The sequence below is a fragment of the Quercus robur genome, chromosome 3 (genome assembly GCF_932294415.1).
Source record: "Quercus robur chromosome 3, dhQueRobu3.1, whole genome shotgun sequence".
Lineage (NCBI taxonomy): Eukaryota > Viridiplantae > Streptophyta > Magnoliopsida > Fagales > Fagaceae > Quercus > Quercus robur.
The window spans coordinates 23,034,207-23,095,154 of record NC_065536.1 but is presented as its reverse complement, the minus strand read 5'-3'; the positions used below and the strand labels follow the sequence as shown (position 1 = coordinate 23,095,154).

At 34.9% G+C, this 60,948-nt stretch overlaps 2 protein-coding genes and 1 pseudogene across 2 annotated transcripts; 1 reads left to right on the top strand and 2 right to left on the bottom strand.

Moving 5' to 3' along the window:
- Window positions 1-634: 634 nt before the first annotated feature.
- Window positions 635-4,164, top strand: LOC126717518 (F-box protein At5g03970). The gene is made up of 2 exons (XM_050419281.1): window positions 635-851; window positions 2,808-4,164. Exon 2 carries the CDS (start codon window positions 2,825-2,827, stop codon window positions 4,040-4,042), a length of 1,218 nt encoding a protein of 405 aa, XP_050275238.1. The 5' UTR covers window positions 635-851; window positions 2,808-2,824; the 3' UTR covers window positions 4,043-4,164.
- Window positions 4,165-11,804: 7,640 nt separating this feature from the next.
- LOC126717517 (myosin-9) lies at window positions 11,805-28,868 on the bottom strand. The gene is made up of 38 exons (XM_050419280.1): window positions 28,209-28,868; window positions 26,669-26,797; window positions 25,059-25,202; window positions 24,796-24,941; window positions 24,544-24,700; window positions 24,372-24,430; window positions 23,886-24,045; window positions 23,629-23,778; window positions 23,370-23,506; window positions 23,130-23,276; window positions 22,889-22,990; window positions 22,599-22,656; window positions 22,415-22,516; window positions 21,723-21,760; window positions 21,367-21,493; window positions 21,113-21,283; window positions 20,807-20,938; window positions 20,532-20,641; window positions 20,337-20,397; window positions 19,793-19,970; window positions 19,381-19,586; window positions 19,169-19,288; window positions 17,921-18,019; window positions 17,423-17,644; window positions 16,118-16,257; window positions 15,530-15,641; window positions 15,392-15,439; window positions 15,002-15,256; window positions 14,744-14,899; window positions 14,430-14,633; window positions 14,133-14,276; window positions 13,773-13,843; window positions 13,573-13,672; window positions 13,442-13,498; window positions 13,277-13,333; window positions 13,064-13,144; window positions 12,833-12,915; window positions 11,805-12,354 (listed from the first exon to the last, which is right to left on the bottom strand). Exons 1-38 carry the CDS (start codon window positions 28,209-28,211, stop codon window positions 12,231-12,233), a joined length of 4,590 nt encoding a protein of 1,529 aa, XP_050275237.1. The 5' UTR covers window positions 28,212-28,868; the 3' UTR covers window positions 11,805-12,230.
- A 5,170-nt stretch (window positions 28,869-34,038) lies between these two features.
- Window positions 34,039-35,123, bottom strand: LOC126719415 (probable polyamine transporter At3g13620; annotated as a pseudogene).
- Window positions 35,124-60,948: the final 25,825 nt, after the last annotated feature.

Below are 60,948 nucleotides of genomic sequence, written 5' to 3'. Positions count from 1 at the left end.
GGTGGTCAGCCATGGAGTACGGTGTGACGTGGGTTGAGGCAGAGAGAGGATGAGAGGGAAACAGGGACGGCTTTAGACATTTTGTGGCCTAAAGCGAGAACTGAAAATGGGGCATTTTTTATACTTATATATTAAATTAAATTAATGTTTATTTAATATTTTTATATTATATTTTTCATCATTATTTTCATTTTCTTCTAAATTATTTTGAAGTTCATTATCAAGATTTGTTGTATTGCAAAATTGAACATCATTTTCTTCTAAATTATTTTGGTGAATTTCTTACTCATTTATGATATTTTCATCTAAATTTTGTGTTATATTTTGTTTATTACTAATAATCAATTTATCCATTGATCATTTTTGAGACTCAATTAAATTTTCTTCTTTTTTTTTCTTTTTTTAAGTTTTTTTATATCTAGATGCATATTTTTTAGTAGACATTTCTAATAAAACAATATATTTATAAAGACTAAAGTAAAAAATAACTTTCAAGTGTAGAGCAAATGAGACATAACAAAAATTTAAGCACAGCCATAACACTGACACAACTTATTAATAAGACCCACCCACCCAAAAAAAAAAAAAAAAAAAAAAAAAACCTTGAAGGCCCAAACTTAAATAAAATGGAGTGCCCTGTGCCCAAATATTTTATAATTTTATACCTGATTCCTGAACCTCAGAACCTGATACGGTGAGGTGAGCAGTTGAGACTTGAGAGAGGCGGAGAGCAGAGAATCAGAGAGAGGCTGAGGAGGCGGAGGAGCTTCAAGCTTGCTGTCTTGCTTGAGCCTTGAGCTGTTGTCTGTTGAGCAGATGAGAACAGTGGAGACTGGAGACTAGAGAGAAAGGTAAAATTTTATTTATTTATTTTAATGTAATTCTTTATCTGTGTTTTGGCTTTATTGATTCATTTGTTTGCTAAGAAAGTAGAATCCTAGAAATTGGTTGTTTTGGGTTTTATGTTTTTTAGCTGGTTTGGTATCAAAAGAAATCAGCTTGAAAGATTCAACTGTACTTGGTAAAGTGATTTTATTAGGCTCAGTTTTAGTTTTAATGGGTCTCAAATAATATGAAAAAACAAAAGTTTCAAACTTAAAATTAAAATTATAAAAAAAAAAAAAAGTTTCCTTCAGTTTCTGGGGAACCAAACAACACTCGTTAGTGCCCTTTGTGATTGTAAAGTTTGGTGGTTGTCTAGTTCTTTTGGTTTTCATTTGTTTTTCTGCAATTTAGTAATGATTGGGTTGTCTATGTTTTTTACATTTATGTCAACTCTTGCGGTGACTAATGTTTATGAACCCCGTATTTCACAAATTGAGAAAAATTACTTTGTATTGCCTTCTGTAAAATTGGAACCTACTTTCTTAGAAAGCTAATCCTGATTGCAAATACAATTATATGAAGAGAGAGGGAATAATGATAATTGCTGGTTCTTCCCACAATTGGAACAGATATTCTGGAATTATGTAGCATTTTACTCGTTTTTGACCTCTTATCATCACATTTAATTTTCCTTCTTTAATGATGTCTAAGAGAAAATCTAAAAGGAGACCTTATGTCTCTAAAATTAAGAGAAACATCCAGTGTTTTTAAAACCGCGCTTAAAGCTTAAAGCTCAAAGCCCCAAGGTCTAAGTGCTTTGCTTGTCTAAAAAAAAGCTCATTTAATGAAGCGCGCTTTAGGCACGCTTTATTGGCGCTTCTTGAAGATGCACAAAGCACACCTAAGCACGCTTTTTTATTTTATTGCTAAAAACAATATGAATCATCAAAATTAATTGCTTGATCTTGAAAGAAATGACATGGACCAATGATTTACCATACAAACACTATTTTTAAGGTGTTGTATTACACAAAATCTTTTATTTTATTTATATGTTAAAAGATATGAACAAGATTAATTTACTATTCTTGTGCCTTTTGGTCTTTGATTTTTAGATGTATGTTGATTGAACTATATACATCATTTCATCATAACTATTATGGTTGTATTTTTATAAAGTACAAGAGAACTATATATCTTCCCAAAAAAAAAAAAAAAAAAGAGAACTATATAAAATGTTATGTTTAAACTTTCTACAACTTGATTATTATGATATTGTCCCTTGATAATTGTTTTCAGTTAACTAAATAAAATATTAAGAATTGAAATATCTTAATTAAAATTTGACCTTTCAAACATTCTACAATTGCACTTACCTAATATGTAAAATATATGAATTTTGAGTTATTATGTTATATATTTATTTATTATATTGCAAATATTTCTATTAAGGGTTATTATATATTATATTTGAAAAATGTGTGTTTTACTTCAATTAGGCGCGCATTTGCGCTTTGTACCTAGGCTCCAAGAGGCCTATTTGCTTAAGTGCGCTTGACGCTTTTACAAACATTGGGAACATCATTAATTGTCTCTCCATTTTTGGGATCCTTCCTTTTTTTTTTGATAAGTAATTTTCAGGATCCTTCCTATCCAACTATCATTTTCTGTAGTGCAAATTGACTCCATGGCAATCATGTGGCAAGATTACTATGAAACAGGCGTTAATCAATTTGTCCCAATCCTAGCATTACCAAATTTTTGTGATAAATAACATTTTTTTTTTCAAATTCATTAATGTTAATTCAACATGAAGTTTCCTTTATGCTCTCTATTTCTCTGTTTTAAATATTTTCTGAGTGGTGTCCCATCTGTCTCTCTTCATGTCAATTGAGCTGTGTAAAAAAAATATTATTATATTCTAGGCATTTTCAAACCTTGTTTAGTTGTTGCAATGATGTAGTGGGAATGTTCTTTAACAGGATATAATCTTGTTGAAATGAAGTATGAGAGAAAGGCCCACGATAGTGTTCATGCTGCATTAGCCTCTGATGATATTTTATGTGAAATTCTCCTTCGACTGCCAGAAAAATCCGTTTTTAAACTCATTCTTGTATCGAAGAAGTGGCTTCATTTGATATGTAGCAATTCTTTTCGTTCTAGTTACCACTCTCATTGGCGGGAAAATGTTCATCTTTTGGGCTTCTTTGTATGCAATTTTCTATACCTTGGAAGACCTCGAGATGGCTTCCGTCGTCCCCCATGGGAGCCTGCACTTCCATTATTGTCCACTTGTAAAGAAGGTGATGATTTAAAGTTTTCTGGGATCCTCAAACAGCTTGGTTATTTCATTGACTCTTCCAATGGCCTTCTTCTTTGTGGTCGCCACCCAATGACCTATCATGTATGGAATCCCATCACAAAGCAACCATACCAACTTCCTCAACCACAGCAGTTCTATCGAAGCTTGTGCATGGCATTCGTTATTGAGGATTCTCGTGATGATGCCATCTGCTATAAGGTCATTCGTGCAAAATGTGTATGCAAACCTGTTGATGTCAACACTGTCTCCATTGAGACTTTCTCTTCAAAGACCAGCACATGGAAACAATCTACTCTCACTTGCTCTTCAAGTTTTGCATTGTGTCCTCGAACTGTGGCTACTGTGATCAAAGGTGTTGTTCACTGGTTTGCAGTACAAAGAAATCTTGCTATTTATGATCCATATCTTGGACTGAGGCGTATATCCTTGATTAAACTACCAGCTGGTGAGTTGTCGTATGATTATGAAGAGTCTGTTCTTGGGGAGTCCTCTGATGGACTTTTGCAGTATGGTCAAAGCAGTACATTGGGCATTGAGATATGGGTTCTTGAGAAAGAACAAAGTAGTAACTCATCCATATACAAGAGTACTCATTCAGGGGAAAGGTGGATTTTAAGACACAAACTGAATTTCAGAGCAATGTGGAAGCAGAATCCAACTTTCACTGAGCATTCTAAAGAATCCCAAATATTGTCATTCCTTCCTCGGAATTCTGAATCTGTCTTCATTAGATCAGGATCAAATATATTTCTCTATGACTTTGAGAGCAAAAGGCTGGAAGTGGTTCATTATCAAGGCCGTGGCTCTTCAATTTCGTGGGAATCCAGTAAAATAGTACCGTACTTCAGGCCAACTTGGCCTTGTTCTCCTTATGTCAATGATTTAACAGTATGACATGATTACCTACTATTTTCATGGAGAAGTTTCTTATTGTGGCTCAAGAAATCCTTACCAGTGACCTTTGTTTGGTTTAGTTGATTTCATTTAAGAGTTCAGAGCTTTCCCCTTTGCTGCTATATGTTGGTCAATGCTTTAGCTGTTCATACATCTTGGTAACCGTTTCTTAAAAAACTCTAATACTACTTTTCCCTGTTTCTCCTTCTTTCAGTGCAACTGCCAAAAAAAAAAAAAGGTGTGTTTAATGATTTGCTTTTCTTAGTCCATATCCTTGCAGGTACATAAGGAAAATAAATGAATAACAGAAGACATTTTAGAAATGAATAGTTACAACTTATAAGTGCTGCTTGAGCACCCCCCCCTCCTCCCAAAAAAAAAGTGTAGATAAATCTGTAGGTAGAAGGCTTTGTAGACTGAGTTTTGGTCTTCACTGAATAGCATAGTTTGGCTTCTCGAAGTGAGATGATGAACTAGGGTTCAGCTCAGTTCACATGGTTGATATAGAAGTCTCTCATAAATCATAATGGTATGCCAAATAATTCATGAAAGCTCAGTTTGTGTAGTAGCACTTAGTATCCTTTCTTTTGAGCTAACAATAGTAGCACTTAGTCTTGGTTGCACATTCCCTATACCTTTGTGGTGGTAGAGTTAGTGGTGTAACTGGCATCAATGGGCCAAATATGTAATACCTGCATTACCTGACCATAATTACCATAATTTTAATAGTTTCTAGAGTTGAATTGATGAATTAGTTAATTTGTCTTGAAGGTTACATTATTTTATCCTATGATCACTACAAAATAAAATAAAGGCAAAAACCACAATTTTGTCTCTACATTTTTACGTGATTCTCACTTTGGTCCCTATCTTTTATTTTCACCACTTTTACTCCCTATTTTGAAAAACGCCATCCATTTTAGTTCTTTTCGTCAATGTCCTAACGACAAAGTCCTACGTGGCATACGGAACTATTAAAATAATAATAAAAAATTTTATTTTGGCATTACAAAATGCCACATTAGCATCTAAATTAAAAAAAATTAATTTATTAATTTCAATTAAAAAAAATTAAAAACCAAAAATCACATGAATTAAGATTTAAGTGTGTCTTGAACAAGAACACAAACCCAGAAATTAAAATCCAAAAATTAAAAATCTCAAAATCACCATTTTCTCAAACCTAGCAAAATCATCAAATCCTAAAGCCTCAAAGTACCAAATCAATCCAAAAATACAACACAACTAATCCAAACAAAAAATTCTCTAACTCAGAAAAACTCATCTCAAGCAAGTTGAACTTAACAAATCCACCTCAAGCAAGTCCGAAACCCACAACAACAATGAATCCAATCAACCAACCAACCCTGCAATTTGAAACCCACATGAACAAATCAGACCACCAATCACCACCCCTGCCACTGATTAGTCACCAAACCAACGATCCACCCCACTAATTAGTCACCAAACCCATCAAAGCAGTCACCAAACCCACTGATTAGTCAACAAATCCACGCCAATCAAGTATTTGAAAATTTGGGGTTTGAATATCAGAGAAGCTAAGCAAGTAGCTAAAAATTTCATGTAGATTATTGGCTGTGGCCAAGAATAGGCCAGCCTCCCCTACATTGTTTTGCAAAGCCATTAGATCGGAGATGGTGGAAGCATCTGATGGGTCATCTCCAGACAGCTTATCCAAGAGCTACTTGAGGGAGTCAAGGTCGCTTGATCTGACGGTAGAGAAGAAGGACTAGTGGGTGATGAATCGTAGAGCCTTTGATGAGAGAGAGAGAGAGAGAGAGAGAGAGAGAGAGAGTTGTGTTGGTTTTATTTTGGTTTTTGGGTTTGTGTTTTCTGTTTGCTTTCTAAGAAAAAGAAAAAGAGAAAAATGTCAAATAAAGGAAAATGTTATTCTTGTTCTTAGATCTAGGTTTGTATTCTTGCTGTTCTTATTCAAGATACACTTAGATCTTAATTCATGTGATTTTTTGTGTTTAATTTTTTTTATTTAGTTAAAATTAATAATTTTTTTTTAATTTAGATGCTGATGTGGCATTTTTTAATGCCAAAATAAAATTTATTATTATTATTTTAATAGTTCTGTTTGCTACGTAGGATTTTGCTGTTAAGGCATTGACGGAAAGGATTAAAATGGATGATGTTTTTCTAAATAGGGGTAAAAGCGGTGAAAATAAAAGATAGAGATTAAAGTGGGAATCACGTGAAAATGTATAACAAAAATGTGGTTTTCGCCTAAAATAAATAAAAGAAATATATTAATACACAAATAATTAATTAGAAGTTAAGGTCCAATTAAGAAACTTAAATGATTAAGGAGATGTCATTTATATTTTTAGTTAAATCAAAGACTTAATGTCTAAAAGTCTTGTAACTCAATTGGTTGATAGTTTATGATATCTTTAATGAAGACATCTAGGATTCTTTGAGGTTTGACAAATTATCCAAAAAAAAGTTTTTTTTTTGAAAGAGAAAAAAGCTTTAAAGCTAAGAGTAGAGAATCAGGTTTCAAGGAGGTTTTAGAGGCAGCCAATGATTGGAAATATCTCTGGTCTAGTGGAATGTCCAAGTGAATCTATTCATGCATTAGTTTTCGAAGCTTTGGTCTGATAATTTCCCATGAATTCTTAGTTTTTTTTTTTTTTTTTTTTTTTTAGTTACATTTTATTGGAAACTCAAGGGTGTGCCAATTAATTTTATGCTAAAATACATGTTATATCCTTTAAGTTTGACTAAAATTCAATGCAGTCTTCTAATTTTATTTTTGTTCAATTAAGCCATCTAAGTTTTATATTTTTTCAATTCATGCATTTTCGTTCAATGTCATTAAAAAAATTAATGTTAAATATGCAATTAACTAATGAAAAAAAAATTTGAAAAAAAATTCTCACATAAAAAATCTATAAAATATTTTTATTAATTTTATAGATTTTTTTCATGTGAGAAATATATTTTTTTAATGGAAATTTTTTAACGAAATTGGACGGAATGATTGAATTGAATAAATTTGAAATTTAGATAATTCAATTATATGAAAGTAAAGTTAGAAAACTAAAATAAATTTCAGTTAAACTTAGAGAGTGGAATTTGCATTTTAACCTTAATTTTAAGTACCTTTTTTTTTTTTCCTTTTTTTGAGAGAGTAGCGTTTGCTTTTAATGATAGTTCTTCATTGTCAGAATAAGACACCAATCAATTTTTGGTTAATTTTAAGTACTTAGTTCCAAGTACATTCACATCAACTAAAGCATTCAAATTCAGGGCGCTCAACTCCCAAAATGTTATTTTAGCACCCCAAAACACCAAAAACCACCCTTCATTAGTGCATTCACATTTAGAGTGCAGGGTCTCTTATTATTTCATTCAACCCATTAAAAAAAAATATAAATATCCCAATAAAATAATAAGAGCCTCATCACAGACGCTATTTGTGTGCTTAGAGGCTTTTGTTTTTTAGGTTTAATGTCAAAACATTACATTCATCCCAATTCAATGTTATTCAATTGTCCAACAATAATTATGGATTTCCCAATCACTAATTTAGTTAGGAGTGTGATGATACATTGCACCACACATCCACACAAACTAATGACTTCAATGCTATTTCAATTATATATTTTTGCTCAATTTAAAGAAATATATAAAATGACATCGTAAGGACAAATTTGATAATTTATTATTATTAACATCAGTAGAAACCCTCTCCTCTCCTTTGGCCCCTGTAAATTCTCTAAAAAAATCAAAATGGACTAAATTGGACTGAATGAACAGAAATTGTTAGAATGGACCGAAACATGATTTTGCATTATTTTAGTTGATATTTTACATTATCGTTTTAGTATCATAGTTTATAATAAATGATAGAGGATTGAGAAAGTTATTGTAAATAATCATTCCAATATTATATTAATTTTTTATTTGGTTTAATGTCAAATTTCTCTTTCATTCCAATTCCAGATTTATGCATTTGTCCAACGATAATTATGCATTTGCCAATCACCCACATAGCTAGGGGTGTGATGAGACCTAACACCAAAAAATGAAAATTGAAATAGCAAGTCATTAGTTTGTGTGGATGTCTCTGATTGGAAAACGCATCGACCTTAAAATAGGATGAATGGAAAACATTGTCATTTAAAGAAAAAAAAAAAAAATAGAAGAGTCTTTGAGCTCACGGGTAGTGCGTGTGAAGGGACTATTGCACTAAGATTATCATCATCTTTAAAAAAAAAAAAAAAAAAAAATTGAATGTGTCAATTGTTTAATTTTTTGAAAAATCATTATAATTTCAAGGCTAATTATATCGTGAATTTTAACTTGTGTAAAAAGCCACTTAGGTAATTAGAAATGGTAAAATTGAATTCATGTATAATTTCGTATAAAATGTCTAAAATTTAACCTTAAACACATATAAAAAGCTTGAACAAAGAAAATGACAATTGATCCTACAAATGGTTAAGTTGTTACTCTTAGAGGATTTTGAAACACTTCATGTTCTAATCACAATGCATAATTGCGTATTATCCAAAAACTATACTTGCGTATTACAGCTCTTCAAAGCCAATTGGCACCCCAAACCAAAAACTTCAAGATACCAATCGATTTTTGGTAGAGGCAGAACTCAAAATTAGATCTTTTATTCAACAACAATTGACTTTATCAGGTGAGTTAACCGGAACTCACTTATCTAAAATATTATTTAACTTAAGCATGATCTGCAAAAGATTGGATGCAATGTATTTTCAATATTGAGGTAACACTCCCACATGCAAATGTTACTAGTAAGATATAGTAAGAAATATGTGTTCTAATAATTATGAATTTAAAAGTCTTTTTTTTAGTCCATAATGTTTTATTTAAAAATTTTCCACATTTTCACGTACAGGGGGAAAAAAAAAATCATAAATCATAAATCATAATTATCTTGTAAAATTTATTTATTTAAGAACCAATCAAAATTAGTTATTTAGAATCACATGATATGTAAAAATGCTTATTAATGTCAAACCATGATCTTTTGACTGGATGATCCAATCATCACATTTAGAATGCTACATTTTCCATATTTGCTCCTGAAGTGATTTGAAATTATGATTTTGCTTTTGAGTGTTTGGTTGCAAAATGAGATATCTATATATATCTATATATATTACATGTCGTGTTTTGATATCAGATCAATACTTATTGAACATATTTTTATTGACACAAAAAGGTCTAGAAACGTCTAACATGAATAAATTGCATGGTACCCTCCATCGTCTGACGATAGTGAATCAACAGAGTAATCCAAATGACAAACTAGCTAAGTAACCCATTTAGTGCCAGTTGTTTAGCACCTGTGGAATGTGGATACGGACGACCCATGACACTTAGAAACTTAGTCTTTGTGTGTCCTCCACTTCATCATCTCCACATAGTGAAGTTTGCACACCACGTCTAAAAATCCTCCTCCTAATTCCTATCCACCTCATATGGGAAGCCAAGCCCAAAAATCTTGGTGTCATTACCCACTCCCTCCATTACACTCCCTACAAGGGAAATGATTAAATTCCTAGGAACATGGTCAGCCCTAGAACACTATATAAGCACCAAGCCTCCTTTATTCCAAGATATGAGTAAAATTTCCTAATTTTCTTACTTTAACTTAGTCATTGGAGAGTATTTGGCCGATACCACACTGGTGCATTTCGTAAATGTTTCATCTATGAGTTTGGACTAAGTGTTTTATTCTCCATCTCTTCTGACACTACGAGTTTGAACGATTAACTTACTGATGATTTTGTATTCATCAAGTATGTTGCATGAGTTCTAGTATTATCAGACACAATCACACAAAGCTATTGTATCAATCATGAACATTATCACCCCAAGAAAAATAAACACTAAACTAATTGGTTTTCTACCACATCTCAAAAAAAAAAAAAAAAAAAAAAAATTCCAATTAAATTTATAATATGATAGTATCGGATGTTTAAAGTACGGTATTAAATTGAAGATAAAAGCAAGAATCATGTGATTGTGATTATATAAAATTGTTGTGTTTTTTTTTTTTTTTTTTTGATAAGAAAATTGTTGTGTTAATTAGTCCTCGATGTTCTTGTCAATGTTTCAATGTTACCCTTACTCTTTCTTGCTGCCATTATACAAATGATGTCAGATCACAATTTTCACAAAATTAAGCATGGCATTACGTAACAGATGTGACTCGTGAAGCCATGCCGCCCTAAGTGATTCAAGTGCCTGTAAGGGTGTAACATGGCACTATCTTCTCTAATTTTCTGAGATCCACAAGTGCCAAATTAACCATGCAAGGGTTGTGCCAAATACTAGAAAATATTTTACACAGCATTTTCATGTACACTGCTAAACACTGTAAAATGAAAATATTTTTTTGCAAATATTTTACATGTAAAATATTTTACATTTGTAAATATTTTACATTGAAACAAATGGAGCGTTAGTATCGGAAAGATAGAGCAAAGGTAAAATTAAAACATTTTTAAAATTTAAAGACTAAATTGACAGAATTAATAATGAAGGATGAAATTGAAATATGACCCAAAATTTAAGGACCAAATTAATTTTAACCTAAAAACAATGCAAAGGTCATGACTTTCCTATTCACTAGACTCATGCAAATGTTAACCTTCGAGTAGTTGAGTTGCGTAGCATGCCTAATTTGTGTTAGCGGGAATAATCTTGAATAAGGATATAACTAAAAATAAATAAAATAGAAAGAGAATGAAAATGAGAAAAAGAGAAAGGGAGGCAAATAGCAACGATTAAAATTTTCATTTACCATTTGTTTATATATTTGCCTTCTCAATGATGTTTACAGAGTTTATTGTTTAAGAAATTTCTGTAGAGGTAATTATAGGTTTACATTGTATTAGTAAAGTAAATCTCACATTGTAGACTTTTTGCATATGTGTACAACAATGTACACGTATATATATTTTTTTGATGAATGAAAAATGGGTAGAGGGGGGGGACCTGAGTTGACATCTTCTACTTGGGCGTGATCATAGCAACACTTTCCCACTGGGCTTGGGCTTGCGGGAGTAGGGGATCTAGGTGATCTATAGTTGTACACCCAGCCCCATCGAACATTGTACATATTTGTTTAGTCTATAATGTAAATCTTACATTGCTAGTACAATATAAACTAAGAACTTTCCTAATTTGGGGTCCCTTTTCTGAAAACTCATTTCTACGGCATTACCCTCATCTATTGCTTGTAACTAACATTTTTAGAAACTTCAGTATTAGCCATTACAGCCAGTGATCTATTGGTCTAGTGGCATTTCCTCCCGTCCTTCAATGGAGGGGCTTAAGATTCAAATCTTAGTAGGAACATTGTTGTAATGGGAAGAGGGAATTTAGGGATTCTAACTTATAGGTTAAGGTGAGGACAATGTTTGTTTAGCCCAAAAGAAACTGCCAAATTTGTTGCATCCTCAGGGATTAGTGGCTACTAGTGGCCATTTGTAAGTGTGTGTTTGGATTAGCTTTTTGCTGAAAAAGAGTACAAGTAATATTGTACCGAAATTATATAAGGCTCTAAAAAAATATAAGTAAGCAACTAAGCTAATAATCTAATGGAAAAATGCTAATCCAAGCTCGCTTAAAGTCAAATTCTTACTGTATACATCCTCAAAAAAATTCTTACTGTATATCTAGTAATTAACAACCAAGTATGCAAGAAGAAAAACACTCCAAAGAAAAAAAAAAGAAAAAAGCACAGTAAAACTAACCAATAAGCAATATATAAAAATGAACTCTTACAATTATCAATATAGCACAAAACTTGTAAATACAAATACAAGCAAGAAGCCTCATTAAAGGGTAGATAGTGACAGCTTTTGTAAAATGCTATATGCTTTTGATTTCTTCTCCTTCATTGAAAACTAGTTGTACATTACACTGGATGGGGAGCAAAGGCATACTGCTTCCAATAATGAACTACCGGGGGGGAGCAAAGGCATCCCTACTTGGAACAATGAACTATATATGGGAAGATAATTTCAAAAAATGTTTCTAATGTAAAAAATAATTAACAATGTACAACCCTCTGATGACATCCACAATTAAAGGGGTTGCAATGTGAACCTATATCTTGACCGTGGAGATAGATGGAGAGGAATCCCATCCACTCATGCAGTGAAAGTGATTACTCTGAACGAGGAAACATGAAAGTAAAGCCTGAGTTTTCACGAATAAGTGGTGGTGGTTCAATATCGGCGATGTCTATTTTCTCCATGGACTTTGATAAGTCATCAACTGAAAATGGAATGCTGCACACAGGTGATTCTAAAGGTCAGTGACAGCCACAAACTAATGTTCTGAAAGCATGTCTAACAACTATGCAAGTTCTGTTAAACAAAATGGTACAATTCCTGCATATGAATTCAATGGAGTATTTTTTTAAGCATTAATTAAAATCCAATTGACTCTTCATCATTAAATAGACTGAAAGTTGCACCTAAGCAATGTCTCAGGCTTAGAGTTTTAGCGGTCATTGATAATTATGCATCATGTATTCCAACTATATAAAATAATTGGCACCCAGTTTTTGAATCCAAAAGGGAGAACCAAATGGGTGGAGGTTAGCCAGTTTGTGTATAACAAATTGGCAAGCATCGGTTTGCTACCAAAAGGTTAGTAGCTTAGTGAAATGCAACTCAAATTGAAGTTATATAAAGAATAGCAACTGAAGCAAAACAAAAAAGAAAGGCTGAAGGCCTCATCACATAGTTGAACGCCATTACTGACCTTGAATCATCATCCAACAAGAATGAATTACTAACTGCATTGTTAGAATCTTCTGTCATCAGCACCCTCATATTGGAAATAACCTACACAAAAACAGTAAGATGGAAAAACTAAATATCATCTGTTTTCGATTAATGTTTGTAATCTTATGGAAAATGAAAACCTATCACTCTGCTTGGTAACAAAGATGACTCGGACCTAGTTTGAGTAATGGCATCCATAAAAACTTACATCCGAGGACACACTATGCGTGCCATACTTGTCATCCCAGTACATTGTACTGATCCGATAGAGCTGCTGTATACTAAGGACCTGTAAATGGAAAAATCAAGTTCATTGAGATCCTGGGAAGAGGTGAATGTTGAATTTTTATTTTTTATTTTTTGCTAGGCAGGTCAAAGTATAAATTATATTTATTTTTAAAATTGGATATATATTACATACTGGGCAAAGATCGTGGCTTATTTCATCCAGTGTTTTCTTTGGTTTTTGATGTATAACCTGAATCAGAAAAGAGAATATTTCAGGACAACACTTTTTGTTGCTTCTCCACCATTGTATCAAGGTAATGGTGTAAGAAAAATAATTTAACAAAGACTAGAGGGATACCAGAAATCCGATTGCCTGTCTAATATGCTTGAGCTCATCCCAAGACGAACCTGCATACTGCATTTTTTTTTGGGTTATTTAATATTTATATATCACAAGATCTGAGTATCATGGCAGTGAATTCAAGGTACCTCATCTGTTGCCTTATAACACCAATGTTCCAATTCAGCCAATCCAGCCTTCACATATTCACCATTGCTAAAAGAACAGCACTCTCGCCTTAACAGAAGACTGCAACAAAAAACAGTGTATGTAGGATGATAAGGGAAAATGTACTTGCATAAGACTTGCAACCAAAAAGCAACCAGATATTGTAGCATGGATTTTATACCTGTTAAATAGTTGAACATTGATGAAAGAAAATATTTGTGTGAACACCTTACGAACTAAAAATGGGGGTACCTAGAAAATGGAAGAGCGAAAGAGCAAGAGTTTAGCAAAAAATATTTCACCAAGAACACACTCAAAATGAAAAATCTATTGGATGACATCCATGATCCATGGAAAAAGATCCAATCACGGTTTAGTTAATCCATTAATCGTGGTCATGAAAGCCAAAGCTGGCTTGGAACATAATGGTCACAAGCAATGTCAATGTGCACCACTTCTGAATGTTAGTTTCTATTATATGAGTACAAAGGAGAAAAAAGATGATATAGAAAGGAGCAGAGCCAAGATAAATTCTACTAACATGATTTTCTTTCAAAGTGTTTAGGAAGTTTCCAAGGCTTTTTACAATCCCTTGCCAGTGAGCAATCAATGCTCGCTGGGCCTCTGTGTTTGCAACTGAACGCGATGATCCCTTAACCAAGCTTGCTCTGGATATTCTTGGTGCCTGTTTCATCATATCCAAACAATAAAGTTCAGTTTAAGTAGTTTAGAAAGGGGAAAAATAATTAGAATGACTAAACAATGATCATAGTGAAACATGAATTTGGCTCTATAAAAATAAAGTTTAGTAAGTCTGCAAAAACCAAAATTTATAAACCTGGATGCACAATCCAAGCAATGGAGAAATTTCTTTCTTCAGATTATCTCGAATCATTCCATAAATCTTTTCTACATATGCTGTAAGCTGCTGTTTAAAAAGCAAAGCTGGGTACTTGGCTTCAACTTGCCGCAATGTATCCACTCCATTAATGCTACCATTGATCAAGGAAATATTCACTCCTTGTGGAGCACCACGGAAACTCTAAATAAAAATAATAGAAAAAACATGAATTAACAGAAGAATTGAAAATTTTGAACATTTTAACAAGCAACTTATATTTTTTTGAGAAAAAAAAAAAAAACTATATTTACTTGTGTCATCCTCCCAAATAGAGTTGCTGATGATGAACGACGGCGTTGTGGGGCCATACCAGCAGCACCACTTGCTTTCAAAGTGCGCTGGAGTAGTAAGAGAAGTGTTGAGGCATTGGATAACCAATAGGCCAAGATATCATTGTTATCCTGGGTCTGAAATCCAAATGCAAATATTAAAGTTAAAAAAGAGGCTTCTGATTTTTATAAGAGAAAACAAAACACGGTACCCAGCATATAAATCTGGGAATTTCAAACCTCGATAGCATTGCCAATGGTCTGAATGATCCGATCAAAAACACTAGTCCGCTCAACTTCAAATGATCTCCACTGCAAAAGGCATTTATATATGATGCAGGCAGCAATAGGCCTATTCCCTGCAAAGCCTAGGTGTTCGGAAATACATCTTATGAGCAACTCTTGGTTCTCCTGCTGCTTCTCATTTAGGGATTTTTGGGGTTTCTCCTCTACTTCAGAAGGATCCCTATGATTTATTGGAGGAATATGCAGATCCTGATTCATATACCAGGTGATCAACAAATGAGAAAAATCAAGAAGATATATTCAAGTAGTTCATACTGTAAGTTTCTTTTCATCTTTTTCCTTTTCCTTGAGATAATACTATCAGTTTAGAAGAGCTTTACTTACCAAACCTATCTTTGTATCCGTTCCAATATGACCACCTTCAGCAGCTCTCTGTCATTAATCAGAGAACAGGAAAATCTCTAAACTATTTGGGATATCAAATATTAACCAACCTTCAATATTAATGATTTCTGAATTTACCTGAATAGTTGATCTGGAGCGTCCTGAAAGGAACTTATTAGGTGCCATGGATACAGCTTGTTGACGCAGGACTTGATTCTCAGATTCTAAATTGGAAAGTTTTTCCTCTAGCCTAATCAAAGAAATCTAAATGCTTAGTTATCCAGGTATGGAAAGTCAAAAACTACTGATGACTTTCTTTAAATAAATTGTGATTTGAACTCAAATTATATGCAGGCCATGAATAAATTTGAAACCATAACGATGTTAATTGGTGCTAGAAATTGATATAGGAAGTTTAATGCGCTGTATATATAACGCATAAGAATAAAATAAAAAGAGAGGTCCAAACACCTTTTTCAATCTTAATATATAATTTTCCATGTCTGATGTATTTCTAAAATCTGCCACAGTCAAATACTACACATGAACATGTAAAATTGCTAAATTCTAATTACATACAGGATCATGCAAAACCCCATCTGACAAATTTGAGAGTCAAACTAATTATGCAAAAACCTTACGTAAAACATTCAGAGGTGAAACTTACTTAACATGTAAATGTAACTATAGGAGGATCAGGATGTCATTCTTGAAGGATCATATTACCTGGTTAAAGATTCCTGGAGCTGATGAACTTTCTTCTCTGTTTCTTCTAATTTTTTCTGTCGTTCTTCACTAGATTGTTGGGCTTCATTGTATTTTCTTTTTGAGATATCAGCACTTTGTCTTTCTGATTCCAATGATGTCTGTGGTGGTTATGTAAATAAATGAACTGACCATGCTTTACTGTTACCAATATGAAAATATTGCTGCACACTCATACAAGAAGCTGAAAAACATGTTGAACCTTTGAAAAAAAAAAGTATCCAGTCCTAGATGGTACACAAATCTGACATGATGATGTGAAATAATGATTTCAAGAAATGAAATTGCACATAGTGACCTTATCATGTCTTGTTACTTAAGTCAGTTTAGCTATTTCATTGACAAAAGGAGCATAAGCTGCAGAACATGTTGAACCTTTGCAAACTCAGATGATTCCTATGGTACATGGATTACAAATCAGACAAGATGCTGCCACAAATTGAATGCAATGACTTCATTCTAACCAAGCGACCTTTGTACCACATCTTGTTACTTAGGTTGCTTTATCTATTTCAATGAAATGGTGTAAAGTGTTATTGAAACCTTTAACCTATATTAAGGTAAAATGATTTAAAGCTATCCTAACTGCAAGAGTTTGTAAAGTTAAGACTACTCTTCATCAAAGTTATTATTGTTGAGTCACCTCTGATATTTGGATTCCCATAAATACCTACTCTTGTAAATGAGCAGTCTCATTTTATTTGGCTAATAAAAGTTTAAACGGTGATATGGAAGTATTGATCTTAATAAGAGTTTAAGTTTTACAGTTTGTGCCATTGAATTTCCATATGCTGCCTCTACACCTATCAAGAATCTATGTCAAATTCCAATTTTTTGATACTCCTATGGAGATATGCATGGTCATCATGCAGATGAGATGTTTGATCCATGTCTGTTTTCCATCAGCAGCAATTGAATTTGTCATAAGTCAGCAAATGGCTTTATGTCCAATGCAAAAGGCATTGTCAAATAAGCACTTTGAAAATTGCTTCCTCACCCTCACACCGATATGCCAAATTGAAACTTAAAACTCCTTTAACACACAGGGTATATGGTGTTAAATTGATAAGTAAAAGAAGAAGTACTGCTTTGCAAGATGCTGTTTTTGAAAAATGCACTAAAAATGAAAGAAGATTTGATTGTCTATTCCGTGCATCATTTAAGAAAATAATTCTAGTTTTTTTCGGTGTGAAAATGAATACTATATATCGCACATTTGATTCAACAGAAGACATTAAGTAAAGTTTATTGGTTGAACTTTCTAACCCTTAGGTTCTCCACTTCTGCTGTTAGAGAATCAATTTTCTGGGTATCTTGAACAAGAACTTGAGTTTCTTTAATAACAGGAGGTGCTTCGTCAATAGCCTTCTTTGCAGCCTCTCGTTCCTTGACAATTAATGCATTTGCTTCTTTAACTTTGTACTGCAGTTCTTGCAACAAATTCTGCAATTTTGCCACCTCCTGTGCTTTTGCTTCCTCAAGGTCAGCCTGCATACATTACTCTAAGGTATGAGAAACATTCACATGAATAGAAAGCAATGGGAATCTCTTAGTTCTGAAAATGAAGAAAGATCAAACAAATGTTACTGACCAATTTTGAAGTCACATAGTATCTTTTAAAATATGGTAAAGCAAATTTTGCAGTAAGATAGTGCTACTATGCAAGGTTTCATGGTGTAAACTTTTCATAGAAGAAGCATACAATGGATATTAGCAATATTCTTGTATACCTAAAACTACCTATTTTCAGAGCATCAGTATTACCCTTAAACGTTTTTCCAATTGTAAACGCCAAGTGAGCTCCTCTACATGTTTTTCAAGCTTATCCTTTGCTTCTTTAAGTGCACCTGTTTCCCTCGCAGCCTGCAAAAGATTGTACGTGGATCTCATATTCAAAATCCAATATAAGACATAATGGACTCAATATTCTTTTATATTGATTACTGAATTAATCAAAATAGAATAAAATAAAAAGAAAGAGCATGCAACTCTCCACTCCATCACACATTTTGAGTAGTTTGACTATGCCCTTTAAAGAGCTTATATTACAATTCAACTTTGTTTCAATGACTATTAAAATAGAAACATTATCTTTCCTAAATTCTATTTTCTTACAGTTGTGAATCAAATACTAAGGAGTAGAAATTAAAATGATCATGACTAGGTTGGTTACACTATTGAGGCACACAATTAAACTTTTTTAGATGCATGAACCATAGTTCCCAACTACTGTCATGAATTATTGTCTTTGCATATGATATAGCTCCATGTGTACATATCAAGGATGCTATAAAAGGCCACTATATTTTTATATTTCTGTAGCATTTTTTTTTATCCTTCTATGCATTTTTTGAACCTTGTTGTTTATATTAAAAGTGGAATGTGGATGTATGGGCATCTGATATGCTCAACTTGTCCATTGCTAGGCTTATCATTTACCACGCGAATCTTGTGCACTCAAATGTAATAGAATACAGATTACTTTTCAATGTCTCCAATTTTGACTGTAAACTGCTCATTGCTGTCTCTTGTGGCATTTCCCGGAGATATAATGCAAAATTTTCTCATCTAAACTCTTTAGTTCCAAAAGCCCATATATATTTTTATTTTATTTTATGTATATTGACCATGTTAAAAATTCTCCATTGATATTCCCAAATTTTTTAAAGCATAACATGACAATTATTACAAACATATTCTTATTTGGACCAATGTTAATTACCATCAGAAAATGGTGTGCATTAAATCCCATTATCAAAATGGTGCTCATCCCCTTAATGATTCACAAACTATTTCCTTTAATAATTGAGATGCAGTGCCATGTATGCAATTTTTTTTTCATGGATAGTACCATGCATACACTTTGCATGCTGTTATGGTTAAATGATTAAATAATTTAAATTCATCATTCCTAACAACTTAAACTTTTGGGAGAATTGGTAATTTAACACATGCCATGTTGCAAATGCACATTATTTAAGATGGTTAAGGGAATAATTGCTTAATACTAACCATTTTGAGCTTTCTTAGTTCTCTCTTTGCAATTCTTCCCCTCCATATGCATTGTGTGACTATTGTACCCCTCTTAAGCTTCTTGTAGTGTGAGGCAGCTTTATAACAACGCCATCTTGCCTGCATTTTTCTACCAGTGAGTATGCATTTTTGACAACTGACAAACGTAGAAAAGTAGATTTCCAAGTGATACAAGTCTTAAAGTGTATGACCTGAACCAAAATTGCCGCTTTTGTTATCTTCTTAAATCTGAATTCATTACGAGCAGCCATTGCCCTTAAGCCTGTTTGCAAGACAAGAACAGAGAAATGGAGTTTGCGATATCTTTTCCAGGCTTGGTATCTGCGTGTATTCTTCTGAATTTTCTTAGCAGCTGCCTCCCTTCTCATTTGTTCAAAAATTTTGCAAGCCAGTCTTCCTGCAATTTATACCAAAACACATAAGAATATAAATTCAAAACAGAAATTGACCAAGCAATCAACTCATGCCCTAAAGACCTGTGCCAGGCAAAGAAGGGAAAACATAACTAAATCATTCTGTTCAGGGGACTAAGTGATCTTCAGGAACAGAACAGCATACAGGTGTAGAACTTATACGTGCTATCACAATTTTCAGATGGCTCACCTCTACATAGAGATTGTACAACTATGGTAGCCTTCCGCAGTGCAATAAACTGTTTACGAGCAATATGGGTTCGTATGCGCCGCTGAATAGTTTTTGCCGCATTACTCAGTACTTCAGCTCTCCGTGCATCTAATTCAGCCATCTGACCAGCTCTTAGGAACATTTTTGTTTTACCTATCTGAAAAACCATTTTGCAACACATTCAAATAAATTCTTTTCTAGCCACAGTATGGATTGGATGAATGGGAATTCATTATACTTAAAGAAATAACATCCACACATGCATAGCTTACTCCATATCTACTGATAGTAACTCCATCATTGCAGCAGTTCAAAGATAACACAAAAACACATGAATGCACACATGCGCACACACACACACACACACATAACTCCATGCTGCAACATTCATGGGTCTATGTAACATCTGGTTAAAATTTAAGCAACTCTAGGAGCTTATAGGAGATGGATGAAACAGGATCAGTAATAATTTTTAAGGATTATCAGTTATTTCTAAAAGCAGCAAAGGAACTCCTCAAGTTACCTGATATCCTTTAAGCCCCATCTTTTCCAGAATCTTTTTGCAGGCAACCTTTTCATCAACACTGCTCATAATAAAATAAATTCAGAAAGTAGAACACCCTCATGTATTTAAGCATACATGGTAAATTTCAACGATTTCCAGTCAGGGATTCTATTACTACATTAACAGAAATATATGCTAAAAGAGCCTACTTACTTTCCTTCCACGACCTCTGTGGCAAGAAGACCAAATCTATTTATGAATTCAAAGAAAGGACGCCGAGTTGGGTATCCAGCACAACTGATTCTGATTGCCTCCAAAACACCCTACAAGGACAAATATCAGTCATAGCAGAATACAGAAAAGAAAAGGAACAAAGATGAAAGATTATAAAAATAAATGAGACAAATACATTTTCAAAAAAACTAGACTGAGAGAGAGAGAGAGAGAGAGAGAGAGAGAGAGAGAGAGAGAGATCATATTTTACTCACACCACAACGCAGTTGCTGCATGATGTTGACATTTTCAAATATGGCAGGTTTTAGAAGGTTGTTTGGCTTCACACATCTTATGTAGTGAGGTTCTGTAGAATTTAGTGTTTCCATCAACTGCTGTAGTTGTAGCTGCAACAATTAGATCAAAAAAACTTAGCTTTCAAGTTCTAGCAGCTTAAAAAGATTTTGAAGTGTTCAAGGGAAGTCAGGCAAGCTGGTGCTTGTAGATGAAATACATTGACTAAAATCTATCTTCAGGTGAAATCAACTCCAATAGCCATTAATATCACAGAAGAAAAGTACCTTAAAACGAGAACCAATTGAAGAAAACTTAGAAGATTTAGATGTCTCTTCTGGAAGTGGAGGGAAAAGCCCTGCCACAAAAGGACATTTGGAATCATCCAACAAGTCTTGATGTTCAGGAACCGCATAGTCCTTGTTTTTGTCCAAAAATTGGTCAGATTGATATAGGACCTGAAAAGAATTGTTATGGGGTAAAAATCAAATTGTAGAAGCAGCCCTCCCTTGCAGCAATAAGCTTGGGTAATCAACTATACCTCTCCAGCATAATGAGAAATGGTGAAATCTGTGCGGGATAGCTTTGGTTTTATAAAGCGCTTGTGATTTTTAAATGTCTGATACAGCTTGTTTGCAAATGTTTCATGTGTTGACTTTGGAAACATGCTGAAAAACAAAAGGGACTGGTTATCAAGAATGAAAAGAAAGATCTATGTGAAGTTCAACTAGGAGTTTAATCTTGAAGTTTAACATAATCCTACAAAACTTAAGCAATGCAATTTTCAGATTTCTTCTACCAAAACAAGGGAAATAAATGCTTGAAGTAAACTACGCCCAACTTCCTTTGAAATGAAAACCAAAACTTCATCGCAGAAGTGAGATAATTTTTTTTTACCAAGCTTCATCAAGGAGAGCAACGATTCCACCAGGTTTCTGAAAAAAGAAATATCATAAGTAAAAGACATGATTGAAATACTCGCCTGAGACAAATGTTCATTCAAATACAAAAACATATAATTGAGCTAACAAGCTACTCAAAACTAGTGGAAGAGCACTGCTAGTTGAAATGTTAAATATATGTCTGTTTAATAAGTCGGTACAAATGGGAAAAAGAAAATGATTTCTATAATGAATTAAATGATACAAGTTAGAAGGCACTGCTACAATGGATCCACAGCCATGAGCTTCAACAGTCACACATCTCTATCATGATTTAGTTTAAACACAGGATAGGTAAATTCTCAACCTACAAATAGTTGCTTGACCTGCCTATTTTTATTTTTACTTTTCATGGGGCAGGGAACCTGATAAGTGCTCACCATTGAAATCACGGGACACACAATACTGTTCTACAATCAAATCCTTGTTGACTGGTAAAAGTTCTGTCATATGTAAGCTTTTTGGTCCTCAAGAAATGAGGAAAAGAAGTGAGAGTTGAATCAACTATGTATGGATATGCTTAAAAATATGTTCTTACTAGACAAATGAAGGGGGGCCTACGTTCCTGGAATTATATTTTGTCCAGTTTGGATCTAATAACAAAAAAAAAAAAAAAAATGGTGATTTGAATGAAGAAAAAGGAATAACCTTTTCAATAAGATCTAAGACATCTTGGTTATCAACAAATTCAATGTAGCTCCAATCAATCTCCTCTTTTGTGTATTCTTCTTGTTCCATCTTGAATACATGCTGAAAGTCACCACCAGACAATCTAAAGTTAAAAGAGTGACTAGACTACAGCTGAAGTGGTCAATATGATCTGAAACATTACCTGGTTGAAATGTTGCTGCAACTTCTCATTTGTGAAATTAATGCAGAATTGCTCAAAACTGCACATCAGAGTAAGCTGAAATTAACTCATGAAGAAGTTCCTAACCCATTAAATGTGATTTCTTGAACATATTAAATTATTTATTTTAATATATGTTTGTGTGTGTTTGTATGTGTATATGGTATCTATGTGTGTCTATCTCTATATATATAAATTGTGCATGCGTTTATGTATATAATATGTATTTATATATATATTTCTATGTAAGTATTGTGTTTATTAGTTGTTACCTGTTAGTCTTAAAGCTTTCAAAACCATAGATGTCAAGAACCCCAATCAAAGATTTTGAATTAGGATCTTGTCCAATTGAGCTATTAATTTTATCCACCAACCTGTACATAATCAGATGCACTTCGTTAGCATCAAATGAACATCTAAATTCACATTATCTTTATGTTTCAAGTAGTAAGTAGGAAAATTTTGATCAATCGGGTGATAAATGTCATCATATTACTGCAATATATATCTTACCAGTCAAAAAGTCGAGAGTATATTGTCTTTGCTAAACCATCCCGGCTAACTGCTGCACTTTGAGGATCAAGGCTCCGTTTTATCACTTCTTCTGGAGTGATCATGACACGCTTACATAATGCATCTTCCAAGGCCTCAGCATTACACCTGAAATAGATCAAAATTCAATTGTTTCAAGTTCCAACCAAATGAATGGGAACATATCAGAATATTTAGGAACTATTGCAACAGAACTCATACATGAGAAGGTCAGCAGTCATTTTAAGATGGAATTTGGCTTTGTCATCTTTTGGAACCGATGAATCAATTTCCTTTCCTTTAGCAAATTCAATATTGCCAAGATGAAGTATTGCGGCAACAACTCTGAAAATTGCTTCCTGAGAGAGAGAGAGAGAGAGAGAGAGAGAGAGAGAGAGAGAGAGAGAGAGAGAGCTCAGAAGGTGGTCCTTCTTATCTATATGTAATAAATCAGTTAAAAATTTCTTTGAAAAGGATGAACCTGTTCTTTGTCACTTATCCCAACAATTTCCATTGCTCTCCTTGTGGCAAGATAATCATGCGCATCACTTACACCAACCAGGTCATAGCAATTTGACTGGTTAAGATAGTGAAATGATTTAGGGTTTCCCAACTTGTACTTCTCAATTTCCTGTTGACATTAACAACTTTAGATGAATTTTCTAATGAAGTAAGGTAAATGAAACATGCAATAAATAGTTAGGAAATCACAGAGTTGTCATTCCAACTGGAAGATACCTCCTGTGGTGCAGCACAAAGAAGGTAGAAGCAGTGATAGTTGCGTTCAGGATCAGAAATTTGGCAAACACGAGACCTCTCTAGAAGGTAAGTTCTTATGGCTGCTCCTGAGATTCTTCCTTGCTTATCAAACTGAATCTCCACAAATTTACCAAAACGGCTGCAACAGTATTTATTTAAAAAGATCAGTGTCAACCACAATAAAGTCCAAGCATTCAACAACTTTTGATTCATTATATGTGAACTAAAAGGAGGTAGCTCCTGTCAGACTAATAATTGCTTAATCATTGAGAAATCTAGTTGCAAGTATGCAGCTATTTAGCAAAAGATTATCTTTCAATTAAATCAGCTCAGTGTTGTATTCTAATCAGTGTAAGAAGAATGTCTGGGTTATAGCTTTTGAACTTAGAGTAAATTTATAAATTGGATGTGAAGAGACATAAAGTCAACATTCTACTATATTGCCTGAGTGGAAGAGTGGCTCACCTGGAATTGTTGTTCCTTACAGTTTTGGCATTGCCAAATGCTTCAAGGACTGGATTTGACTGCAGTCAGATCAATTAGAACGAAACAAGAGGAATGTAAAAAAATATAAGATAAAATGGAGCAATGGAGATTTCATTTAATTGAAAAATGATATCTAGGTTATTGAACATACTTCAAGAACTTGTTGCTCAACTGTCCGTCCTTCAGTAGCAACCCGGCCTCCTAAAAAGGCAAGGTATTGCATAAGCATTTTCGTGGTCTCAGTTTTACCTGCTCCACTTTCACCACTGACCAGGATTGAATTGCTTTTCCCCTCATTTATCATTGCTCTGATTTTAGTATAAGCATTAGTGTTGCATTAGTGTTGAAATTTGGTTCATTGATAAAGAACTTTATAGAAAGAACAGTGGAGAATAGGGATAACCTGTATGCAACATCGGCAACTGCAAAAACATGTGGGCTTAGTTCTCCAAATGGTGCTCCCTTGTATTGTTGCATCATATGAGCATCATAAAGATGAGGCAATCTTTGAAATGGATTTATGGCAATTAGAATATTTCCGGTATAAGTCTGCCATGATATAGGTGAGGTACAAATTATTAGTCCAAGGTTGCAGAAGCAAGAGTAATCACTTAAAATGGTTATTTTCATTAGATTTTATTAAATATAAAGGAGAGGAGATCTTACATAGATTTCATTCAGTTCATATCTAATTTTTAGGTTTTGCAGAACTCCAGGCTCATGCAAATAAGATAACTTTGTCATGTCATCAACTCCACCAGCAGGAGCTTCCACATCTTTTGGATAGATTTTTGATAGGTTTGCCACAACCTTAGAAGTACCAAAGTTGAAACACAAATTTTTAGTATGTAAAAACAATATAATAGGTCGGTTTGAATTGAGCTTATTTTTGCTGAAACTGAAAATTGAAATTGAAAACACTGTAGTAAAATAATTTTTAAATGTGTGAATAGTGCCGTGAGACCCATTTTTAATGAAAAAGTTATTGAAAAGTGGAATTTGTGGGCCCGTGAACAGTGCACGGGATCCACAGGACTGATAAAGTGACAAAAAATAGGAAAAGTGCGGCTACTGTTCATGAACAGTAGCCGCTGTCCCCTGCTGCAGCTGACCAAAAAAGAAAAAAAAGAAGAGAAAATGTAATAGTGAAACGTAGACGTGAGATTCTGCCCAATCCAAACGGCATCAATATAATGACCTAATACAATTTTGTTTAAATGCTTCACTGTGAAGTTGCACTCATATTTCTAGTTACTATTATAACCAATATCTATAAATATGACTAGGCAATAATTCTGCCTTGCAAGGTTTTTGCTAATTTAATTTAGAAAAAGAGAAACATGTGCTACCATTACAACCAATTGTACTTTCAGCAGTACACAATTTATTTATTTGTCATAAGAAAACTGATGCTTGTAATTTACTTAAAGCAGCAGGAGCTGCTTATGAGACATGAATTTAGAAGCACAACAAACCAAAATTATATGCACAAGACAGATAGAGTAGTTTAAAAATTATCATTCTGAAAATGTATTTAGGAAAAGTTTATGGATGTGACTTAAAATTGCCCTTTGTAATATGAGTCTCACTTTGGATCACAGAAGAACAAGTAAAAGAAAAAGAAATTTTGAAAGTGATAATGTATTAGCTCCATTTTTGAGCATCTTTAACTATTCTAGTCTCATTCTTTCTGACATCTAAATGGAGGCTAAAGAAAATCTGGAAGGTAAAATGAGTCAAATGATACATAAAGAGAAAATAAACCTTCATAATCCAACCAAAATCATTGATGGGAACAACAAACACAATTAACAAAGAATGTCTACAAAATGGTAACCAGAAAAGACCGCTTGTTCCCCATAGAATGCAATGTGATTTGTCAACAAAGGGGACAAAACATCAAGGATGTAAGTACAGAATTTGAGTGAAAAACCGATAAAAATTTATCTCAATTGAAAGTTTTAAGAATAATAAGGGTAAATTGCAAATTGCACCCCTAAAGTTTGAGGGTATTTGGATTTTATATCCTAAAGTTTCAAAATTTGGATTTTATCCCCTGAAGTTTAGGGTGTTAGGATTTTACACCCTAACGTTTCAAAATTTGGATTTTACCCTTTAAAGTTTAGGGGGTAGAATCTAAATTCTGAAACTTTAGAGTGTAAAATCCAATCACTCCCAAACTTTAAGGGTGTAATTTGCAATTTACCCGAATAATGAAAATAAAGTGAGGATCCAAAAAGTTAAGCAATTTATTTAAATTATAGGAAGGTAAATACCTTCCTCCCATCAGTAGTCTGGATCTCAGCTTCCTGTCCATTAATCTTTGACACCTGTCCATCAATCCAAGCTATTCCTGGGTCTTCAATCCAGACATGAGAACCTACAATGATATTCACTGGAGTTGCCTACAGATGCAGATACCCAAGCATTAAATAATAGCATAGAAAATTTTATTTTAAATTTAATTATAGATACAACAAAGATAATACTGGTTTCAGTCATAATCAATCAGCACAACTCTGAACATAATTGTGAGCATTTGATGCTGAGTCAATCGAAAAGTTTACATTTAAGTTCTACCATACGGTCTTGTATGTACTAATTTAAATAAACTAGAAATCTGTTCTAACACAGAATTGTCTTGAAAACCTATCACGTGACTCAGCTGTACACCTCGTATTGCTGAAATTTCATCTGTGTAATTTGTAAAACAAATACCACCTTCACCTCAAGAGTTTTTCATTTTCATCTACATCATAATGTTTCATGAAATTTCTACTTGAATTTTTCCGGCTTGCCTATTTGGAGGGATAGCTTAAACAGTAGTATACTTGAGTGCAAAATGGTAAGAGAGTAGCAAACTCATTAAAAAGCCAAATAAATCTTTCATTACAATCTCATTGCTTCAATGCAACAGCATCCCAATTTTCCATCAGTCTGATTCCAGTATAAGTATGCACTGGGTAATAATGCATTTTAACCTTGGGCCATGTGATAAGTAGATTGACTAGAGTTCATTCCCAGTGAAGATGTTGTATATAATTTATGAACGGTTAAACAGGTTTTCATTCCAAAGCCAATCTTTCCAAAAGCCATATGTTATTAGTCTAATGTGCGTTTGGCAACTGATTATAAGTTAGTTTTTTTGCTTAAATTATTAACTGTTTGTGAGTCCCACACTACTTTTTGTTTTTGCTTTATTTCAAATAATATAAGTTTCAGTTTTCTAAAAATAAGCTAGCTTTTAGATTTTTGTCTTACATTATGTAAATAAGCTACCGAAAATAAGCTTTTTAAAAGCTAATTAGTGTTTCCTAGCAAAGCACAATAGCATTTTCATTAGCATAAATTTTCACAAACATTTTACTATCTGGTATATTCCTTTAAATCTGACCCCTCCTCTCAATTTTGTGACCACCATTAAGCAAATATTCATATTTATTTCTTCACCCCACATGCTAGGATTTTGTAAAGAATCACCAGACTAAGCAATTGCTTTATTTGATCCAGATAATCAACATCGGAGTTATTATCTATTCTCACTATATTCAATTATCAACATTTTTATAGAAAAGTCTAAAATGAAAAATGCTCCCATAAACTTTACAAAAAAACAACTTGAGGAAAGATTGAGCCTGATCAGATATGACATTGCAAATACACTTACTAGATATAAACAAATAGTCATATTAAAAAACCTAGGAAGAACTACCATATATGTTTATAACTTACAAAGTCTTAAAAAAAGAGTCCAACACTATAAACCATAGCAAATTAACTCTAAAAAAACCAAGCAAATAATCAAAGCACGCATACCATTTTTTTAAGATTTCGATCAAAGCTCAGCTACGTACAAAACTCTTGCTTCATAAAATCATCAGATGATGGATTCAAAGATCTAATACCCTTCAACTCTCCAGCTCAAAATCGCACTTTCTTGACCACAAATACCATAAAATAAAACGACCCTTTTGCCAGAAAAAACCAAATTGGAGTCAAGTAGAATCAAAGAAAACTCAAGGAAACGCCAATTTTTCTAGGAAAAATTTTCTGGTGAGGGAGTGACTCTCTTTATCTCCAGCCCAAAATTGCACCTTCTTCGTCACAAACACCACAAAAGACAACGACCCTTTTGCCAAAAACCAAAATGGAGTCAAGTACGGTCGAAAATAATGCCGGAAAATGCCATTTTTTTTTTCTGGGAAAAATTTAGCTAGAAAATGATGGAAAGAGAGAGAGAGAGAGAGAGAGAGAGAGAGAAAAAGAAAAAGAAAAAAGAAAAATAAAAAAACTTGACAGTGGTGTATGTTTGTGTGTGTGTGTGTGTGGAAAGGAAGTGAATGTTGGGATCCGAAATGGTTTCTGGGAAGTGACATTCTTCAAGAGGTCCTGTTAGTTCGGTTAGCTTTCCTTTTGTTTCGCGCCAATTCGTGGCTGCTAACAAAGTCATCCCTGTCTCTGTTTGTGTTTGTGTGTGTTTCTTAACGGAATGTACTGTGTGTCTGTTGGATTTCTCAACGGAGTGAAATCGGTTCTACTTTAGGCTTTTACAACTCCTCAAATTGGACGTGGGATTTGAATCATGGTATAGGATCTGACGGATATGAACATATTGGCCCTTTTTGTTGTGTTTGATTGGTACCCTTTGGGATGAGAAGGGACTAGCTAGAGTCTGTATGGTGAAGTTAAATTAAATAATAATAATAATTGATTGATTGATTGAAAGGTGTATCTCGTAATTGTCCCATTTTATGACTCATGTAGAGAGGATTAATTATTGTTGCACACAACTTGCTATACATAGCTGTTCATTCTGTTTTGTGAAATTATGTTTTTAAAAAAAAGATTTTAGTTATTATTGTGAAAATGGGTTAAATCATATAATTTTAACTGAAATCTTGTTTATAAAATATGATTTAAGCTTATGCGTACATACATAGCCTTTTTTTTCCAAATAGCATAATTTAAGGAAAAATTTTAGGAGAAACACATCCAACTAAACTTATCTAGTTATGTAGCGTTTTTTATAATTTAAGTATTATGTTTGATTAGATTGCCATAATTAATCGTTGGAACTTGAGTTTGGCAAACTAGAGTTTCACTATCAAACTCAAGCTCAAAAAAAGTGATACATAACAAAATAAATTTGGTCGAATGCGTTTGTCATAATTTTTTTTTCTTAAATTATGCTATTTGGCAAAATTAGTTGTACCTCATAGATACATATTGCGTGATAATCACTACTCTTTAAAAAGACCTAAAAATGGAGCAAAAATTTACTTCTATAGTTCTTGGAGTTGTATAAAAGACACGAGATCAATTTGGGCATATGATGGATTAACAGTAATTGAAAGCTTATGTTCCATTATGAAGTTCATAAATTGGAGAGGGTGGATTGTTTCTAAGGAGGAAATCACTGTAATAGGACGGGATGACAAACCTTTGGGATCGCTCGATTCATCCTTTCTTGCAAAATGAAACAAACCCACTTCATGAGTTAGGCTTGCTCGGGTTGGGTTGGCCTAAACCACTCCAATGCATGGTTAAGTAAGTGGGTTTGGTTCCCCCACTTTTGTAACTTGTTAACCTTATTCTGTTCTTATTGCATCATTCATTAGCAAAAATAAGTAGCCTAATGAATCCTACGGGATTGACATAGTAATTCCCAAGATCTCATAAGATTCATGATGTTTTAGGTTCAAAACTTCTAGCCACCCAAAATATTTTTCCTTGAAATAATCTATTGTGTGTGGGATTGGCTAAAAAAAAAAAAAACTTTAAACACCCTCATTTATTAAAAAAAAAAAGAAAAAAAAAAAGGCCTAATGCATAGGATCAGAAGTAGGTGCAACTCATGAGCCATGACCCAATTGATTTATGCTCTAGTGAATTTCCTACGTATAAGTAGGGGTGTGCATGGGTTGGATTGGGTCGGATTGAGGGGATTTTTTGACCCAACCCACCATGGTGGGTCAAAAAAAATTCAACCCAACCCAACCTATTACATAAGTCCAACGCAACCCAACCCAACTCATGTGGGTTGGGTTGGGTAGGGTTGAACCCATGGGTTGGACAATTTTTTTATTACTATTATTATTAAATTGAGCAAAAAAAAAAAAAAAAAAAATCACACTTGCCACCTGAGTTGATAAACAAAATATACATTAATATATAAACTAATATTCGAACTTAGTTGTAAACAAAATATGTTGAAGTATCCAACTGAGTTGATAAACAAAATATAAATGAACTAGTATCGTAATTCACTTATAAACAAAATATACATGAGTTTCTAACTTAGTTATAAACAAAGTATATCTAAAATTTTTAAATTTTTTTTATTAATTATATAATATATTTAAATATATATTAAAAGAACTAATAGGATTTTATATTATATATGATAGTAGGAACCAAAGAAGTGTTCTACAACTGTTTTTTTTTTTTTTTTTTTTTTTAATTTTTTTAAATTTATTAAATATATAATATATTTTAAACATATATTAAAATATGGGTGGGTTGGGTCGGGTTTGACGGGTTTGTAATTTTATGACCCAAACCCAATCCGACCCGCTATAAAAAAAAATTTTGTAACCCAACTCAATCCACCAAGCCCTAAAAATCGACCTAACTCAGCGGGTTAGGCTGGATCGAGTCGGATTTGGCGGGTTTTTTACACACCCCTACGTACAAGTCTCCTCCAGTAAGGGATGTCCATGGAATGGGTGGTATCAACCAACCCACCAAAGGCTAAAAAGAAGTAGGTTGTGCACAATTTCCTAGGCCTGATCTAAATTGTTGCCGGGCTTGGGATGAAATGGGAAATTAGCCATAATTTCCCAACTATCTAGTTAGTAGTTCAGGTTTACAAACTATATTATTTATTAGCATCTCGAGTCTAAAAGACTCGATTTTGGCCTATAAATCGAGCATCAAAGACTCGATTTCTATGCTCTAATTACATCCGATGTGGCATATTTTTCCACGTGGCGATTACATGAAAATCGAGTCTCTAAGACTCGATTTATAACCCTTATAAATAAGAACAAATTAGACCAGAACATCAGAGGACAACTAGAGAAAAAAAAAACCCAGAAACAGAAAAGAGAGAGAATATCGAGATCGGAGAAAAAAAACCACCAGAACATCGGAGAAGATGGAGATCGGAGAAAAAAAATCACGAGAACCCAGGCCGCGCGAGCCTAGGCCGTGCGCGACCTAGGCTGGCGCGAGCCCAGGCCAGCGCACGAGCCCAGGCCGCGTGCAACCTAGGCTGGCACGCGAGCCTAGGCCGCGCACGACCCAGGTCGGCGCGCTAGCCCAAGCCTCGCGCGACCCAGGCCGTTGTGCGAGCCAAGGCCGATGCGCGAGCCTAGGCCACGTGCGACCCAGGCCTTCGCGCGAGCCCAAGCCGCGCGCTAGTGAGGTGAGAGCTCTCTCTCCCTCTGATCTGAGTCTCTAAGTTTGGGATTGTTGTGTTCTGGGATTTCTGAAATTTGTTTTTGGGTATTTTGGCTAGTACATGATACTTCAAATTTTTTTTAAATTTTTTTGGTTTATAAATTGAGCCTTAGAGGCTTGATTTCCAGGTGGTTACCACGTGGCAAAAAAATGCCACATTAGATATGATTAGACCATGAAAATCGAGTCTTTGAGACTCGATTTATAAGCCAAAATCTAGTCTCAAAGACTCGAGATGCTAGTAAAAAATATAGTTTTGAAACCTTAACTACTAACTAGATAGTTGGAAAAATTAAATTAGTTACCTAGATTCCCCTCGGGCTTGGCTTAATCAACTTTGGCCCACTAGCCTGGAACCTTGTTTTAGTTATTAATTTTCACTTTTTCCTGTAAAAATTCTACAATAAAGGGTTTTTTTTTTTTATTTTTTTTAAGAATTATAACCTATTAATCATTAGAGACTTTATTAGTTAAGCTAATTAAAACCTACTACAATAAATGTTGTGATTGCGGTATTTAAGCTCGAGTTTTTTTTTTTTTTTTTTTTTTTTGAGAATGAAGCTCGAGTTGTTTAGTTGTACAAATAAAACCCCCCTACAGTTTCGAAGAATCATTTTGAGTTATAAGCAGGCATTTTGTTAATATAATTTGTAAATGAAAAAAAAAAAAAAGCTCCCCTACAGTTTCAAAGAACCTGTAGGGCTGGGCTAATTGAGGCTCAAAGAACCAAGCCTGAGATTAAAGACAATAAAATGCTTGAGGATATAGCGGCTAACCATCAAACTTTGTTAATTAAGATTTTATAAAAGGAGTAGATTTAGATGCTAACATGCATACCCTATCTTGAAAAGTCTCTTATATATGTATATATTTCCTTTGAAGGAAAAGAATGCCATGAAATTGACTATTTATTGACAATTAAATGCCGCGGATTAATTAATGTTATACCTTGTTGAAATAAAAGAATGAACAAAGAAAGAAAAATAGAACAATAGAAGGTTCTGAAAAATTACTGTTTTTTCCATAAAAAAGAAAAAAAAGTCTTTTGATTATGTTAATTCAACTAATTGTACAATGTCGAATTGGATATAGATAAGCCTAAAGTTGACCTATAGATACTATTAATTAATTATACTTGAATTAAGGACAATTAATATGCCTTAGATTCAATGTAAAATGTGTGGAATAAGGGCATATATACTACTAGACCTAATTTATGATGTTTACTTTTTATTATCAGTCTATTATATCGTACTGATTTTTGGTATAAGTGAGGTTTGAACCCCAAATCTTTTATTTGATGACAAGAGAATTTACCAATTAATTAGATTCCACAATTGGCCTCATAATATTGTGCCATATAAGCTTTTGAGGTCTTACAATTTTACACATAATTATTTTAAGGGGAAATTACACTTTATCTACATGTGATTTGCCAAAAAAACACTTTGCCTATCTGTGATTTAAAAATTGGCATTTTACCTACCTGATGTAAGCTCCGTTTGTCTCCTATTACCTACCTCTGTTAAAAACAAGGGTAAATTTGTATTTTTACTACACTTTTATATCTCTTATCTCAAAACATAAAAATCTAAAAAAATCAAGAGAAAAGAAGATCTAAAAAGCTAGGTTTTGTAAAAATCTAAATTTTGAAATTTGCCCCAAAAAGAAAGCACAAATTTTTATAAAAGAGAACAAAAAAATTACAACTATGAGTCAATTTACCTCAACCTTTTTTCTTTTTCATACTTTACAAACTCACAAAAGTTATAAATCCAGATTTCCTTATAATTGCTGCTACCAATTACATAAGAACTGAAGGACTCAATACCTGCTAAGATAGCAAGAGACTACTAATACTTGAGATGACACTAAAATGTTTTTACATATAACCTGCAAGTAGAATCATTCAATTGTGGATCACAAATTTGCAGACTCAAATACAAGTGTCCCCCACAATTTTGTTGAATGTTGCATTCAAAAAAGCTTCAATCCCAGACTTCAAGCTTTCAGTTCTTTCTACTGGAATGCACGCCATAAGTGTCAAGTTTGTCATAACACGACCACCATCCGCGGCCTATTTTCGTTCTCTTCCCTGCCCGGGAAGGTGGATCAAAGAAAGGTAGCTTGCTTCTCTCCTGGACTGATGGCGGCTTATGTAGTGGTCGGCCTTCCTACCAGAATGCCTCCTTGGAAAAAGAACCCCTTTACTAGTAAGGGCACAGGAAGCAAAAAAACTTGCGCGAAGGATGTTTTCTTCTCTGCCTTCTCCTCAAAAAGGGCCAAGGGGGAGGCTGCATCCCTTTCTTTCGGTAGCTCTTTTGCTTTCCCCTTGGTCGTTTGCTTCTACACTAATTTCACCATCAATGTTGAATTTTAGCCACTTCTTTGATTTGCAAAGTTTCATCAAGAAGTACCATCCAATCCCAGCAACAGTCAATATATCACTCATCAAATAAACTTTTTTTTTGTAGCAAAAAAGCCATTATCACTGGTGTTTATGTGCTTGGTATCATGTGCTTTTTTGTAGCAAAAGCCATTATCACTACCAAAAAAGCACACGGTACCAAGCACATAAACACCAGCATTGGCAGCCTCAATGGGACCCGGTAAGGCCTCTTCAACATTGGGAACTACCTTCTCAACCATACAAATGAAGAAAACTCTCATAATATGCTCAAAATGTACAAGAAATTGGCTGAGGATATAATGTCTTTGAACTTCATGTATGAAACCCCTAGTGAAATTGAAGTTGATAACAAAATTCCAACCCAAGGGGTGTTGAACCATTTAGACCTTAGACCAAAACACTTAGGCAAAGATCCAATATCAGCCATACCCAAAAGTTGGAAAGCACTACTGCTAAACTGGGCTTCAAAAAGCCAAATTAATTGTTGATAACACAGCACCAACTTCAAGAAAGATTTTCAACCATTTCCCAGCAATCAATTCTGCAGCCTGAGCCATAAACCCCGCTTCCCATTCAGTTTGATCCATAGAAAGAGCCCCAGTGACAGCCAAGAGTGAAAACAAGTAAGCCAAGCAAGTGAAAATCACAGAAATAAAAAGAGTTTTCTAGGGGTAATCAACTTCTCCAGCCATAGTACTAACATTGTCCCAGAAGTTCAAGTTCCAAAAAAGGGTGTTGAAGAACAAGTTCCAACCTTTCTTAACACCCTTCTGTCCCAAACTGAGCCACCTATGAGGCCTAATATTTGGGAGTGCAATCAAGGGCAAAAAATCATATAGATAACAAATGTATATATACATTTGCTGAATCTAGAAGCAAAGTTTTTTTTAAAAGCTAGGTTTTAATTTTTGAAAACCTAGCTTTTAGATCTACTTTTCCCTTGATTTTTTAGTTTTTTTTAGAGGAAATAGACAAAATGGTAGCAAAAATACAAATTTACCTTTATTTTTAACTGAAATGGGTCACGCGACACAAATGGAGCTTACCTCAGATGGATAAAGTGTCAATTTTTAAACCATAGGTAGTTAAAGTGTTTTCCTGAGAAATCATAGGTGGATAAAGTATAATTTTCCCTTATTTTAATATATATATATATTAATCAAGTTTAAATTTTATTTTATATATAAACCCTCCTCCTCCTTCCCATGATGTTTTTATTTTTGTTTTTCTAAACGTGACTTTGTACTGTTACTTATATGCATGATCATAATAGAGTCAACCTCATCGTATTTTTAATTTTATTTCATTATTTCATGATCACCTGCACAAATTTCCAATGGACAATTTGAGGCTCAACCTTCTCCTTCTCACTTGGACTGTGTGTGAAGCTCATTGGATTATCAATCTTCCTCAAAGACTTCAATTTCAATTCATAACTCGTCAGATTCAAACACGCATAAAAAAATGATGACATTTTTATGGAACATTAGACCAACAATTTCATCTCTCTCTAGAAGCTTTTGGGTTTCCATATAATTCACTGAACATCACACCAACATCATCAACCCTTTCTAGATGCCTTTTAGCGAGCTGCCTCTAGTTCATTGTAGAAAATTATTAAAGCTTGTAATAAAAATATATCCCAGCGCCCAAGAAACAATCCAAAGCATATCTTTATGTTCTTTAATTTATTGGGTCAATGATCAATATTGAATTTTCATATCTTTCCATATCTTGCTTACGTTCCAACAATCCAAAAGGCACACTAGCTCCTTAAAAATTCACATAAGTTGAGATTACTTTATGACTAAACTATTTGAGAGGACACATAATATGCAACTACCACTGGCACTTCTTATACATGTAGGTCCTTCAGACGTTGATTTTCACAATGAATATAAACTTAGTATGAAATTCAATCCACAGCCTATTCCGCCCTTTACACCTTCTTTTCAGAGAAAAAATAGTACAACTTGACAACATTATATGTACATCACAATAATAAGTTGCCGGTCAACTTTCTTTGTTATTCAATTCTCATGTTGTTGACCAAATATAGCACATCCTTCCATTTTGAAAATCAGTGTTTGAATATGAGATGGGCAATTTGTACTTTTATAGTTTTATCCACAATTACCAACTGCTTTTTGAACGACAAAGTTGGCTTTAAGACTTATGCTATATTCTCCGTGGAACTTTGTTATTTCATATTTGTGGTAGAAGTTTTTGAACACGTGCTCAAGTACACGAAAAATAATAATTTATAAAAATTTAGAAACTTCCACATTCTAGTGTGGAATTTCTAAATCTTAGTTTCAAGATCGCACTATTCCACGCCAAATTGTCTGATAAGACAACATAAGTTGAGAATTACAATAACTTCGACTTTTTACATAGGGTCCGTGCTTTAATCATTCATTTTAAAAAAAATTAAAAAAAAAAGAAAAAATTATCAAAAAAAGTAGTTTTTTTTTTATCGTCTTATAAAAAGTTTTTAAAAATGTACTAATGTATATTATAAGGGCATATATTAATAAAACCTATATTATATAGCCCCCAATGGATTGACTTTTTTTTTTTTTTTTTGTTTTTCTTCTAGCTTTAAATCCTTGGCTTGAGTTGTGTTAATCACAACATGGATATGTGGTGTGTTCTAGAAATGTTCTATATTTCAACATCTTAATGTTTTTAACTTCTAATATAATAATGGAAATAATAACGGTGTTCGATATCTGTTCTAGAAAGTATTGCCTGGTTTAGTTACTGCGTAACTTGGACTTGACTAATTAAGGTGGCATGTGAAGTTGAGTATGGAAAAAAAACATTGACTAAGTAATATCATCTACCCTTAATGTTTCTGTATAGGATTAATAAACTTGAAAATACATAACCACTCCAACAGAGACTGACAGTGACAAAGGAAATGAATGATGGCTTTGAGTTTTGTTGGGTAGTTCTAACTTCTAGGTGCCCGACATGCTTACAACTTTTCTATTTTTCGTATAATATAATTTGGGTTTTGGTCTTAGACATGTATTAGTTGTTAGGTTGAATAATTGTTTAGGTAATTATTTTATGTATGTAGGCAAACCAAGTACTAAAAATATGTTTAGTTTAAGATTTTTAAATCCAAAAACAGTATTAGATATTATTCAAGATGGTTTAAGTCAAGATTCAAGAACAATTAAGTTGTAAAAAGAAGAATTTAGAAATTGCAAGGCTCGACCGATTGAGAGATAGGCTCGACCAATCGAACATCAATTTTTGCATAATTGAAATTAGGCACAAAAGTGCGCAAAACGTTTAGGGTTTGTATCTAACATTACTAGGTATAAAAGGAAAACACTAAATTACGTTTTAGAACTTCTAAAGAGTCTTGTGAGTTACTCATGTGAGATTTGAGAGGTTTTGTAACCTTCTAACTCAACAAACATTTTATTAGAAAGAAGATCCATATACAAGAACTGGTGGAGATAAGTTGCTATATACAAAATCAACAACTATTGACGATTTTAAGCATTGAGTGGGATCTCAAAGTCACAAATGTGGGTGTTTGTGTTCAACAAATTCAGACAGAAGAGTCTGTGGATTCGAAGTTGCGTGTGGTCCCGTGAATAAGTACTACGAGAGGTAGCTTTAGATTTAGGGAAAAGTTTATTGTAAAACTTCCATTCTATATAGTGAATTTGTTATCTTGAGGATAGTTTAGGTTAAAACATCCCCAGGTTTTTTATCTTGAAACTGGACGGTTTCATTGGTTTTTCTAGGTTATCATATCGCTTTTCTTCTTTACTTTTCTTCTTTACTTTTCCGCATTAAGTGATATCATTATTTGTGTTTAACCTAGATTTGTTTAAATGAACTAAGTAATAAACTGGTATTTAATTAGGTTAAACAATCTAAGTGTACAGGGGTCTAAATAATCCAATAAGTGGTATTAGAGCGAAGAAGTTTGGGGGTGTTTGGATTTTACTCTCTAAAGTCTAGGGGTGTTTGGATTTTACACCCTAAAGTTTCTGAATTTGGGGATGTAAAATCCAAACACTGTCAAAATTTAAGGGGTAAAATCTAAATTTTGAAACAGCAGAGTGTAAAATCCAAAAACTCCAAACTTTAGAGGGTATAATCCAAATTCTGAAACTTCAAGGGTGTAAAATCTAAAACCCCCTAAACTTTTGAGGTGCAATTTGCAATTTAACCTAAATTAAATAACTAAACAATTAAAGAACCACTTATTATAAGAAATAGAGGAAGAAGAAGCCACTTATCATCTAAAATTGAAAATGCACTAACTACAAGAAACACTGTCTGGGTGGGATTGAAATTTGATGCCGGAGATAATTATGAATTTGACCCCAAATTTCAACTCATCTTATCTCTCTTAGACTTATTACCAAGAATGACTTCTCTTGTTAGATATTCTTTACACACACAAGATTATTTAATTATTTATTTTTGGTACATTAATAGTTGGGTAAAGGGATTTGAGCTTTTGATGGTTTTGTTGAAAACATCAAGATATGCCAATTGAGTTATAAGATTCTTGGTTAAACATTGAGAAAGTTGTAAAATTGAAAGAGAGATAGGGGAAAAAAATGTAGAAGCAAAACAGGATTTAATGTGGCATGACCTTAGAATTTTTTTTAAAAATTGTTATAATGAACTTAATGTTGGATTTATATTCTAAGAGTATCTCCAGCAGATTTTTTAAATTTCTGTACTGTTTGGAGAATGAACAGTGACTTTTACCTTTTAATTATCCATTTTTTTCAAATATACTTTCTGTAAGGTTGAATTTTATTAACCATCTTGTTGGCTTTATTCCGTACCAAATTTGCTTGTATTTTAGCAATTAGTAACCCTGTATTTAGGTGAGAATCATGTAAGGGTAGTGTGTGAGAGAGTGTGAAGAAATATTCAAGATTGTGCAAAGAAGCAGGGACTCACGACTGGATCTCGCGGGTGGCTCGCGGCTTGCAAGCCGCTAGAAAGTTGCATACGTGCCAAGCATGCCAGAAGCTGAAGAGTTGCGCCAGCTGTTGCACTACAGGACAAAATTCCTAGGCTGGCCAGGCCGTTAGCTCGCGGCTTGAACTCGCAACTCAATCCAGTCGTGAGGTCAAGTCGCCAGAACACCCTGTTTGGGAAAAATTAACTTTTCACATTCCTTCTCACCCTACTATATATATACCCTTATACCCACGATATTGAGAGAGTTTCCGAAGAGAATTTTGAGAGAGAAACCCTAGAGAAAAACAAGATTGATTCATCCACAATCTTTACATAGAGACTCTTCAATTTCCTCTACTCTCTTCCTCTCCATTGTCAAATCCTTGAGAGGTACATTACCAAAACATTTTCTCACCATACACATATCTGTGAGGAGGCCATTTGGTGTTTGGGAAGCAATTAAGAAGGGACCAATTTCATATTGGTAGATGCTATGGTCAAGTAGCGGAATCCGACAAGTTAAAGAAGAAATAGGTTCGGCGTGACCTTGTTGGAGTAGGAGCTTGGAGAGCTTAGGTACATTGAGTAGATTAGGTTTAGAAGGTCTTCTGCTGTTCATGTATCTCAACTACATTCTTTAGTGGATTGTTTACTACTTGGAGGGTGGCGGAGAGGTTTTACGCTGAGGGCTTCGGTTTCCTCTTTGATAACACATCGAGTGTTGTCCTTGTATTTGCATCTCTCTTCCCTTAATCTTTTCCATTTAATTTATGCTGTAGATGTGATTTTATTTGGTTTAGATTGTTTATCAATTCTGTATTAAGCTTATATTCATTTTCCGCACATTTATTGTTTGATATTAAGCTTGAATTGGTAATTTGTAAATTGGGGGTCTAAATGTTCAAAGTGTTTTATACACTTACTGAACTTTCACTTTCTAACAAATTCTCTATCTTATTTAAATATTATTTTTTCATTCATTCTTTATTCTTTTTTATCATCATTTATTCTTCCCATATTCATTCCCAACAATTATACTTTTCAATGAAAAGTGTTATATTCACAACATTTTTCACAATACTTTCACAAGAATCACATCAAAATCTTATGTGGAAAGTTGTTACTAGTTCTAATTTGAACTTACCGTTGAAATTATTTTTTTACTCACCAATATTAATTAATAACAATCTATTACTTAAAATTTATTGTGAAAATATTGTGGTAGCATTTTTCAATTAAGATTTTTTTTTATTTTTTATATTATTTTTCCTTTCATTCAATTCATTCTCATCCATACGTTTTCATTTCTTTTTTTCTTTTTCTTTTTTCTTGTTTTTCTTCTCCACACACGTGTCTAGCCTATCTCTACTCACCCCACCCCTTCTTTTATTTTCCTTTTCTCCCTCACATTCATAAACATTCCAGTAGCTCTCATTCTCTCATTTTTTTTCTCTAGCTCTCTCTCTTATTATTTTTTTTTTTTTTTTTTTTTTTTTTTGATTTTGAGAAGCAACGGAGAGAATGAGGGAAAAAAAAGAGGCAACGGAGATGAGAGAAAAAAAGAAGAGAAGCAACAAAGATGAGAGAAAAAAAGAAGCAATGGAGAGAATGAGAGAAAAAAAGAAATCCGGAGGAGAGAGAAAGAATTGATATCATAGTAGTTGGTATAATTTTTTAATAAAAAAAATTCAATTGCTAATGTACAGTAGCCCATTAGATTTGATGTAATCTAATGGGCTACTATTCATCAGCCAAAAAAAATTTAGGGTTTAAAGAATCTATTGGAGACTATTTTTTTGGTCTCATTCTCTATTATAGAGATTATTTTACTTTTAGCTACACCATTGGAGATGCTCTAAGAAACCTTAGAGTTTAACCCTATAATTAGTATGCCTGGGTTATAAGGTAAAATGTATGTACAGTGTCTTAGATATAATATATTAGGTTTTCCAATTAAAATCAACACATATTTACATATTAATTATCAAATAATAACAGTGTATTTGCTTTATTAGTCAGTGTAACTTGGTGTTCCAATTTAATTGAAAAAAATCTAATGTATTATCCCGTAAGAAACTGTAACTAAGTTTTATAAGTATCTCTAATAGTTTACGTAGTTATGCAGTTGATTATCGAAAAAATAATAGTTTATGTAACTGCTGCTTCTAGGCGGTTAATATTGTTATTTATTAGCAGACTTCATAGACCATTCTCTTATTTTAAACTACGTATAGCTAGCGTAAGAGTTAAATTTCAGACCTGGACTTAGTTTGTCTAGGCACAGACTTTAGTGCCACCAAAAATTAATCTCAGCTCATACATGGTCTTTTGACCTGTATATCTTTCTAAAGTTATCTTCCAATTTGTCTCTTCCTCAGCCATTCTTTCTTGAAAGTCCCCCATTGACTACAATGGCCTGACAACAAAGCCTATAAAAGGAAAGAAAATATGCACAAGGAAACCTATCTCTCCCACCCAATCCCTTCACAGATCAATGGAAATGAGCAAGTTCGCAAATAACCATGGTCTTCATGAGCAGCCTAAAAGACAAAATCCCAGTCCCACCACCAAAGTAAAGAGGGAACCTATGAAGATCAAGTATATCTCAAGCCCAATGTTGGTCAAAGCTAGAAATGCTTCAGAATTTCGAGCAATCGTTCAAGAACTCACAGGCCAACACTCCGAGGATAGAAGTGATCCCCATCAGTCCTACACAATGATCACCAATCATGCAGAACCACAGATTAAGATGGTCAAGGAAAACGTGGATTGTGGAGTTCCGAGGACCATGCCTTTGCTTGAGTTACATGAAGACTATCATTGGGAGAACTTTTCAGACAGCTTCTATGGATTGTAATTCATCTAGTTTCTCATCATGTCATTGTAAAACTAGAGAGATGCTTTATTGTAGTGTTTTTAGCATTAAGGGTTTGCTTATTTTGTTGTTATGGATAATGAAACCTTCTTCAGGCTAAGCCCTTTTGAACTTTCAATTTCTCCTAAAAAAATGTCGCAGTATACAGCAAAATCTAGCCTAATGCACCATTATGGCAATATTAAGAAAATTAACCCGAAAATTAAAAGAAAAAATGGGAAAGTAATGTAGAAAGAAATATGTTACATGTAGTTCAACAATAAGATTTAAGTCTACACACGAGATGAATGCATCTTTGACTAATTTGGAGAATTTATGAGCAAAGTATTATTGGCATGTTGAGAATACAACAGGAGTGGGCCTTGGAGTACTTGATCATTGTACTAATGAAGAAAGAATTTTGAGAACAATTCCGTATTAAAAATAATTGAAAGATTTTTTTTTTTATTATTTAAAAAAAAATATATTTTGGTATCACTTCGTGATGTGGCTATATACAATACAGAGAATATGTGATGGTGGATTGACTGTTGGCTATAATTAGAGGCGAAACCTTTACTTTATATATGCACTCCAAAATTTCTAGGAATCAAAGATGGATTTTTTCTCATTAGAAAAAGAAGAAGATGGATTTGTATGATCCTTATAGCATATCCTAAAGGCGGCTTTTGCATCTTCTATTATGATTCATTGTATGGATGTTAGGACTAATGGCTTCCCTGTGGTTCTTCCTAGTCATCCTTGATCAAGTCCTTCCAACACGTTAAATTCTACATTTGATTGTGTTAAATTATTGATTTTTAAAAAAAATTTAAGCCATTAAAAAATGATAAATTTAATTATTTACCCGTAACTCTAACATTTTAAATGAGATGTAGAATGAAATTAGGAATTGAACTTATGAGGATCTCCTATTTTGATATCATATTAAATTACAAATTGTCTTAAAAGTTTAATATGTTAGTAAATAATGAATTTAATCATTTAACCATAATTCTAACACGTTGCTACATAAGGTATTAGTGCATTCACACCTTCAAGAATTGGCATCAAGTCGAGTGAGGAACTGAGGGTTGTAAAACAAGAACTTGTTGGTACAACTAGAGACTTGTTGATCTTGAATTTACTGTTTTTGTCAGGATTTTTATATCTATATACAACTTAATTACGTACAATTATGATACACATTCCAGAAAGAAAGAACCATCATCTCTCTCTAACTAATTACTTCCAAATCTTTTGTCTCACTTTTCTTGTTCCACTCTATACTCCACCAATAAAAACTTGCCACATGTTCACCTAATTAATTAATAATGGTAGTATTAAATCCCAGTTAAGCCTAGTTAAGTATTATTAATTGGAAAAACTTAATGGATACGTTAAGAGCATTAATTTGGGAAATATTTTAGAAATTTTTTATGTGAAAAGAAAAAACATCTAATTTTTTTCACATTTTTTTTAATATTTTCCATAAAAAGTAGTATTAGAAATTTTATAAAATAGTTTATTAACAAATGTCCTACCTGTTCCATATTAATTAAGCATGGTCTAATTGTTTCTTTTATTTGGTAAGTGGCCAGTTGTTTAACAATCAAAGAATTATATCCACTTTAATCTTAAAAAAAAGAGAGTTAAATATGAAAATTGTGGATATATCCACAATTTTCATATTTTTTCAAATTTCTCACATAGTATTTTTAGAAGAATAAATTGACATTGATTTGCATATTGAAAATGTACTTAATAGAACATTTTATTAAAGAGGATATAATAACCCGCCATTCTTATAAAAAGAGTATCCATCAATACAATTCGTAGCTTGTGAAAATGTCTCACAAACCGCAGAAATCAAAAGTAAAATGTCATGATCAAGAAAAGACAATGATTAATCACTTGTGTTAGCTAATTTTGTACATACAAATTTAAAAATAAAAATAAAAATTTGAAAGGACATCAGTAAATGATAATAAATATTTTTGTTTTGACCAAAAATAACATGGATAACAAGATATTTTCCATTCAAAAATCAAGATGGAGCAAAAGTTGTAATAGTATATAATTTGTTTTATCTTTTCAGTTTCAATTGTGGTTACAATTTTCCTAACACCGTTTCTACCAGGGCATTGAAATATGACAATTGACTTGACTCATAAAGAAACACGTTGCCATCGAAGATTCGAAATAGGGGTCATGTCATGTGTCCCACAATTAGCAGGTGAGTGACACATTGTAGACCATATGGAGGGCAAGGGAGAGAGTATTGGAGCCAAAAGATACTGAGTCTGTGATAAAATCAAGTTTTTGTTTTTCATTTTATATATTTAGAAAAACTTAGTTATATTAATTTTTTTTTAAGTTCTGATAATAGCTTTTTATTATCAGACCAAAAAATCAATCAGTTTTTGGTGTAGGTAGAGATTGAACCCTAGATCTCTTATTCAACCATAAAAAATTTTACCAATTGAAATAACTGGAACCCACTTAGTTACATTAATTTAAGTTCAATATATTAGAATCTTCAATAAAAAAAAGAATTTGACCAACAGGTACTTTTAGGATATTCATTAATGGACCATTTAAAAAAAAGTCTGATGCCATTTTTATAGAAATATAAAATACTGCCAAAAAATCAAAATTTTTTCTTATATATAAATATATTTTTAAAATATTTCATAAACTAATATTCTTAAGACATTCGTTAATGTTTTTCATAAAAAGTAACATTTGTTGATTTTTTTATTGGTTAATACAATTATGTGTTTAAAATTAATAGAAAAGTTTAATGTATTGCACTTAAATTGCTGTACCTATTTACACAAAGTTTTATTCCTTTCTCTTTTTTTGAAATCTAATTAAAAACCTCTAGCACGCTTGTCAACTACATGTGTGTAATATATTTCTGTTGGAAGAACATAGAGAATAAAAAGCTTGGAGAAGCCTCCGTCTTTGACTAATTCTTCAGATTATTTCAAGAAGTTGTGACCCACAAATTACTTGTTTCTCAAGGAAGCCAACAACTCAGTTTTTGTATCTTTCACCGATTTTTGGAGAAAAAGTACGTACGATGTTTGATTCCTTTTCTAGAAGGGATTAATTGTGCTTTATTGGTACCTCTGATGTTTGATCTTTCGAACTAATAATATAGCGGTTGTGTGGAGCGACGGGATGCCTTCGAAGACCAGATTTTTAAGGTAGTGAAAAATGAAAATCATGCATAACCATTCAAATAGTGACACGTGGAAACGTTATCATTGATTGATGTCAACGAGGTCAGTTCTACTTTATTGGGCAATTTTATGCAGAAAGCAATTAATTTTTTGTTGAGAATGCAGAAAGCAATTAATTGATTAGCATGTTCTTACACTGCTTTAATTAACTATAAAAAGTTCCTAATTAATTATAGTAATTTAGTAAGTGTCATGAGTATTACAGGTTTTTTTTTTTTTTTTTTTTTTTTTTTTTTTTTTTTTTTTTAAATAGTTTAGCAGCATCTTTCTCAAAAAAAAAAAAAAAAAGTAGCATTGAGTGTTATTTTTTATGAGGAGAATCATGGTTTAAATTAATTTCTCCTTCCCTAATATTATAATTATCTTTTAAAAAAATAAAAATAGAAGATAATAATCTATAAGTATACACAACATTCAGGGAAACAAATGTATGCATACGATTTGATTCTTGATATGTTTAAATTTCTAGTGCAATTTATGACAGAAGCATGTCATTTTTAAAAAAAATTTTCTTATGCATGCTTATATTTATCTTTTTTGGCTTACAACATATATATGGGAGAATTAATGGATTTGAATGCACACTCATTTATTTATTATATATATATATATAGATTCAGTTCAAGTTATGAAAACGATAAAAATTAAGGTTGACGGATCCGTTAAAATGAACTGACGGTACTAAATTAATGGGTTGTCAAAAATAAGACAATGAATTGAGGTGATGGATGGAGAGATCACATGACAGATGGACCCCTAAAGTAGACGAATGGTCCCCTCTCTATGGATGGATTCTAGGTACATGGGCTCGAGGGCGACAGATACCGAGGCCACGTGGCACCCACGTGGCTTAAGTAAACCTCAAGGAATCCTAAATAGAAATATCTTGCGCCCTACGATAGCCCCTGGTCAATGGAGTCCCTATATGGGAAAAATCCTTCAAAATATGTGCATTTATTAGGATCTTTCTTATAAGGAAAGATCTTTTTGTCCAAGAAATAGGAGTCAGTTTTGCTCTACTATAAAAAATACCAAGCCCTCAAAAACAAGGTACGCACAATTTACCCCAACTCTGACACTCTAGAGTTGTGAAAAGTTCTCTAACTTAATTTTCAGAGGGTATTTGGCCGATACCACACTAGTACTCTCTGTAAGGTCTTTTTATTTTTATTTTTATTTTATTTTTTATTTTATTTTTTTTCCTGTGTTATGTAGGTTTTGTCTAGAGTGCGTGAGGACTGTGTGGCTTACTAACGATTTTCGGCATCATCAGTTGGCGTCGTTTGTGGGAAATGGTCGATTGGAAGTAAGCCATACTACCGCTTCCCGGACAAAAAGTTGCATGGTACTTACTCGCTCGATGACAACCACCAATAACCATCAAGGGGATGAACCACACACCACTGCCCTTGAGAGACAGGTTCAAACTCTCGCAGCAGCGATAGAATGCCTTACTAAGCAGAATCATGACCTAGAGAAGCAGCTGCGCCAAAAGAACGCAGTGCTTAGCACTCAGGAGGAGGACCAGGAAGGTACCAGCATTGAGAGAAGGAACCAGGAGGGGTCGAAAGGCAGCAACGCCTTAAGTAGATAAAAGCGATAGGATATAAGCTGTCCATCTGCCGCAGATACTGTTCCACCGCATATGGTTGCCGAGATGTAGATGAAGAAGGAGAGGGTGGACTTCATGATGAACGCCCTCAAAGGATGGGTGTCAAGCGACCTCGACGAGCTAGTCCATCGAACGGACTTGCCTTTTATTGCACCTGTCACTTCATTCCCCCTTCCACCGAAGTTCCGCATACCACAAGTAGAAATCTACGATGGGTCAAAAGATCCCTTGGATCATCTGGAATCATTCAAAACCCTCATGCACTTGCAAGGCGTTGCGGACGAAATCATGTGCCAGGCTTTCTCGACTACGCTGAAGGGTCTTGCAAGGGTATGGTTCAGCAGGCTGACGCCCAACTCTATGAGTACCTTCAAGGAATTGAGCGTGCAGTTTGCTTTGCATTTTGTAGGGGGCACAGGTATAAGAAGTCTACTACATGCCTAATGAGCATCAAGCAGTGGGAGGAAGAAACGCTGAGATCCTATATAACCCGTTATAACAAGGAGACCCTCTTGATTGATGAGTCTGATGACAAGATACTAGTGGCTGCATTTACCAATGGGTTACGGAAGGGTAAGATTCTGTTTTGCTTATATAAAAACGACCAAAACCATGTTAGATGTACTTTACAGGACTACCAAGTACATGAATGCGGAAGACATGCTACTGGCCCGAGAAGAGAAGCCTAAGAAGAGGGAGAGGCCAGAGTATGTACGATAAGATAAGGGACAGAAGATGGCTAGAACCGGAGATCGACGGAAGGACAGACGCTTCATACTTCCCATTAGGAGGTTCACAAGTTTCACCTCGCTAACTGCCCTGATTGACCAAGTCCTGATGCAGATCAAAGACAAAGGAGCCTTAAAGTTTCCTGGTAAGTTGAAGGGAGATTCCAGTAAGAGCCCCAGGGACAAGTATTGTCGTTTCCACTGTGATCACAGTCATGATACGTTCAACTGCTATGACTTAAAGTAATAGATAGAAGCTTTTATTAGATAAGGAAAACTACAAAAGTTCGTTAGCAAGGAGAGGAGGGATCCACCACAGGAACAGGCTGGCCGGAATGAAAATGAGTGTCCCAGGCCCTTCTAGGAAACATAAGGATGATCATAAAGGGAACCACAGCTTCCAATTTGTCCAGGAAGGCACGCAAAACCTACCTACGAATGGTGCAGAACGACTAACTGATGGACTTCGTCCCAAAGATGGCATTGACAACCCTATAATCGGGTTCACAGAGGAAAATGCCTGGCATCTCCACCACCCATATGGCGATGTGATCGTAGTTAGCATATGGGTGGGGGACTACAACACCCACTAGGACCTTGTGAACAATGGGAGCTTTACTGATATCTTTTACTATCCGGCGTTCCAGCAAATGAGGATTGAGAGAGAACGGTTGGTTCCAACCAATGCACCGCTCGTTGGATTCGGAAGAACGAGAGTATACCCCTTTGGCACGGTTACTTTGTCTGTGACGGTTGGTGATTACCCTCATTAGATCACCAAAGATGTCTCTTTCCTGGTTATTGATTGTTCGTTTGCCTACAATGCCATCCTGGGTTGGCCTACCCTTAACTCGTGAAAGGCCGTAACATCAATTTACCACTTGATGATCAAATTTCCCACTGAGTATAGAGTGGGGGAGGTACGAGGAGATCAAGTAGTGGTGCGTGAGTGCTACATTGCCATGTTGGAGATGGATGATCATTTACAAACAATATGTATAGAGGAGCAGCGGATGGTGGCAGAACCTATGGAAGGGCTGGAGGAGGTGCTCCTTGACAATTCTAGGCCCGAGAGAATGACTAGGATTGGCACTCTTGCTAGCCCACTGGTACGATAGGCGCTCATTGCGTTTTTGAAAGAGAACCAGGATGTCTTCACCTAGAGCCATGAAGACATGCTTGGAATTGATCCTTCGATTATTGTCCACAAGTTGAATGTATTGCCCTCTTTTCCCCTCATCTGTCAGAAGAAACGAGCATTTGCGCAGGGGCGAGATAAGGCCATAGCGGAAGAGGTTCACAAGTTACAAGAAGCAGGATTCATACAAGAAGTATACTACCCAGACTGGCTAGCCAATGTAGTAATGGTAAAAAAGGCCAACGGGAAGTAGAGGATGTGCATGGACTTCACAAACTTGAATAAGGCATGCCCTAAGGACAGCTACCCACTTTCGCGGATCGACATCTTGGTGGATTTAATAGCGAGATACTAGTTGCTAAGTTTCATAGACACATTTTCTGGTTACAACCAGATCAAGCTAGCAGAGGCTAATTAAGAGAAGACTTCATTCGTCACCAGCCAGGGTCTCTTTTACTGCAAAGTAATGCTGCTCGGACTCAAGAATGTTGGAGCCACATATCAAAGGCTGATGAACAAGATGTTCGCACGTTGAATTGGGAGGAATGTTCAAGTTTACGTGGACGACATGTTGGTAAAAAGCATTCGGGAGGATGACCATGTAGACGACCTCAAGGAAACTTTCAATACCCTTCGCTCTTATAACATGAAGCTAAATTCGAGCAAATGTGCGTTCGGGGTGACGGTTGGAAAATTCCTTAGGTTTATGGTGTCCCAAAGAGGTGTTGAGGTCAATCCAGATAAAATACAGGCAATAATGGAGCTGACCTTGCCAAAAAACATCAAGGAGGTGCAAAGTCTAAACGGTAAGGTAGCTGCACTGAACAGATTCATCTCAAGAGCAACAGATAGGTGCCTACCATTCTTCCATATGTTGAAAAAGTCCTTTGAATGGACAATCGAGTGTTAGCAAGCATTTGAGGACCTGAAGGCGTATCTTTCTTCTCCACCTTTGTTGAACCCATCCAAACCAGGTGAAGAATTGTTCCTCTACCTAATTGTCTCCCCAGTAGCTGTCAGTGCAGCTTTAGTCAGAGAGGAGGATGGAGTTCAAAAGCTTGTATACTTCACGAGTTGAGCACTTCGGTGTGCAGAAGAGAAGTACCCACCAATGGAAAAGTTAGCTTTCGCCCTGGTTATGGCAGCCGGTAAACTCAAACCTTACTTTCAGGCGCACACAATGATTGTTCTAACGGACAAGCCTTTACAAAGAGTAATGAGTAGCCCAGAAGCTGCCGGACGGATGGCGCTATGGGCAATTGAATTCAGTGAGTTAGATGTGCAGTATCCCGTGCGGCCATAAAGGGGCAAGTTATCGCTGACTTCATCGCGGAATTCACGCACATAGAAGGCCAGAGGACAGGAGAAGTTCCTCAATGGAGTATCCACACGGACGGATTGTTCACCAGACAAACAGGCAGAGCTGGTGTGGTACTCCATAGCTTAGAAAGGGATGAGATTGAATGCATGGTCTGACTCGATTTCCCTACGACAAATAACGAGGCATAATATGAAGCTTTAATAGCAGGGTTGAATCTAGCAAAAGTAGTAGGAGTCGTAGATGTGGTAGTGTATTGCGACTCTCAAGTAGTCACCAGTTAGGTTAACGACGACTATGAGTGCAAAGGCGAACGGATGAAGAAGTACCTCGAGTAAGTGAAGAATCGGGTAAAGGACCTTTAAGTAAAGTTTGTTCAAATCCCAAGGAAGGAGAATGAGCATGCCAACCGTCTTGCCAAGGCTGCATCAGCAGAACATATGCTCATTCCTAATCAGGTACTGTCCTTCATTTAGCTATCACCATTAATAAACAATATCAATGTGCATAAGATAGGCTCCGAAAACGATTGGACGACACCAATAACTTCCTATCTGAAGGATGGTGTGCTATCTGACGATAAGGAGGTTGCAAGGAAACTAAAGGTTCAAGCGACACATTTTATGCTGATTAAAGACGTATTATACAAAATGGGCTTCTCTTGCCCATACCTGAGGTGTCTTATCCCAAAAGAGGCAAATTATATCATGCGAGAAGTACATGAAGGAGTTTGCAGAAACCATTCTAGATCATGGTCATTAGTGTACAAACTGATTCAGCGGGATACTATTGGCCTACCATGCAGAAAGTTGCCATTGCATATGTCAAAACTTGCAACAAGTGTCAGAGGTTTGACAGTCTCATCTGGCAGCCAATAGAGGAACTCACTCCAATGACAGCCCCATGGCCTTTTGCTCAGTGGGGATTGGACATCATGGGTTCATTCCTAATAGCAATTCGACAGCTAAAATTCCTAGTGGTCGGTATAGACTACTTCACCAAGTGAGTAGAAGCCGAAGCTCTGGCTACCATCATGGAGAAGAATGTGCGAAGCTTTGTATGGAGAAACGTCATCTGTAGGTATGGTATACCTAGAGTACTGATCTCGGGCAATGGGAATCTGTTTGACAATGACGCGTTTAGAGACTTTTGTTCACAGCTAGGAATCAAGAATTATTACTCATCACCTGCCCACCCTCAGGCCAACAGACAAGTTGAGGTCACGAAACGATCCTTGCTCAAAATCATCAAGACTCGGCTTAAGGGGGCAAAGGATATATGGCCTGAAGAATTACCAAGAATTTTATGGGCTTATAGGACGACGGCAAGGACGCCTACAAGAGAGACACCGTTTCGATTGGCGTATGGAAGTAAGGCAGTCATCCCGGCCGAAGTAGCACTTACAAGCTACAAAGTAGGAAACTATAATGAGAATTGGAATGATGAAGTTGTGCGCCTGCAACTTGACTTGGTGGACGAGGTTAGAGCAACGACTGAGCAAAGGTTAGCACGATACCAAGACCTCATGGCCAAGCATTACAACTCCAAATTCAGACATAGAGACTTCCAAGTTGGAGATCTTGTCTTAAGAAAGGTGATGGGCACCACAAAAGACACCTCCCAGGGGAAGTTAGGACCTAACTAAGAAGGACCATATAGAATTGCATCATGACATAGGAAGAGAGCCTACCACTTGGAGACACTGGACAGGCAAAAGTTGCATCACCTATGGAACACGGAGCACCTAAAGGGGAAGTTAGGACCTAACTAAGGACCATATAGAATTGCATCATGACATAGGAAGAGAACCTACCACTTGGAGACACTGGGCTGGCAAAAGTTGCATCACCTATGGAACACGGAGCACCTAAAGTAGTACTATTAGTAGACAGTGGCACGAAAAATGACACTCCTCATTTCCAGTTTATTTTCTTTTAATTAATTTTTACTATTTACAGTACTTTTAAGCCCGAACGGCAGTTTATTTATTTATTTATTATTTTTTAGAACAATATCTACGCATATTTATCACATAATAATAGAAGTTTATTCAGAAATATCATGAGCGTATGTGCATCTTTGCAAAACCGTGTCTACAACCAATTTCTTACGTAAATAGGATGCCTTACAACTTGTTAAGTCCCTAAATAGACGGATTCACCAAGGAGCGAGCTGAAAATTATTAAGTCCATTAGTGGACGGGTTAATCCCATGGGATGAGTTAAAATTATAAGCCCACAAGTGGACGAGTTCATCCCAAGGGGTGATCTAAAATTATTAAGTCCATAAGTGGACGGGTTCATCCCAAGGGATGAGTTAAATTTATAAATCCACAAGTGGATGGGTTCATCATAAGAGGTGAATTTAAAGAATATAAGTCCACAAGTGAACGAGTTCATTATAAGCTATGAATCTAAAGAATACACATCCACAAATGGACAGGTTCGTCCCAAAGGATGATAAAAAAATCATGATGTCCATAAGAGGACGGGATCATCCCAAAGGGTTGATTAAAAATTGTCAAGCCCACAAGTTGACGGGCCCAACCTAGGGGGTAACATAAAAATTATGAAGTCCATAAGTAAATAGGTGGATGGGTTCATCACAATATTAGGAGTTCTTTAAAGATACTGCGTGTGCTATTTCTACTTTAAAGTCCAAAAATAGACGGATCTACCCATGGTGTCATTTAGAAATACCAAACTGGACGGGTATATTAAGTTCTCAAATAAATAGTTCCTTAAATGGACAAACAGAAACATGTTGGAAATAGAAAGCAACATATGAACAAACAAAGATAAGCGACAGATAAATAAAGATAATAAATACAAGCCCACAAAAAGGCAAATGTTTACATCTAAAGTCAACAGAAGAAATGGATATAGTTCTTTCAAGTGATCAAAGTTAATAATTTACAAAGAAAAAAAGAAAAAACTACTACTAAAGAGCAGGGGTCCTTTCATCCTTCTCCTCCACAGTCTGATCTCCTTCAAGATGACAAGTAATGTCCTCGGCAAATTTTTCTTGATCAACTTGAGCAGCATCCCCGTCACCTTGAGGGTTGGGATTGGTCTCATCAGCAAAAAGCTCGTTAGTTCCTTTGGAGTAGATGGGCTGGGCTGGAGTTTTAGCCTGGGCATCGATAGAAACATGTGAATGGTCCAACTCAGGGAAAGAGGCTTTGACCTGATGGAAGCAGTTGTCAAAACCGTTGGCAAAGGAGCCACCAAGCTCCTTCAGAAGGGCGTCGGAGTTGCGATACTCTCGTACCACATCCTCCTGAGCTTGACAGAGTTGACATTTTGCCTTCAAGATCTCTCTTTCCTTGTCTTTAAGTATTTCTTTCAGTGCCTTAACTTGGGCCTCCGACTCCTCCAACAGCTTCTTTGTTAAGTCCAGCTTGTTAACCTAAACCTCCTTCCAGGCCATCAACTCTCAAAGCTCCGTCTTTCTTGCTTCAACCTTCTCCCTTAGATGGCCTAGCACCATCTTATGGGATGCACAGCGATCCATTAGACCTTTCATCATAAGCAACCTCTACAAGAATCTAAAAACACTTGTTAGAGTAAGGAATAAGACAACAAGACAGATAAAAGAAAAAGGATGGATATATACCTGAGCCAGGCTAAAGAGACCCGTCTCCCCAATAGCCTCGGTGGCATGGTTGCCCAGGTTCTCATAATCTTCGTCCTTGATGATTGAAGAAATTTGCTTAAGGGCGTACTGGGAGTCCTCGCGGAGGAGGACATGGGGTTTCTTGGTGATGGGACCTTCACCAGCCATTAAGCCTTTCCCCTTTCTCGGACCAGGCTTGAGGGGCAACTTACCGGTAGCAGGGGTCTTGCCAACAATTGATCCCGAAGCCACCTTAGGCTTTTTAGGTGGATGGTTAGTTTTTTTGGATAGTTTTCTTTTGGTAGAAGGATTAGCCTGACCCGTCACCTTAGGGGTTAAACTCCCCTCCAATTTTTTCTTAGCAGTAACTTACTGCTTGATGAAAGCTCTCCTCTTACTATCTTCCATTTCTGCATAAAGGTAGACTGATAAAAGGAATTACATAAACTACTAAAAAACAAAAAGAAAAGTATGGAGCGATGAACTTACGTTAGCGCACTTGTCTGTCGTAGCAACGGGCAGCTTCAGTTGGTTGGGGACCGTCATAGTACCAGTGGAGGGTGTTCAAGGTAACTAGCTTAGCCCACGATCTCTCCGACAACTTAGTGGTTGTGAAGATCCTCTCTAAAAAGCTCCACTCTTCAAGAGTGACTTCTGGATGGTCTCGGATTGCAATAAGAGACAGTTAGAATATCAAGTAAAGTAAAAACCAAGAAATAAAAGCCTAAAATAGATGGATACATATCGGACGGGGGCATAATACCCCAGGTTTTGTCCATAGGCATGTACTCTTCGTTACCAAGGTGACACATCTAGTCGTCCCCTTGGATAAAGAAATAACAACTCTTCCAATTCCTGTTGGTGTCAGGGGGTGTCACACACTAGTCTAAGCAACAGACTTTTCGGCACAAAACTGTACATGCCCTTTGACTGAGTAATCTTGGATGGACGGTAGCAATGGAAGAACTCTTCCACCGTCATCCTACGTGACTCATTGGACATCGCCCCATATAGAACTTTCACACCTAGGAAGACTCTCTAGGCATTCAGAGAGATTTGGGTGACGGCTAGTCCAAAGTACTGAAGAAGACGACAGTGAGGAGCAGTTAAAGGGAATCTAAGTTTTTCTTTCAACATTTGCTCATACATTCCGATGTCTTCTGTATCCTAGTAGTAACACTTTTCACACTTAATGGGTAGACGCATTGGGATGTTGATGGGAATCTGGTACTTCTCCCTAAGCATGTTGAAGTGTCGTTGTCTGATGGATGAGTTGAAATCATTTATTTTCCACAACGGAAGCATAATGAACTCCCTAAATCCATCAGGACCTATGACGAACTAAATGGGGGGTTCACCAATGTCTATATCATCATCGTTTGAGTCTCCCTCAGACCCGTCCAAATCCAAGTCCTCATCCTCTGTGGAAGGTGAGTTGGCCGACGAATCCCTTTCATCATAAGAGGTGCCGAGGTCATCCTGACTTGACGGAAACACCTCATCATAGCCTGCTCCCTCGTGGACACACGATTGTTCACTCGACGCACTAGACATCTATCACCTACATGTGACGGATAAACCTTAAGACTCTGACGGGTCTACATAGACGACGGGTGTGCAAAATTTAAATAAATGACAAAGGAATGCAACATAAGGTAAAGGCTACTTATCGATTGAACAATGCGGAGAAGGCTACAAAGAAAGTGTGGCTGATGGTTGCACCAAGTGGACAGAATGCCAGTTTGATAAAGAGGATGGTAGTGCTTTGGTTGTAAATTCATTGCGGAAAGTAAAAATGAAAGGTAAATAAGCATGTATATATAGAGGGAATGGCACGAAAGACGAAGGGACGCTTTGGTCCGAGTGATTAACCACTAAAAACATGCCACGTGCCCCTATTGCATTTATGGCCCTAGGCTAGCCTGTCAATCAAAGCACGTTTCTCTGGGGCTGAGTTAGATCGTCACTCCATGGGTCTGTCCATGAAAGGAGGCGACGAACCCATGGAGTGAGTGGGCAACTGAAGAGGATAAAAATTAAGGTTTACGGATCCGTTCAAATGAACTTGACCATACTAAATTAATGGGTTGTCAAAAATAAGACAATGAATTAAGGTGATGGGCGGAGAGATCACATGACAGATAGACCCCCATAGTAGACAGATGGTCCCCCTGTATGGATGGATTTTAGGTACATGGGCTTGAGGGCGATGGATACCGAGGCCACGTGGCACCCACGTGGCTTAAGTAAACCCTAAGGAATCCTAAATGGAAATATCTTTCACCCTACGATAGCCCCTGGTCAATGGAGTCCCTATATGGGAAGAATCCCACAAAATATATGCATTTATTAGGATATTTCCTATAAGGAAAGATCTTTCTATCCAAGAAATAGGAGTCAGTTTTGCTCTACTATAAAAAACCCAAAGCCTTAAAAAAAAAGGTACGCACAATTTACCCTAGCTCTGGCACTCTAGAGTTGTGAAAAGTTCTCTAACTTAACATTCAGAGGGTATTTGGCCGGTACCACACTGGTACTCTTTGTAAGGTCTTATTCTTTTTTTGTGTTGTGTAGGTTTTATCTAGAGCGCATGAGGACTGTGCGGCTTACTGACAATTTTTGGCATCATCAAGTTACATCATTGAAAGATCCAAATTGATCCACGGTGTGAGTGCTACTTCCAACAAGTTGAGTCAGTTGCTCATATTTTGTGAGAATGCTCGTTTGCAAGGAATGTGTTGGCTTTATGCAGAGGAAGGATCCATAAACTATCTAATAATGTTTAGGGTTTTTTCTGGTTGTTCTACTGTTTGATAGATAAGCTTCCATAACTGGATTTAGAAAATGGGCTGTGACTGCATGGGTTATATGTAATGCTCGAAACAAATTTTATTTTGAGAAGTTTCAAGCACATCCCATGTCTATTGGTAGACTAGAGGAGTATTGGAGGCTGGTTGCTGCACAAACATGCTCTTAATGCCTTTGCTGCATAAACATGCCTTTAATGGTGTTTCTTTTCGCTGTTTTTCTGCACATGATTACGTATGGCCTTGGTTGTTTTTTCTTTCTTTGTTTTTGTAGTTGTAGCTTCCTTGGATGGTGTCAAGGTTCTGTATTCTCTTTGTTTGTATACTTCTTATATCAATAAATTTCTATCTTTTATTTAAAAAAAGAAGAAGAAAAAAGACCAATAGTCATGTCATCAATTAATTGTTTAAATTCAAGTTTTTGTAATTTAAAATAATGCATAAAAGATGATTTTATGAATCAAATGGTAAATATTATATCCAATTGACATGAAAATTGGCATGCATGTTAAGAACATATAGAATATGTAATTCAACTATTGAATTGTCAAAATATGAATTTAATAACAAGTTATTTGGTGAAGTAACATTGCTTAGAGTTACACTAGGTGTAATTTGAACCAACCTTATATATATATATATATATATATATATATATGAAAGATCAAATTAGTGTGAAAACGAGCTTGTTTAGACCCCAAATTAAAAATTATAATTAAATTGCTTTTACTCAAACTTAACAAAGTGTGGAACAAGAGTAAATATGCACATTGAACGGATTACACTACTCTAAGCCATATCCATCCACAATGAACAATAAAATGAAAGCTTAAAGAGTAGGGAAGAGAGATGCAAACACAAGATAACACCAAGACGTGTTATCAAAGAGGAAACCGAAGAACTCGGAGAAAAACCTCTCCGTGACCCTCCAAGTCAAAATTGATCCACTAGAAAATAAAGTTGGTGTACACGAATAACAAAAGACCCTCTAAACCTAGTCTACCCCATGTACTTGAGCCCTCCAAGCTCCTGCTACCAACGGACTTCTCAGAGTCTTGTCTTCTCTAGCTTTCAGGATCTCGTAATTTAGCCCAATTGCATCCACCACTAAATAGCTCCTTCCAATACTTCCTAACAGCACCAAAGCCTCACTTAACACTCAGATTGTATGTGGTAAGTTTTTGGGTTAAGAACCTTTCAAGGATCTAGAGATGGAGATGTAGAAGTAGAGGAAAACCACAAGGAAATGTGTAGATGATTGTGGGTATAACAATCTCTAACTCTCAAGTGTATTTGCTAGGTTTTTCTCTCTGAAAAGCACTCCTTACATTTCTTGAGTAATGAGGGTATTTATTGTCTGGGTAAATAGTTTGGTAAAGCACTTTATCATTTTTCCAAATAGAGAGTTTTGCAGGTACCTCACGAGATGGCCCTTCTCGCGAAACACTCACAAACTTGATAGCCTTGTGTGACTCTTCAGCTTCCAGTTATGTGCTTCACACATGGCCTATTCACGGGTTACTCTTCTCGCGAGCTAGTCGCGAATTGCACTGATTCATCTTTGAAGCTTGATTCTTCACCACTCTTTCACACTCATCCTTTACAAATAACCCGCATAAATACAGGGAAATGGTTAAAGAAATTACAATCAAATTTGGCACGGAATTAAAGCCAATAAAGGCTAGTTAGAAATCACAACTTTACAATATATATATATATATATATGTATGTATGTATGTATATAAAGTTAATGTTATTGTGAGGCAAACCAAAAATCGTATAACTTTTTTTTTTTTGGTTGTTTTTTGAAGCCACAAATCATGTAATTTAGTTGAATTTAGATGGATTCTCTTCTTTCAACTAGCTGACTTAGTAACTTAGTTAAACATACATACTGTTATGGTGGTGGCCAAAACCAAGTTAAATACATTATCAAATATAACCAATTTTCAAATTAGTGAATCATGGTGAAAAAGCTCCTCAATAAGTCTTGAAGGAAACATTGAAATCTAGAACTTTTATGGAAAAAATCTATAATTTACTGCTCATACAATATAAATCTGGAGTTTTAAAATACCATTCTCAATAATTCATCGTAAGCTAGAGATACAAACTATTTTACAAATTTTTTTTACAAATTATTGATGTGGTGAGTAATTATTTATAAATGAAAAAGTGACATTAATGATGGACCTAAATAAATGCCAATAAAAAGTTGACCATATCAACATTTTGTAAAAATATTATAATATTGTTTGTGATTGTAGTACTATTCACTGGTCATATGCTCAAATAGCAAATAAAGACTTTCATTTAAGATTTAATGACACAATAGTTCTAATAGCAAAAATTTATAGCTAAAGCTCTACTTCTTGCAACAAAGCCAAACAAGGGCAATATCAGGCTACCCATAAAGCTGGTGCAAGGAGGAGATTCTTTTTGAGTAGTGAAGAAGAAAGTCTCACAAATACCTAAGGAGACTGAAATGTTTAGCATAAAATGTAGGTGGATATGCTAACCACTTAATTATTAATTGAGCCAGAAACATTTATTTGGGCATTGTGATAACCTTACTCTTATATATGGGTGCACACACACACACACATACATACATACATACATACACATTTATATATATATTAATATGGATCATGTTGAAATTATAATGGTTTAACTCATAATTAGGAGTTACTTTACTCCCAATCATTTATATAACTATTTATTTAAAAAGTAATTTGATAAATCAATCATTGGATTACATTATTTCCTTGTACCATTCACATTTATAAAATATCAAGATGATTAAAGATTAATAATTATCTCGTCAAGAATGTTAAAATTTCAATTTTTTAACTTTAAAATTATGCACAAAATATGAGTTTGTGAATCAAATATTAAATAACATGTAATTAACATAAATGATTTTCATATTAACAACAACAAAATTATATATTCATTATTCATATTTTTAAAATATTAATCCTATAAAAAATTATGTATTGGTGTAGTATCACAAATAGTTACACAAAATGTAACTTAATCATTACGATATATATATATATATATATATATATATATATATAGCCCATACAACTTGAATTCAAATTACTATTGTACGGTGTGCGGTCATCGGCCCATCATAGATAAGCCCCAAAAGTGCATGATGTACCATTACTAGCCCATTACTTGTGGACCCAAATGGTATAACGTGCCTGATAGGCTTTGTTGAGAACTGTTTCCAGCCTCGAGCTGTTATTATTCGGGAACACTTCGAAATACCTTGGTAGTGCCTTGGGGAATGTCGTTGTTGTACGTTTTTAGACACCTTAAAACACAAGTTATTTAAGCTAATTATTTAGCCAAGTGATTACTTAGATAAATTAAGAAGATCTAGGTTAAACACATTCAAATCATATCATGTGAATAGTGCGGAAAAGTAAATAACACAACGATATGATAATCCAGGAAAACCAAACCGGTAAAAAACTTGAGGAGGATTTAACCTAGCTTTCCTCAAGGTAAAACAAATCCACTATGAAAGAATTGAAGTTTGTACAATAGCGACTTAGACCACTAACATCCTATTACTACCTTGAGTAGAAAACTTACTATCATGACCACGTGACAACTCTGAGTCCATAGACTACTTCTTTCTTTGATTCACAGCAACCACAAGTACTCCCACTTGTGTTTTTCTTTAAGTTCTTGAAAATAGCAACCGAAGAGATAATCAAGCTCTTGACATTAATCTTGATCTTGATAACCCTAAGTGTATATGAATGTAAACACCTTTAGATCTCACAAGAGATTCACAAACACAGCATATCAATAACCTCTAAAACGTGGCTAGGGTTTTTCCTTTTATACTTGAAGCAATACATAAAACCCTACATGTCATATGGGCTTGGGTTGAGTTGGAAATTCTGCAAAAAAAATAATCTGCCCAAGGTTTGATCGATCGAGTCTAATTTTTTATCGATCGAGCCTTGCAGAATTTGAATAGTAATTTCTTGCAATTACTCGATTCCAACTTTACACATAACCACACTTTGAGCAGCCTAAATCTAGACTAAATGTTTTGATCATGGTTTGCCAATAGTACACATTGAAGTTCTAATACATTTAGATCCTAAAGTCTTAGAACCTAACAACTATTGAGCACTATTCAAAGTCTAGAGCTAGTTCCAATATCCAAACTCCTGTTCCCAAAGTGGGGTCTACCCCTGTCAGGAATAATTAAAACGGGCCCCACCCACACGAGTGTTGTCGAAAAGTAATCATTACTGACCCACTATGGAAAGGCTATAAATAGGGAGAAAGCATAAGTAAGAGGGGTTGGACAATAGAGGGTAGAGAACTATAGGATAGAGAGAGACCAAGTGAGGAAGCCTAGGAAGAAGGGTGTTCGGTCAAGG

Excerpts from the sequence above, each read along its gene's own strand:
- LOC126717518 (XM_050419281.1), top strand. The coding sequence starts at position 2,825 with ATGAAGTATGAGAGAAAGGCCCACGATAGTGTTCATGCTGCATTAGCC.
- LOC126717517 (XM_050419280.1), bottom strand. Across the intron at positions 19,289-19,380 it reads AAGCGGCAATTTTGGTTCAG|GCAAGATGGCGTTGTTATAA; the intron begins GTCATACACTTT and ends AGAAAAATGCAG. Across the intron at positions 12,916-13,063 it reads CGCATAGTGTGTCCTCGGAT|GTTATTTCCAATATGAGGGT; the intron begins GTAAGTTTTTAT and ends GTTTTTGTGTAG.